At 38.4% G+C, this 72,089-nt stretch overlaps 1 protein-coding gene and 1 long non-coding RNA gene across 13 annotated transcripts; one reads left to right on the top strand and one right to left on the bottom strand.

Moving 5' to 3' along the window:
• Window positions 1–6,232: 6,232 nt before the first annotated feature.
• Window positions 6,233–9,256, bottom strand: LOC104119936 (uncharacterized). The gene is made up of 2 exons (XR_004503352.2): window positions 6,543–9,256; window positions 6,233–6,442 (listed from the first exon to the last, which is right to left on the bottom strand). It is a non-coding gene; the product is annotated as an uncharacterized lncRNA (long non-coding RNA).
• A 12,632-nt stretch (window positions 9,257–21,888) lies between these two features.
• Window positions 21,889–57,962, top strand: LOC104100710 (uncharacterized). 12 transcript variants are annotated; one of them, XM_070197049.1, is made up of 8 exons: window positions 21,891–22,210; window positions 26,730–26,802; window positions 27,278–27,519; window positions 27,775–27,975; window positions 28,187–28,279; window positions 47,110–47,211; window positions 47,300–47,694; window positions 57,785–57,940. In XM_070197049.1, exons 2-4 carry the CDS (start codon window positions 26,736–26,738, stop codon window positions 27,838–27,840), a joined length of 375 nt encoding a protein of 124 aa, XP_070053150.1. In that variant the 5' UTR covers window positions 21,891–22,210; window positions 26,730–26,735; the 3' UTR covers window positions 27,841–27,975; window positions 28,187–28,279; window positions 47,110–47,211; window positions 47,300–47,694; window positions 57,785–57,940. The 12 variants fall into 12 exon arrangements, 10 of the variants coding, with proteins under 10 accessions (XP_070053157.1, XP_070053158.1, XP_070053154.1 ...); XM_070197056.1 differs by lacking the exon at window positions 47,110–47,211 and having other exon boundaries at window positions 21,889–22,210; window positions 27,855–27,975; window positions 57,785–57,943; XM_070197050.1 differs by lacking the exon at window positions 47,110–47,211 and having other exon boundaries at window positions 47,325–47,694; window positions 57,785–57,938.
• The last annotated feature ends 14,127 nt before the right edge of the window (window positions 57,963–72,089 follow it).

Genomic DNA, 72,089 nt, shown 5'->3' with positions numbered 1-72,089 from the left:
TTCTTCTTCTTCTTCTTCTTCTTCTTCGAGTTTCAATCTGAAATTCAGCCAAAATCAAGTCTAATCTTCACCAAAATACCCTAAAAATGAGATATAAACTCCAAACAATATTTCCAATTATTTTCAACAACACCCAATCCAAACAAATAATAGTTTTTGAAAACTCAAATTCGAATTCAACGTTTCAAAACTTTTTAATGGTTGTCAATGGTAGAATAACTACTCTCTTACTGGAATTAGGGCTGGTCTTCGAAAGTGTTTTCTTCTTTATGAAAAGTTAAGCAAGCAACAGACGCTAATGGAGGTGTGTGGTAGAGTATTTAGAGCTTGAATCTATAAAAATGGAGAGGAATTTTTGAAGTAGAGTGAAAAAATATAGACTGATTTTTGAAGAGAGATACTGAAGTTTGTGGAGAGAGAAACATGGGTGAGTGCAAGATACGTATGGGGTTGTGGAGAGAGAAACGTGGGGGGGGGGAGTGGAAGATACGTTAGATTGATTTTAGGACACTAATTATTATCATTAAATACCTAAAAATGTACATAATTGGTAATTGGGTATATAATATGTAATTATATTAAAACTTGAGTATGGAGGGTAATAAAGATTGAAATATTGTATAGGAATGTAAAAATTCCTACATTTTATAGCCAAAGAGTAATTCTAGTGGCTAGTCACAATATCTGTTTCGTCGGCGGCAGAATGTCTTCATGAGCGACGTTGACCTCTCTCCTCAACGACCAAAGAAAAAGTATATGCCATAAAGCTCTTCCACACAAATTGTTCAAAACCTTTAAAACAGATCTTAGTTGTATCACTATTACTGAAAAGTGGCAGAAAGAATAAGATTGGAAGGATGGGAGGAGGAAGCAGAACTAACATGGGCGGAAAATTGAGTTTTCTAACAAAATCCGGCACAAATAGTTGTTGTAGTTCAATATAGAGCAATTTCACGCGAAAGAGACACGTTTAAGTTTGAACAGTGTTCAAAGTCAATACTTAGCATAGAAGTATGGAAAATAGACTCTCACTATACAAAAAAATAATAAATAGACTATCACTATATAAAAAATATACAAAATAGACTGTCACTGTATAATTTATATACAATAGATTGTCACTATATAAAAAATATATAAAATAGACAGTCATTATACAAAATATATACTAAATAGACTGTCACTATATAACATATATACAAAATAGACTGTCACTATACAAAAAATATACAAAATAAATATTTCGAGCTATTAGATGTAATATGTTTGGGCCGAAGGGCCATTTCGTGTAAGTAAAAAAAAATATAAGCTATTAAAATTTTGAGGGGCTATAGAGAGTAGTTTTCTCAAAACATTATGCTTCAATTTGGGTATATAGGCAAATTGAGTTTGAGTGTGAAATGGAGGAATGAAGTGGGCCAGCATTGTGAGAGAAGTGATAACCTCAAAAGAAGGCCGTGTAAGAACATGTAAACACGAAAATTGAAGTGGGCCCACTGGTGTAATGATGTAATAAGGAAATTTTACTCATATAGCAAAGGTATACACCTTATTTATTATAAATCAAAATTATTTTAAAATATTATATTCTATAGCTACCTTTTATATTTTATAGCAAAATAAGTATTTATGATATATACTACCATTGATGCATGAAATAAGACATGAAATAAGGCATGAAATACGATATTTATGTTTTCCCTCTTTCTTTCTTTCAATTAACATACGATTCTCTCTCAAAAATTTTCTTCTTTCTCTCTCTCTCTCTCTCTCTCTCTCTCTCTCTCTCTCTCTCTCTCTCTCTCTCTCTCTCTCTCTCTCTCTCTCTCTCTCTCTCTTCTAGCAAAATAGACCGAATCATAAATACACGAAAGAGAAATAAATCATGAAACAAAGCCTCAAAATCTCAAAATCAAAAACATGAAAGTAAACCTATAATAATAAAAAAAGAAACGGAGAAACCTTGGGCGACAGAGAGATTGAAGAGAAAGAGGGATTCTCAGCGCAGTAAGTAAGAGAGAAAAGAGGAAGAAGCGGTCGAATTGGAAGCGTTATAAATTGTAATGGAAGAGATAGTGAAGCAATACAAGGAGTCTTGGCCGGAAAACGCCATCTCCGACGAACTTTCTTCTCTTCTTTGCTATTTAGTCACATAAAATGATACAAATACATTATATTCTATACAAATTCACTCAAACACATTGTATTTTTGTATAAATATATATTTTTTTGCATGTGTTTATGAATTTTGAAGGTCTGTATTTTTTTTAATTCAACTGAATGCACCTGTATTTATTCATGCATACTGTACATACAGTATGCATAAATACATGGTATAAACATTAAAATAAACTGAATACAAATATTAAAATAGAACAGAATATAAACAGTGAAGACATTTAATTTTTAAAATAATGAAATACAATAAAATACACTGAATACAAATAGAAATACAGTGAATTGACGAGCGCAAAACACACACTGAAATTGTGTTCGCTAGTCAAAGATAGTATAGTATAATATTGTGTCCACATGGATTGGATTTAAATAGTATTCTCGTAGTTTCTAGCTTGATTGCTATCCAGGAGGATTAACAATTGAGATTTATATGATTAATAATAAATATTAACTAAGAATCTAAAATCTACAGCTATTTACTAGTGACTATCGAAACAAGGAATAAGCAATTAAGGTTATCAGTAGAAGAGGATAGGGTTTTGACATAATAAGTGCCAGATAATTATTCAGGATCTAACTCTAGATAATTCACTTCCAATGTTCAAGTGAGCACTCTATTATTAGTTCAAACGTTCAGCAAAAACTCCTTTCTCGATTAAGTCTTAACCTCACGAGATGAACCAATTTAAGCATTGTGAAGATATGCAAGAATACTTAGTGGATCGATCTTTAGGAAAACCTCTCTCGATTATTCTCCTAACTAGATTTAATCAATGATTCAACTAGTCTCTTTCGATTACTTAGAAGAATCTATGAACTCAACGAACAATATAATGCAAAGATATCATAAGTTATGCCTTTTTCGATTACAAGAACAAGTGAATATAGATGCAACAATTAAATCTTCCAAAAATAATTCAAATACATAAAAATAGAGTGATAGTCTGCAAACAATCATCAATACACCAAATCCATCAAAACCCAAAAGGATCTACTCCATAGACATGGAGAAGTTCTTCACAAATGTAACTAAAGTTTAGGAAAATATAAATTCACTCCAAACCCGGATCTTGAGTGATGAAAGAATGATGAAATACTTGTGCTTGTGTTCTTCCAACTCCTCCTTAGCCTCCTTAGGTCGAAATTGTATCAAAAGTCCATCTAAAATGGTATTTTGGTGTATTTAAGCTGCTCCCAAAATAAACTCCGGACGAAACTACCCATTTTTATAGGAAATAGGAAGTTACACTAATATTTTTGTGCTACAGCGCCGCACCCCTGCCGCCTCATGCGGCGCACATGTAGAGAATTCCAAAACATGCCAAAAACTTATTTCTAGCCACTTTTTGCAGTGCCGCGTCGCGCCTCGCGCCGTACCATGCGGCGCGGAAATGTAAATTTGCCCAGAAATTGAGTTTTTTTCACTTTACAGGAAAATTGTACTAGCTCTATGAGGCCCGCAAGGCGGTAGTGCAATTTTCTCAGAGTGAATTCGTTTTCTTATTTTTTGATGTCCATACTTGGTTTTCTACCCCCGAACGTGATCACGATTTAATTGCTTGGGCTTCTACTCAGACTTCAAAGCTCCAAATAGCTTGAATTAGCTCCACAACATCTACATAATTCGAAAATTACTCTTACACAACATAAAACACAAAATAAGTGCAAAACACTACTAATTAAAGCTCAACACAAGTAAAGTGTATTGAATTAGAGTGTAATAAGCTACTAAAATATGAGATTATAGCTTACCATCATGAATACAACCAATGAAATATACTGAATATAGCAGTAATAACATATATTAGGAATAACTAAAATACTGTTAATACAAATATATTTGAATACATTGTATATAAAATAGCGAATACAGTAAATACAAATATTGAATCTATTGAATGCAATAGTAAAAATAAATATTGAAACACACTAAATACAAAAGTTATATACAATTGAAAAATCATTCTAATTAATTGGGTTGATAATGGGGTATGTTAGAATTGATTTTGTTGAGTTATATTAGGAGTGTATCACGCTAATTGATATTATTTCCGTTATTAGACAGCTGGACATACCTATTTTTAAGGTGATTATCGTTTTTGTATTCATGAATACATGGCGTGAATATATGTGAATACATGTGCCTACAGCTGGACTGCCCTGATTTTAGGCACTTTTTACTACTGTATTCATGAATATAGTAGCGCGAATATATGTGAATACATGCGCGTATAGCTGGACTGTCCTGATTTTAAGCACTTTTTGTTGTTGTATTCATAAATACATGGCGCGAATACATGTGAATACATGCGCGTACAACTGGGTTGCCTTGATTTTTATGCGCTTTTTGCTGTTGTATTCATGAATACAGCAACGCGAATATAATGAATACACTACGTAACAACTAAATAGTAGCTATAGGAAATAATTATATATAATAGCTATAGGAAGTTAATAGTCACGCACTAAACAATAGTGGTTTCGGAAAATTCCTAACGTAATAGAGCTGCAATAACTCATATCAAACCAGAAGGGTACAGTAGTCAACACGGAAAAGGGTTGTGTTGTAGTATGTATATGAAGCCTTTAGGTACAACAATTTAAAAGCACAAATATAGCAAACTATCAAAATCCGAGAGCTCTCTGCTATTCCCTCTTATAAGAAGTAGGAATAGGAATACTCTGTCGTGTTAAAAGAATCAGAGTTCACAGGATAAGAGCCAAAATTATAAAAGACATAAATGAATTTAGAACTAATTTATAATATATAAATTTTGTCAAAATAGAAGAATTAAATTAGTTCTATATATTGACGTATATGTGAGCATGAACACATGAACTTCATTTTTCATGAATTATATTTCTCATGAAACAAACAAAAAAAAGATCCTTTTTGAGGGATTTTGTTCACTGCTTCACTTTAGAATTGGTGAAAGATATCAATGAATTTAGAAATATTTTTTTCATGCATATGCAGGCAAAAATTTAATTCTATATATTGATTGTGTATGCGCCCGCATACAAACAAAGCTGAATGAACTGCATTTTTCTATATTAATATTTTCATAAAAAAGGAAATTATTTTTTGGAGGAATATAGTGAATATGTTGTTTTAACACATGCTTCTCTCTATAACCTTCCTCTGTAACACCATTTTACAAGCCTGTCATAATTTTCTTTGGATTTGATTTTTCATATATTCTTTGTAACAATATTGCGCTATAAGCATGACAGTATATATTAAATACATAGTACATGAATATTTGATTTTATTTCTTTTGCTATTCCAAATTTTTCTTTTCTTCTTTTTCTTTCTATTCCTATTCTACTCTATAACCTCAATTTTTCATCCTCTAAATAAGCTCTTATTTTCGGAAAGCAGTTTTTTAACTCTCAATTATTTTTTTTTAATATTTCTCTTTTCTCCTTCTTTACTATCGGTACTTCCTCTATTTAATTTCTTTTTTCTTCTCTTTCCGTACATTTTCTCCCTCTTTCTTGGGTTACTCCAAAAAACTTTTAAACTATGCTCCTTCCTTTATACCCACAAATATCCACTTTCTTCTCCTAATTCTCTGCAAAAAAATTTAAAACTTTTCTTCTCCACCCTAAAATTTCCAGGAAAGTAACCCTTCAGACAAAAAAGGAAAAGAGCTCCAAGCCTGAACATTGAAGCAATGAGTTCGAAAAATGAGAAGGAGAAAATCATTCCTATCTGCAATTTATCATAAACACAGAAGGTTTCTTTTTGTTCTTTGTTTTATCCTACAAGATTATTGCAAAAATAACCTTTTTCCTTTTCACATTATTAGTGTGGAGTAAAGACGTTAAACCAAGTATTTTAGGATTCTTGTTCCCCTTTCTTTTTTACAATATTTCAAGATAGTTTCTTCATATAATTAGTGCCGAATAAAAGATATCTAACCAAGCACTCCAAACTTCTGATGCTACAGTTTTAAATTGTAAATGGTGACAGGACAAATTTATAATTTCTTAATTTTTATAAAAGAAAATTCATATATTTAGTAATAAAGATATTGCCGTGATTCTGCTATGAACTACAACAATGGATAAATTACTTATTATAACTGTTCAAACTTCATACGAAGAATTTCTCGTCTCTTAAGACAAATATTATGGAAAAAATTAAATCAGATGGCACCAACTGTTTCCTTTCATCTTTTGAAGGATATCGAGTTGCATGTGCAAGGACCAAGTCCTCTTGTTCCTTGGACCTTGGTGCTCTCTTAATTACCTTCGACCACTGTGACACAAGTCGAGAAAAACAAATATAAGTCCCGTGATAGAAAAATTGAAAAAACAGATCGAAACTTAAATAGAAAAACCTGAAATTAAACACCAACCAAACATGAAGCTTGAAACCGTCCATGGACTTAATTCTCCGTCGGAGCTTCCACATGACAGTTCACTTCCTCTCCTCCAACAATTTCTTCTCTATTGTAAAGGCGGAGTTCTTTGAGGGAGGGAGCCGAGGGTCTATCAGAAACAGCCTCTCTACCATAGGGTAGAGGTAAGGTCTGCGTACACACTATCCTCCCCATACCCCACTAGTGAGATTATACTAGGTTGTTGTTGTTGTTGTTGTTGTAAAGACACTGATGGGCATATCAAATGAGAAACCAACATATTTTCATCTCAACGTACAATAAAAAATACTATATTGATTAGGAAAGTAGATATATAATTATACCTTAATAGTCACAAGAAAAAATTGAATAGGAGGAGGTTGAAAGGAAGGCTATTGTTTCATTCCTTTTTTATTATGGAGGAAGGTTGTAACGGTTGGGCAAATAAAGAAGCTTGTAATTTCCTTCCTTTGCTAAGTCAAAAACACGGATTTCTTTCAGTTTCGAAACTGATGTTTTCTCTCTTCCCTTATTCCTTATGGAGCTATAATTAAATTCTTAATGTTTTGTAATAAATGAGTTCTAATAATTACAACAATATATCTAATTATTAGATAAATAAAAAAAAGTGAAAAAGGAAAAAAAGGAGAAAAAAATAAATAAAATCATTGGTCAATAATAGGTGCCAAGTCACCTTTTCTATTCCGATCCCTCCTTTATATATGTACTAGTAAATTTGTTTCAAAAGAATTAATGCAAGCAAATATATAAAAAGATTAGTATGCTTATACGGATTTAGATACTATCTCTTTATAATGAGAAGAATACACTTATATAAATAAAATATATTTGAGTTAATTCGTAATTTTAATTTAGTTAGAGCATATGCTTCTCTATAATTTGTAGTTAAATCATATATTACTAATGAAATTTATTTAAGTTATATCTAGTTAAGACAGATTTAAGAATTTTTAACAATAAGAAAAGAGGTTAACACTGAAATTACATAAATTTCATCTTAAAACTACTAATAACATGCATAAAAATATTTAAATTATTATTAGTTGTATATTGATTATGAAGATGAAAAATTATATAGATGAAATCGGGGGTGGGGGTGGGGGTGGGGGGCACAATAGCATATAAGGCCTAAAGCAAAGCCTTAATAAGAGGCCTTATATCTATAAGAAGCAAAGCCTTATAACGATGCTCATAATATATATATATATTACAAAAATCCTCAGATAAGTGAGTAATTGAAATGAAAAAAATGAGAACTTGATTTTATAAAGTACAAAAAATTGAACAAATTTAAAGTTATGATTGCATCACATGAACTTAAATGAAAGAACCCAGAAAACATACTTATTCCGTCCCAACTTATGTGACACTCTCTTTTTTTTAGTCAGTCCCCTTTCTATATTTGGTAACAATTCAACTTTAAATTTTTCTTTTTTACCCTTAATGAGATGATTTCTAGCCACACATGTTTCTGTGGTTTGTTTTAGATCACAAATTTCAAAAGTCTTCCTTTATTTCATAAACTTTATGTCCAGTCAAACACCTTCATATAAATTGGGACGGGTGGATTATAATTTATGTGAAAAAATAAATGAAGTTAGATTATTAGATATAGTTACGTGACTACCTAATAAATAGAGAAAAATAATTCGGTAAAAATGTAAAATAAGATTGACATAAAACTGTTTTGGTTATATTAATTAGAGGAAGAAATTAAGTTATTAAACACTAATATGAAAACAAAAGAAATAAATTTATTAATAATGAGAAATAATTATATAAATTATGTACTATATATAGAGAAATAGTAATTTTGGGCCCTTAATTTCTTGGGGCGTAAAGCAAGTGTTTCACTTATTTTAGGGTCTGGCCGGCCCGAGATGAAATACACTTCCTGATTAGCAACAAAAAATCATTAGGAAGAGCACATCCTCTTGCCACTGCATGCATCACAAATTTTAAAACTTGTGTATTGAAGTGTTGTTTTTGGAAGGTACATACCTTGTATATGAAATAAACAAGACAAATACCATTTTACCCCGTCTTCGTATATGATTGTTCAGCCTGCCATAACATCCGTCCTTCTGGCCTAATGTAGTCACCCAATTAATTTTCTCTCCATCCATCCTCTAAAAGAAGTTTGTTGCAGGTGTTGAGAAACAACGCAAATAGCCCTCTCCAAAACATCTTCTGGCCATTCGGTCAATGGCTAGTCCATTAACTGCCTATGCTGTTATTTTACAGCGGACTCAAAACCATAAAGAAGAGATGATTTATTTTGGCCAGTCAAAAAATATCAAAGTTGCAAATTTTGATACAATTATAAAGAAAATAAAAAAGATGGATACAAGAATACCTATCACATGAACGATGAAAAGGAAAATAATACCTAACTGCATCGCTCTCGCCTAATTTGCCAATTTATCAAATGAATTTTTCAGAGTCATAGAATGGGAGAAAGGCGACTCAAAGGAATCCCTTTTGGATATCATGACAAAGTAAAAAGGAATGACAAAGTTATCAAAATACTCAGAAGCCACAACAAAAATTAAACTACATAATCACATGAAAGGATATTTTACCAGTAGTAAGAGATTAGAGTGAAAGAGAAGAGATGGAGGCATTCGTTTTCGGTCAAAAGAGTCAACAGTGATAAGGGAGATAGAAGAGAAGGGGGTCTGTCATTATTAAGCGACTGTTGGGAGAAAGAAATAAATAAGCAAGTATGCAACCGTTAGGGTTTTTTATACAAAATAAGAGAAATGTAAAAAATAGGAAAAAATGCAAAATTGTCAAAAACAAAAAGGAGAAAAAATATAAATACAATTGCTCGGCATTGAAAGGTGTCACATCACATTTTTCATTACCAACTTTATATATATAGAGAGAGATTAAATGAATGTATCATACACTTCATGTATATGTATAGACAGGAAGCGTAGAAAACATGTATAGACCATTTATATTTTATTACTAAAAACATTTTAAGAATGCCGCCCAATCTAAAATACATTCAAATTGCATGAATTCTATCACTCTGTCACGACTCCAAATTCCCTCTGTAGGATGTCGTGATGACACCTAATCTCTAAGACTAGGTAAGCTTATCAATGCGGAATAATAATAAATATCTGAAATAAATAAACTACAATTCAAACAATTTCAACTCCCAAAACCCGGTAGAAATAAGTCACAAGCTTCTAAAAAATTATTCTCAATATTTTTATGTATCAAGATCTAAAGACAAATAAGGAAGCAACAATAAATGATAGAAGGGGACTCCGGAGTCTGCGGACGCTGGCAGATATGCCTCGAAATCTCCGTACGCAGGTAACTCACTGACGTCTAGACTGGTAAGATGTACCTGGATCTGCACAAAAAGATGTGCAGAAGCATAGTATGAGTACACCACAGCGGTACCCAGTAAGTGCCAAGCCTAACCTCGGTATAGTAGTGACGAGGTCAGGTGAGGCCCTACTGGAATATAATAATGGCATGGTAAAATGTTTAACAATATAGTAAAAATAAAATGACATGAAAATGAATCAAATAGTATGTCACATTTAATGACACCAAATAATTACAAATAATATCTCGTGGAATCAAAACATAATTTCTTTCAACTTTATGAAAATCACAACAATTAATCGAGGGCAACTATGACAATAAATCAATATCAACAAGGGCACTACCGAGGTACCACCTCATAGTCCCAAATTAAAAATAATTTCACAATATCTCATTTTCTTATACCACCGCGGGAGCCTTTACGATTTATTTAAAGAAAATATATTTTTCGAAATAGCATCCCGCATTTTAACCATCCTTATCACACCGCATGACTTCTAGTAGTCACCCCTACTAGCCACGTGCATCAAGCCACCCTTATCTCACCGCATGCGTTTCAATACCCAAACCGTATACCACCGCATGCGTATTTATATCATAATTTATCATAATTTGCACCTCAAGTGCCCAATATTTCAATTTTCCACAATAAATCAACAACAATATTTTTCAATAATAAAGAGCTCACGGCTCATGCCAGAATAATCCAACAATAATATTATTTCTACAATAAAGAGCTCACGGCTCCATCACAATGAGTATCAAAAACAAATCTTACGAAAATATTCAAGAATAAATAATTCAGGAAAATAATATTTCAAAATTTTAATACGTTGCTTCAATATCAAATTTAAAAATATCAAATACTTCATATTAATAATATTTAATTTAAAAAAAATCAACCTTCAAATAATACACAGTATAAAAGAAACCAAGTTTTAATTAAACACGTAAAACAATTAGCAGGAAAAGGTCAAACAAATTTAAAATATATATCACAGATCAATGATGAAGAATATAACAAGATAAAATAATTTAATAAATGCGCAACAATGATCTACACAATTTAAAAATATAATCTTTCACATTTAGCCCGTGTACACACTCGTCACCTCGTGTACATGACTTTCAACACATTTCAATAATCACATTAATATCAATTCTAGGGAAAATATTCCCCACACAAGGTTAGACAAGTCACTTACCTCGACTTGCTCCAATTTAACCAAGTATTATACTTTTTTCTCGATTTTTCGACTCCGATCGACTCGTATCTAGTCATAATTAATTCGATACAGTCAACAAAAATTATAGAAATCAATTTCATAAGGAAATATTATATTTTTCAATGAAATCCGAAATTAGCTCAAAAATTGTCCGTGGGGCCCACATCTCGGAATCCGGCAAAACTTATAAAATCCGATAACCCATTCAATTACGAGTCCAACCATACCAGTTTCACTCAAATCCGACTCCGGATCGACACCAAAATCTCAAAAATTCATTTTTATGAGATTTCTAAAATTTTCCAAATTTCAATCTCAAAACACTAATTAAATAGTGAAAACAATGATATATTCGTGTATATTAACCAAATCTAAGTTAGAATCACTAACCCAAATATTTTTCCTTGAAAATATATCAAAATCGCCTCTCCTCAAACTCCAATTCGTCAAAAAGGCAAATGGGACGAAGTCCCTTATTTTTATAACTTACAGATTTGCCAGGGAACTCGATTTTGTCAGGGAGCTCGATTTGTGAGGGAGCTTGATTTTGACAGGTTGCCCGATTTTGACAGGCAGCCCGATTTTGGCAGGCAGCTCGATTTTGTCAGGGAGCTCGATTTTGTCAAGGACCTCGATTTGTCAGGGAGCTCGATTTTGTCAGGGAGCTCGATTTTGACAGGCAGCCCGATTTTGACCGGCAGCCCGATTTTGACAGCATTTTCAGTAGAAAAATTACAGCAGCTAAGTCCCACTTTTAATCCGTTAACCATCCAAAACTCACTCGAGGCCCTCAGGACCTTAACCCAATATACCAACAAGTCCTAAAACATCATATAAACTTATTTGAAACCTCAAATCACATCAAACAATGCTAAAATCACGAATCACACATACATTCAAGCCTGATAAACTTTGAAACTTTCAATTTCTACAAACAACACCGGAACCTATCAAATAAAGTCCGATTGACCTCAAATTTTATACGCAAGGCATAAATGACATAACGGAGCTATGAAAATTTTCAGAATCAGATTTCGACCCTGATATCAAAAAGTCAACCCCTCGATCAAACTTCCCAAAAATTTAACTTTCGGCATTTCAAGCCTAATTCTACTACGGACTTTCAAATAAAATTTCGATCACGCTCCTAAGTCCAAAATCACAATACAGAGCTGTTGGAATCATTAAAATTCTATTCCGGGGTCATTTGGACATAATTCGACATCCGGTCACTATTTGAACTTAAACTTTAGATTTTTCATTAAAATTCCATATCTCGGGCCAGAGACCTCGGAATTTGATTCCGGGCATATGCCCAAGTCTCAAATCACAATACGGACCTACCAGAACTATTAAAATACTGATCTGAGTTCGTTTGCTCAAAATGTTGACCAAAGTCAACTCAGTTAAGTTTTAAACCTCTAATTCACATTTTAATCCATTTTTTACCTAAAAACTTGCCGAAAAATTTTACGGACTGTGCACGCAAGTCGAGGAATGATAAATAGTGCTTTTCGAGGTTTTAGAATATAGAATTAATTATTAAATTTAAAGATGACATTTTGGGTCATCACATTCTCCACCTCTAAAACAAACGTTCGTCCTCGAACGGAGTTAGAAAAAGTACCTGAGCTGGTGAATAAGTGTGGATAACGGCTGCGTATATCAAGCTCGGTCTCCCAAGTCACCTCCTCGACCGGATGACCCCTCTACTGAACCTTCACGGAAACAATGTTCTTTGACCTCAGCTTTCGAACCTTCCTATCCAAAATAGCCACTGGTTCCTCAACATAAGATAGATCGTTGTCCAACTGAATCGAACTGAAGTCTAACACATGAGACGGATCGCCGTGATATTTCTGAAGCATGGAAACATGGAATACCAGATGAACCGCAGAGAGACTAGGTGGTAGTGCAAGTTTGTAAGCCACCTCTCCAACTCTCTCAAGAATCTCAAAAGGCCCAATATACCTAGGGCTCAACTTGCCCTTCTTCCCGAACCTCATCACACCCTTCATAGGCGAAACCCAGAGCAATACCCGCTCACCAACCATGAATGCAACATCACGAACCTTCCGATACGCATAACTCTTCTATCTAGATTAGGCTGTACGAAGTCGATCCTGAATCAACTTAACCTTTTCCAAGGCATCCTGAACCAAGTCTGTACCCAAAAGTCTAGCCTCGCCTGGTTCGAGCCAACCCACTGGAGACCGGCACCGCCTACCATACAAGGCCTCATACAGAGCCATCTGAATGCTTGACTGGTAACTGTTGTTGTAAGCAAACTCCGCAAGTAGTAAGAACTGATCCCAAGCACCCCAAAATCTATCACACACGCACGAAGCATATCCTCCAGTATCTGAATAGTGAGTTCAAACTGCCCGTCCGTCTGAGGGTGAAATGTTGTAATCAACTCTACCTGAGTACCCAACTCACGTTGTACTGCCCTCCAAAACCGTGAGGTAAACTGTGTACCCCGGTCAGAGATGATAGATACTGGTACACCGTGAAGTCTGACAATCTCGCGAATATATACCTGAGCCAGCAACTCTAAAGAGTAAGTAGTAATCACAGGAATGAAATGAGCTGATTTGGTCAGCCTATCCACAATCACTCAAACTGCATCAAACTTCCACTGAGTCCGTGGGAGCCCAACAATGAAATCCATAGTGATCCGCTCCCATTTCCATTATGGAATCTCTAACTTCTGAAGTAATCCACCCGGTCGCTGATGCTCATATTTCACCTGTTGACAATTTAGACACCGAGATACATACCCCACTATGTCTTTCTTCATCCGCCTCCACCAATAGTGTTGTCTCAAGTCCTGATACATCTTTGTAGCACCCGGATGAATGGAGTACCACGAACTGTGAGCCTCCTGGAAAATCAACTCACGCAAGCCATCCATATTAGGCACACATAGCCTGCCCTGCATCCGTAATACATCGTCATCTCCAATAGTGACTTTCTTGGCATCACCGTGCTGAACTGTATCCTTAAGGACAAGCAAATGGGGGGTCATCATACTGGCATTCCCTGATACGATCATAAAGAGAAAACTGAGAAACCACGCAAGCCAAAACTCGACTCGGCTCGGAAATATCCAATCTAACAAACTAGTTGGCCAAGGCCTGAACATCCAAGGCCAAAGGCCTCTCTGCTACCGGTAAATATGCTAAGCTGCCCAAACTCTCCTCCTTATGACTCAAGGCATCGGCCACCATATTGGCCTTCCCAAGATGATAGAGAATGGTGATATCATAATCCTTAAGTAACTCCAACCACCTCCGTTGCCGCAAATTTAGATCCTTCTGTTTAAACAGATGTTGTAGACTCCGGTGATCGGTGTAGATCTCACAATGGACAATGTACAAATAATGCCGCCAAATTTTTAAGGCATGAACAATAGTTGCTAACTCCAGGTCATGTACATGATAATTTTTCTCATGTACCTTTAACTGTCTGGACGTGTAGGCAATCACCCTACCGTCTTGCATCAACACTGCGTCGAGACCAATATGCGATGCGTCACAATACACAGTATAAGATCTTGTACCTGTAGGTAATACCAATACTAGGGCTATAGTCAAAGCTGTCTTGAGCTTTTGGAAGCTCTCCTCACATTCCTTGGTCCACCTGAACGGAGCACCCTTCTGGGTCAATTTGGTCATAGATGCAGCAATAGAAGAGAAACCCTTTACAAATCGGTGATAATACCCAGCCAAACCAAGGAAACTCCGGATTTCTGTAACTGAGGATGGTCTGGACCAACTCTGCACTGCTTCAATCTTCTTTGGATCTACCTTGATCCCCTCGCACGAAACTATATGACCCAAAAATCCCACTGAATCAAGCCACAATTCACACTTTGAAAATTTTGCATATAACTTCCTTTCTCTCAAAATCTGAAGCACAGTCCTCAGGTGTTGTTCATGATCTTCCCGACTTCGGGAATACACCAGAATGTCGTCAATAAACACAATGACGAAGGAATCAAGATAGGGCTGAAATACACTATTCATTAAGTGCATAAATGCTGCTGGGGCGTTGGTCAGCCCAAAAGACATCACAAGGAACTCGTAATGACCGTACCGAGTCCTGAAAGCAGTCTTCGAAATATCTGTCTCCCGAATCTTCAACTGATGATAGCCTGAACGTAAGTCAATTTTAGAGAATACCCTGAAGCTGATCAAATAAATCATCAATACGTGGTAATGGATTCCTGTTCTTCACTGTAACCTTGTTCAGTTGGCGGTAATCAATACACATCCACATAGAACTATCCTTCTTCTTCACAAATAAGACAGGAACACCCCAAGGTGATACACTGGGCCGAATAAAACCCTTATCAAGCAACTCCTGTAACTATTCTTTTAATTCTTTCAACTCTGCTGGGGCCATACGATATGGTGGAATAAAAATGGGCTGAGTTCCCGGTAATAAATCAATTCTAAAGTCAATATCCTTGTTGGGTGGCATACCTAGAAGATCTGCTGGAAATACATCAGAAAAATCCATTGAGGAACTGACTCCATAGTAGGAGTATCAATACTAACATCTCTCACATAGGCCAGATACGCATCACACCCCTTCTTAACCATTCGTTGAGCTGCAAGAAATGAAACAACCCTGCTATGAACATGATCCGAGGTACCTATCCACTCTAGCCGCGATAGACCTGGCATAGCCAACGTTACCATCTTGGTGTAACAATCCAGAATAGCATGATAGGGCGACAACCAGTCCATGCCCAAAATAATATCGAAATCTACCATACTGAGCAATAATAAATCAGCCCTGATCTCAAAACCACTGATAACAATTAAACACGACCGATACACACGGTCCACAATAAAAGATTCACCTACGGATGTAGATATATAAATAGAAGAACTTAAGGAATCACGTGATACACCCAAATATGTGGCAAAATAAGATGACACATACGAATAAGTGGAGCCTGGATCAAATAAGACTGGCGCATCTCTATGACAGACCGGAATAATACCTGTGATAACAAAATCAGATGCAACAACATCTGTCCTAGCAGGAAGGGCATAATATCTGGCCTGGCCTCCCCCTCTAGGGCGACCTCTACCTGCCCGACCTCCACCTCTAGCTGGATGTGCAGGTAGAGTGACAACTGGTGCAGTAATCATGGCTTGAGAAGCCTGAGGACCCTGTTGAATAGGTGGGGCCTCAGAAATACGTGGAGGTGCACCCCTCCTAAGTATAGGGCAATCCCTCATGATATGACGAGTGTCACTACACTCAAAATAAGCCCTCGGAGGACGTGGCTGTTGGGACTAGCTCGGGCCTGATCAACTAGACTGTCCGCTGAAAGCACCCCGTACATGAGGTACAGAAGACACTGGTGGTACATAATATGGAACCTGAGGTCTGGGAGTAGTTGGAATACCACTAGAAGTTGGAAGTGCTGAATGAATAGGACGGCTCACATAACCTCTACCATGACGGGCTGCAACTGCGGCACGAGAATTATTATATGTTCCAGAATCTCGGGGTCTCTTAGCTTCCCTCTCTTCCCTCTCTGGAGTCCGCATACCTTCCAATCTTCTAGCAATTGACACCACCTGTTAGTATGTGATATCTATCTCTAGCTCTCGGTCCATACTGTATCTGATACTAGGGTGAAGACCCTCAATAAATCTTCGAACCCGCTCTCGAACAGTAGCAACTAAGGCTGGTGCATGCCTAGCCAAATCACTGAATCGGACCGCATACTCTGACACTGTCATAGAACCCTGGCGCAACTATTCAAACTCTGTACGCCATACATCCCTAAGACTCTGAGGAACATGCTCCCTTAAGAACATATCCAAAAATTGAGTCCGAGTGAAGATTCCTCAGCGGGACTATCCAACTCATATGACCGCCACCACTGGTAGGCTGCTCCTCTAAACTGGAATGCATTGAAAGAAACCCCACTGGAATCCACAATACCCATAGTACGAAGGATACAGTGACATTCCTCTAGAAAACCTTGAGCATCCTCTGAAGCTAAACCGTTGAAAGTGGGAGGGTTGTACTTCTTATACCTCTCGAGCCTGAGCTACTCCCCCTCTGAAACTGCTGTCCTAATATCAGGCCGAACTGGGACAACTGGTTGCACTAGTATAACTTCTGGGGCATGGTCAACTTGGGCACGTGGCTCTGGAGTACGGGCGGCGGGAGTCTGCGCTCCTCCCCCAGTCTGAGATGTGGCAGGAGCAAGTGGAATTAATCCTTCCTGAGCTAAAGTGCCAAACATGCTCAAACACTGAGCAAGAGTCTCCTGAAGTGCAGGAGTAGTAACAGGCGTCTCAAGTGCCTGCTCTCCAACTGGAGCTACTGGTGGCTCTGGTGCAACAGTTCGTGTAGGTGCTCGGGCTGCACAACGCGGTCTTCCTCGGCCTCTGGCTCGGCCTCTGCCCCGACCCCGGCCTCTTGCGGCTCCAACAGGGGGCGCGGGTGTCTGATCATCAGATCCAGTTGTGTGTGTCCTCACCATCTGTGAGAGAATAGAAACACAATTCTTTAGAACTTTGAAATCAACAAAGGCGCACGATAAGGAATCAAAGAAGTGAATATTTCCTAACAGTTCCATAGCCTCTCGAAGATAAGTACAGACGTCTCCGTACCGATCCGCAAGACTCTACTAAACCTGCTTGTGACTCATAACACCTATGAACCTAGTGCTCTGATACCAACTTGTCACGACCCCAAATTCCCTCTGTAGGATGTCGTGATGGCACCTAGTCTCTAAGACTAGGTAAGCCTATCAAAGCGGAATAATAATAAATATCTGAAATAAATAAACTACAATTCAAATAATTTCAACTCCCAAAACCCGGTAGAAATAAGTCACAAGCTTCTAAAAATTTATTCTCAATGTTTCTATATATCAAGATCTAAAAACAAATAAGGAAGCAACAATAAATGATAGAATGGGACTCCGGAGTCTGCAGACGCTGGCAGATATACCTCGAAGTCTCCGTGCGCAGGTAACTCACTGACGTCTAGACTGGTAAGATGTACCTGGATCTGCACAAAAAGATGTGCAGAAGCGTAGTATGAGTACACCACAGCGGTACCCAGTAAGTGCCAAGCCTAACCTCGGTAGAGTAGTAACGAGGTCAGGTGAGGCCCTACTGGAATATAATAATGGCATGGTAAAATATTTAACAATATAGTAAAAATAAAATGACATGAAAATGAATCAAATAGTATGTCACATTTAATGACACCAAATAATTGCAAATAATATCTCGTGGAATCAAAACAAAATTTCTTTCAACTTTATAAAAATCACAACAATTAATCGAGGGCAACTATGGCCATAAATCAATATCAACAAGGGCACTACCGAGGTACCACCTCGTAGTCCCAAATTATAAATAATTTCACAATATCTCATTTTCTTATACCACCGCGGGAGCCTTCACGATTTATTTAAAGAAAATATTTTTTCCAAAATAGCATCCTGCGTTTTAGCCATCCTTGTCACACCGCATGACTTCTAGTAGTCACCCCTACAAGCCACGCGCATCAAACCACCCTTATCTCACCGCATGCGTTTCAATACCCAAACCTTATACCACCGCATGCATATTAATATCACAATATATCACAATTTGTACTTCAAGTGCCCAATATTTCAATTTTTCACAATAAATCAACAACAATATTTTTCAATTATAAAGAGCTCACAGCTCATGCCAGAATAATCCAACAATAATATTATTTCCACAATAAAGAGCTCACGGCTCCATCACAATGAGTACCAAAAATAAATCTTACGAAAATATTCAAGAATAAATAATTAGGAAAATAATATTTTAAATTTTTAATACGTTGCTTCAATATCAAATTTAAAAATGTCACATACTTCATATTAATAATATTTAATTTAAAAAAAATTAACCTTCAAATAATGCACAGTATAAAAGAAACCTAGTTTTAATTAAATAGGTAAAACAATTAGCAGGAAAAGGTCAAACAAATTTAAAATATATATCATAGATCAATGATGAAAAATATAACAAGACAAAATAATTTAATAAATGCGCAACAATGATCTACACAATTTAAAAATATAATCTTTCACATTTAGCCCGTGTACACACTCGTCACCTCGTGTACATGACTTTCAACACATTTCAATAATCACATTAATATCAATTCTAGGGAAAATTTTCCCCACACAAGGTTAGACAAGTCACTTACCTCGACTTGCTCCAATTTAACTAAGTATTATGCTTTTTTCTCGATTTTTCGACTTCGATCGACTCGTATCTAGTCATAATTAATTCGATCAGTCAACAAAAATTATAAAAATCAATTTCATAAGGAAATATTACATTTTTCAATGAAATCCGAAATTAGCTCAAAAATTGTCCGTGGGGCCCACATCTCGGAATCCGGCAAAACTTACAAAATCCAACAACCCATTCAATTACGAGTCCAACCATACCAGTTTCACTCAAATCCGACTCCGGATCGACACCGAAATCTCAAAAAATCGTTTTTATGAGATTTCTAAAATTTCTCAAATTTCAATGTCAAAATACTAATTAAATGGTGAAAACAATGATATATTCGTGTATATTGACCAAATCCAAGTTAGAATCACTTACCCAAATATTTTTCCTTGAAAATATATTAAAATCTCCTCTCCTCAAGCTCCAATTCGTCAAAAAGGCAAATGGGACGAAGTCCCCTATTTTTATAACTTACACATTTGCCAGGGAGCTCGATTTTGTAAGGGAGCTCGATTTTGTCAGGGAGCTCGATTTTGTCAGGGAGTTCGATTTGTCAGGGAGCTCGATTTTGTCAGGGAGCTCGATTTTGACAGGCAACCTTATTTTGACAGGCAACCCGATTTTGACAAGCAGCCCGATTTTGGCAGGCAACCCGATTTTGACAGCATTTCCAGCAGAAAAATTGTAGCAGCTAAGTCCCACTTTTGATCCGCTAACCATCCGAACTCACCCGAGGCCCTCGGGACCTCAACCCAATATACCAACAAGTCCTAAAATATCATACGAACTTATTTGAAACCTCAAATCACATCAAACAACTCTAAAATCACGAATCACACATAGATTCAAGCCTAATGAACTTTGAAACTTTTAATTTCTACAAATAACACCAGAACCTATCAAATCGAGTCCGATTGACCTTAAATTTTGTACGTAAGTCATAAATGACATAACGGAGCTATGAAAATTTTCAGAATCGGATTTCGATCTCGATATCAAAAAGTCAACCCCTCGGTCAAACTTTCCAAAAATCCAACTTTCGGCATTTCAAGCCTAATTTCACTATGGACTTCCAAATAAAATTCCGATCACGCTTTTAAGTCCAAAATTACCATACGGAGCTGTTGGAATCATCAAAATTCTATTCCGGGGTCATTTGCATATAATTCGACATCCGATCACTATTTGAACTTAAACTTTAGAGTTTTCATCAAAATTCCATATCTCGGGTTAGGGACCTTAAAATTTGATTCTGGGCATACGCCCAAGTCTCAAATCACGATACGGATCTACCGGAACTGTTAAAACATTGATCCGAGTCCGTTTGCTCAAAATGTTGACCAATGTCAACTCAGTTGAGTTTTAAACCTCTAATTCATATTTTTATCCATTTTTCACCTGAAAACTTTCCGAAAAACTTTATGGACTGCGCACGCAAGTCGAGGAATAATAAATAGTGCTTTTCGAGGTCTTAGAATACAGAATTAATTATTAAATTTAAAGATGATATTTTGGGTAATCACACGCTCTATCCAAAATTACATTCTATGATCCCTTCACTCTGAGTAAGAGGAGGTGCAATGTGAAGATTGGTATGTAACAAATGAAACAAGAAAATGAAGATATAGTGAGTAGGCGGCGAGTGGGGGAGGAGAATTTCTAGAGAAAGATAACAAGAAAAATATCATGCTGAAAAAAGTGGCCTAGGGTGTTTGTTAATTCCTGGCTCATTAGTTGATCCTCCACCAAAATCCTAATTGATTGCCCATGAAAACTATTATGAATGTTGAAAAATATGCTTTTCTCGTTGAGTGAAAAGTGGCTAGGGCATTTCGGCAAGAAACTTGTAATTAATTCTCCTAACTAGTTCTTCTTTGAATTCCAACGTATACAAGAAAGTATGGAATTTGTAACAATTTTTTAGCAACAACTATAGTATTATTGGCAAAAATGAACAAACAGCAACAATTTTATGAAGTTGTTGCTATATCATATAATTTTTAAACACAAAATTTTTCTTGTTAGCAAATATTATAATATTGTTGCTATATTATATCGTTTAGATAATTAATTTTAAATTAAAACAAATTGGCAACAACGTTTTTGCAACAATCAAAGTGTTGTTGGCTAATTGTAATAAATGGTGACAACTTGATAAAATTGTTGCTATTATCATAGAATTTTTAGCCACGACTTTTTCATTGTTACCAACGTTTTATATTCCTATTGCCATATTTATGGACAATATAATAAATTTAAAATATAAATAGAATTGGCAACAATAAATTTGTATTATTGGCAATACACTTTATTTTTGCCAACAATATAGGCGGGTTGTGGCCTAAAACTTAACTAATTATTTTCCAGTTTTCCGCCAAAATAAAGCGCGGAAAAATTTTCTTTGCTAATGACCTTTTCCGGATTTTTAGCCCACTCTTTTAGTTGCTCTGTGTAAGTTTTTTGTTGATGTCATATTTTATTTGAGAACATAGTAGTTTTAAAATATAATAAATTAGCAATAATTTATATTTGGTAGAACCCCTAATTGTCTCAGCAAGTTTTGTTCACACCTTAATTTTCTCAACAAGTTTGGTTAGTGGCCTAAGATTTAGCTAAGTATTTTTCAACTTTCCGCCAAAAGAAAAACGGCAACCTAGTTTTTTTCTTTTTAATTATCTTTTCCTTAATCCTTAGCCTATTTCAGTTACCATTCTAGCAAGGTTTTCTCCTTTGTTGTTCTACATCTCTGAGCAATTGGTTCTAGTCTATTATTTGCTTCATTATTTCTAGTCTACAAAGTCTGGTGAGTCTTGCTGATTACTATTCATCTATAGTGTGTTCCTTCGCTTGTATCACTGTTCGTTCAATTTATATGCTGTTATTTTTACTATATTTTAGTATAGAGTCTGTCTCTGACCTTTTCCTTATTTAATATTTTGCAAAATTGACAGCAAAAAAATTGAGGGACAGTTAATATTTTATAATTTTGTAGGTTATTATATGATGGATAAAAGTTAGATATTTCTTAGGAATAGAGCATTACCAGAATTCTTAAATGGCGTGGAATAATTTTTGAACTTTGTATTTTTAAATCCTAATGTTGGTATAAGAATTCAATGTCCGTGCACTAATTGTAACCATGTGCGTAGAAAAATGCGAGAAGAAGTGAAAATAGATTTACTTAGATGGGGTATAGATCCAACATATAATAGGTGAATTCATCATGGTGAGTCGGATTCATCTTCAGATGATGAAATAAATTCTAGTGCAAATTCAGATTTAGAAAATGATGTTGCTGCCACTTTCGAGATGTTGCATGACATGTATCACGGTGTTCCTACAGATAATATAACTCATGATCAGTCTGATGAGTCGGCTGAGTCTAGATATGAAGAACCTAATGCAGAAGCTAAGAGTTTTTATCGGTTGTTAAAAGATGCAGAGCAGAAGTTATATCTAGATTGTGAAAAGTTCTCGAAGCTCTCTTTTGTAATGCGTCTTTTTCAAATGAAGTGCTTGCATGGTTGGAGTAATACTTCATTAGACCCTTTGTAAAACTATTAAGCGATGCTTTCCCCAAAGGACATGTGCTCGCTAAATTTATTTATGAAGTTCAAAAGATTATTAAAGATTTGGGTCTAGATTATGTGAAAATAGATGCTTGTGTTAATAATTGCATCTTATGTAGAAACGAATATGCGGATCTTGAGCAATGTCCTAAATGTGGTGAGAAAAAATAGATAGTACGGAAAGGAGAATACGATGACAATGAGGTTGCTTCAAGTAAATTGAATAAGAGAAGGAAAGGAATTCCTAGGAAAATTCTTAGATACTTTCCTTTGATCCCAAGATTACAACGCTTGTTTATGACTAAACGAAGCGCGAAAGATATGAGGTGGAATAAAAATAAGCGAGTTGACGATAGTATTAAGGCATCCAGCTGACTCACTGACATGGAAACCTTTTGATGAGAAACATTTGGATTTTGCATTAGATCCACGTAATGTAAGACTTGGACTTGCTTCAGATGGTTTAATCCTTTTGGTTCCATGAGTAATGCCTATAGTATATGGCTAGTATTCTTGATTTCGTATAATATTCCCCCATGGCTCTGCATGAAATAATCTAATATTTTGTTATCCTTGCTTATTCTTGGCCCAAAAAGTCCTGGTATGGATATAGATGTGTATCTCCAACCTTTAGTTGATGATTTGAAAAAATTATGGGAGGATGGAATTGAGACTTATGATGCTTTTAAGCAACAAAATTTTCAATTACGTGCTTCTTTATTGTGGACAATTAATGACTTTTCAGCATATGCCATGTTGTCCGATTGGAGCACAAAAGGAAAATTTGCTTGTCCAGTTTATCATGTAAATACTTGCTCTATTTACTTGAAATATGATCGAAAGCATTGCTATATGGGTCATCGTAGGGTCTTGGAAATAAATTATCCTTATCGTCGGACCAAAGGTTCTTTTGATAACACAAGGGAAGAAAGACCGCATCACAAGCATTGAGTGGAGATGATGTGCTTGTACAACTAAATACATCCTTACAAGGATCCATGGGTGACAACACAAGAAAAAGAAAATGAGATGCCGAAAGACGTGCCAACTGGAAGAAGAAAAGTATATTCTTTGAACTCCCATATTGGAGGACTGTATTGTTGAAACATAATTTGGATGTAATGCATATAGAAAAAAGTATTAGTGAAAGTGTGATAGTAATGTTGTTGGATATTGACGGAAAAATAAAGGACACATTAAAATCTCGATCGGACATACAAGAGAATCAAAAAGCCTCTTCATCCAATAAAAAGTGAGAATAAGTACATACTTCCTCCTGCTAGTTATACAATGTCCAAAACTGAGAAGATTAAATTCTGTCAACTCATCAAAGATGTCAAGTTTTCGGATGCATATATTTCTACCATTAGTCGTTGTGTCAATGTTAAGGAAGCTAGACTTTTTGGACTTAAAAGTCACGATCACCATGTTCTTTTCCAACATATCTTTCCACTTATCATAAAAGGGATTTTGCCAAAGGATGCATATGATCCGTTAATTGAATTCTCTCCTCGCGTCCTTGCACGGCTCGTTCTTCAAGCCCTGCTTCTCCCTTCCCCCTCTCCTCGTTCCTACCGTCCAAAACGCAGGCAGCAATGGTGAAGTTGGATGCTCGAAGTCATTTTAGATACGGCAAGACAACTTAGGAGGAGTAGAAAGTTGCCACAACGATGTTGAAGATAGCTTTATTACCAAGCCGCCCACTTGAGAAGCTAGTCGCCAGGAAAGAAACGAGAAGGAAGCGACCTGTCCCCGCCTAATCCATTCTTTAGTGATTTGTTCGCTAAAGAGTTGCATATGGATAAGTTAGATAAAATAGATAAAAGTATATGGGTGACAATTTGCAAACTAGAACGTATATTCCTACCATCATTCTTTGATGTTATGGTTCATTTGGCAATCCATTTAGCAAAGGAGGGTGGTCCTGTTCAATTTCGATGGATGTATTTCATCGAGAAGTTAGATTTTTATTACTTTAAATTTTTCTTTTTGTTGAAATTTGCTCGAAACTAATATGTCTTTACTTAACAAAATATTGCGCACATTAAAAGGTTACGTACGCAACATGGCTCGCCCAGAAGGGTCAATTGCTGAGGGCTATCTTGTAGAGGAATGCATGGCATTCTGTTCCAAATATTTGACAGATATGGAGACAAAGGAAAATCGCCCGCATAGGAATTCTAATTCTTTCAACATGGATCCTAATGGCTTATATGTATTCAACTGTCGTGGTAAGCCATTTGGAGGGGGTGATTGGACAAAATTGAATGATCTTGAAATCAAGCAAGCACATTTTTTTACATCCTTCAAAATTGTGCAGAAATTGGCCCCTTTATCGAGTAAAATACTTTTCACTTAGTTTACATTATTTTCTTCTTATGAATTCTTTCAACGACTATCTTGTAATATTTTCATTTTATTTTATGTTCACCATCTATAGGGAACATTTAGAAATATTAACAAAGGAGAATAATAGAAATGTTGTCAAGAGGCACAAGGAGGAATTTCCTTTATAGTTTCAGAAAAAAAGGTAACTTATATAATTCAATGTTGGTTGATATTTATTTAGGACAATTCATAAATTTTATTTTTAAGTAGTACTAATATTTATGAGTTTGTAATTAATAGGCGATACAATTAAAAGATAACGGTGACAGTCGAATTACTGATCAATTGCTAGCTTTGGCAAGAGGTCCAGATTTAGGAGTTGAATGCCATAATGGATATGTCTTGAATGGTTTTAGGTTTCGAACAATGGCATCTGAGAAATTTTAAAAAACTCAAAATAGTGGTGTAATCGTAAAGAGTGATGAATATACAGAAAATGCTGATTATTATAAGATAAGAAGAATATTAGAAATCCAATATCTGGACAAATATTCAGTGACATTATTCCAATGTGACTAGTTTGAAGTTTCGCCTCTGGGTCGAAGTCAAAGTAGAGGTTACCAAAAGGATGAATATGGATTCATATCTGTGGATGTGACAAGACTTCATTACACAAATGATCCATTTATTCTAGGATCACAAGCTCAATTTGTGTATTATGTTTAATATGATCAAAATGAGAATTGGAATGAGGTTGTAAGGGTAATACCATGAAACTTGTATGATCTACCCGAACAAGATGATGAAATAGAACCATATCAATTAACTGACCTGGTTGAAAGGGAAGAACAAAATCTTCAAGTAGAATCAGACACTGATATAATTAGAATACAAAGAGAAGATATTGATGGATTGAGCATTGAAGCATCTTCTATCAATATTGAGGAAGAAATAGACTTAGAAGTTGTAGATGAATCGGATCATGAAGATATGGATGACTCAACAGATGAAAAATATTTTTCTGAGGATGAACATGATGAAAAAGAGGATGGTGATTGGCTATGAGGATGAATGTGATTTTTCACCACCTTGCCCAAATGGTTAATTTCTCCTTTCCGCTAATCTTTTTATTTCTTTATTATGTTTGTTACTATATAACTTCATTTAATATTTAGAATGTTTAGTTTCGTCCCATGCCACATACTGAGTCAAAATATATCATGATTATATGATTTTATATCTAACCATCGTTATTTAGTCACTGTATTTGTTTATTTTTACTTAAATAGTCTGTTTGGACATACACCTTAATCTATAGTTATGTTGTTGGATAGATTATTTTCTGATTGACAATATGTGCAATGTTCTGCTTTCACTTCTACTTTCAACTAGTTCCAGTATAATTCTTTTTATTATGTCTTGCAGACTATCATGATGACAAATACGCATGTTTCTGATGGTGTTGAATTTGCTGGAGTAATTTCAAACCCACAACCACGTGAGTTGATTCATTTAGTAAAAAGTAGCTTTGAGAAATCTCATGCTTGTATAACTTAATAGAAACAGAATTTTTATGCCTTCAAATTTAGTAATAAATTCTTATAAAGAGTAGGATTTAATTATTTAATTAATTGATTTGTTTGTAGTTACTTTGAGCGAAGTATGATACTAATATATACTTTAAATCATAAGCTTTTTTGAACTACTAATCTTTTAAATTTCCTCATGCATTTCATTTTGTAGAGGAAGAGAAATTGTTCTCCATCTATTTGTGGATTAGAGATCATATTTTTATATTATTTGTAAACTGTAGTTACTTGGGAAGTTAAAATTTGTACGGACTTCATATGAAAAATACCATGCCTAGGGTCGATAAATCTATTTCCTAGCAGTAGTAGTGTTTTTCTCAGTAATGAATTGATGTTGAAGTTTTCTGGACTTTTTCATTTTAATATTCTTATGTATTGCTGAAGGACAAATGAGAAAGGGAAGGGGGAAGACTAGAGGGTTTTCAATCCAAAAGAAATGCAAAAATAATCCCAATGGAAAGCTGGAGGTAATTATCCCACCCGATCGAACAGTAGTAGTTGGTCCTGGAGCTAATAATTTTGTTACTGAGCTTTCGGTCACAATTGACCAGAATGCTAAGCATGATATCAAAACTTGGAAGAAAGTTTCTAATCTAGCAAAAGAAAGGATTGTTGCTCATATGCTGGTAATTCTCTTTGTATATTTTAAGTTTATAGTTTTTTTGTTCTTGAATGAGTAGTATTCAACCAAATGCCATATTTAGTAACAATTGCCTATTATAGTAGTAGTATGTATAAAAAATAGTAGGCATATTTATTAATCTATTGGTTCCAACTTTGAAATCCTTTATTATTATATGTTCCACATACAAATCTATCTGGTTGCTAGTAGAGTCTTAGGTGACAAAGCTATCATTTCTAATTTTTTGATGTGAGTACAGGACGCCTTTGAAATTCCAGACATGCAACACACTAGGGATACTATCCTTCATACAGCTAATAATTGATATCGTCGTAGTAGGCTCCATGATCATTTCAAAAAATTTGCTACAAAGGAGGAACGATTGCAAAACATACCAGAAGATGTCACTGAAGTTGAATGAAAATTCTTGGTGGAGTATTTCAACTCTGATCCTTTCAAGGTAATTAAATGAAATATGCGCAAAGGCTATTATTTAGCTAAAAGAATTCTGAAAAATGTCTACGTCAACCAGGGAAGTTACAAAAAACTAAGAAAGCAACCTATGAAATGGAACTTAAATTCTCATGACCAGACTCAAAGTCTTATTTATTTCTTATTTTACTTTTTATACTTTAATCATAAGTTATATCATTGATTCATATTCAATGCAGAGAATGAGTGCTAGAAACAAAATAAACAAGAAAAAATAAGGAATCAATCATATTTGCGGTAGAAAATCCTTCGGGGCAGTCTCTTTTAAAGAGGTGAGATATGTCTTATTTAATGAATTTAGTATTTCTTATGTGATGACCCAAAAGGTTATCTTATGTTTTAGAATTCGAATCTGCACTCTTAAGCCTTACAAATCTCATTTTCACCCTACTCGGTTTGCGTGCGCAGTCGGGCAGGTTTCCGGAAAGCTTTTATGTTGAAAATTGATGAAAATAAGAATTTATACCTTAAAAAGTTAATTTTATTTGACTTCAGTCAATATTTTTGGTAAACAGGCCCGGATCTATATTTTGATGGTCTGGAAATTATTTGTTTCTAAGAATTTATTGATATTTGGCATTGTGAGTACCAGGTCCGTATTTTAGTTTTGGAGCCCGATACAGGTTCATTATGATATTTAAGACTTGTCTGTGAAATTTGGTGAGAAACGGAGTTGATTTGACGTGATTCGGACGTCCAGTTGAGAAGATAGAAATTTTAAAGTGTTCTTGAGAATTTCATTTAATTTGGTGCTAAATTCAGAGTTCTAGGTGTTATTTTGGAGATTTGATCGCACGAGCAGGCCCGTAAGTTATTTTTAGACTTGTGTGCATATTTGGTTTGGAGTCCCGAGGGCTCGGGTGAGTTTCGGATAAGCCACAGGATGTTTTGGACTTGGAAAAAATCTGGTTTTCTGCAGATTCTAGTGTCTGGCATATCCTTCTTCGTGTTCGCGAAGGTTCTCTCGCGAACGCGAAGAGTAAACTGGTGAGGCTGAGACTTCTTCTTCGCGAACACGAAGTGATGGAGGATTTACCCTTTGCGAACGTGACCGGCTCATCGCGAACGCGAAGAACTTGGGGACCTGGGGGAGAGTCGATCATTCCTTCATCGCGAACGCGAGCAATGTCTCGCGAACGCGAAGGCCAGGGGGAGTAACCATCGCGAACGCGAGCAGGGTCTCACGAACATGAAGGCTTGGCAGACAGTACCCTTCACGAACGCGACAGTGGCCTCGCGAACACGATGCACACTGTCGCCAGTGCATAAAACAGAATCAAACATGGGTTTAAGCCATTTCTTCAACATTTTTCAAGAACCAAACGGGTAGAGGCCATTTTTCAAGAGCTATTTCTTCCCCAAATTGTTGGTAAGTGATTCAAAATTATTTTTTTTTAATTACCCATTATATTTCTTGAATTATCAACCTAAAATCTAGAGTTTTCATGATAGAATTAGGGGCTACGATAGAAAACTAGGGATTTCGGAAATTTTGAAATTTAGACCTCAATTTGAGGCCGGATTCCAAAACTAATTACATATTCGGGATTAGGGGTGAATGGGTAAATGGATTTTGGTCCGAACCTCCAATTTTGACCAAGCGTGCCCGGGGTTGATTTTTCGACTTTTTGGAGGAAAATTTGAAAATTTTTAATTTATGCAATATAATTGATTTCTTTAGAAATATTTGATATTATTGAGTCATTTTTGAATAGATAAGAGTGATTTGGAGGTGAATTCCAAAGAAAGGTTGTGATTGAGAATTAAGTGGCCTTCGGAGCGAGGTAAGTATTGTGTCTAACCCTGGCTTGAGGGAATTAGAAACCTTAGATTACTTGCTAAGTGAAATTCATGTGAGCGGCGTGTATGTGAGGTGACGAGTACTTATGCGCCGCCAATTTACCTGTTTTCCATTTTTCTCTGTTTTTCTTATATTGTCTCTTTCCTATGCCTAAATCCTACGTGTTATACTAGTATTGTTCAATTTATCGTTCTTATCATATTTACGGATTTTCTGCTGAGTTTTTATTTCAAAGTTGAGATTGATATTATGAAACCAAATGTTGAAGTAAGGTTTGTACTTGTTATTCTATCTCCCTGTTGTTATTTATGCATTGCATTATGGTAAGGGAGAGTGTTAATGCACGAAGTGTGATGCCGTGCCATATTGTGAGTGTTAATGCACGAAGGGTGATGCCGTGCCATATTGTGAGTGTAAATGCACGAAGGGTGATGCCGTGCCATGATATGAGAGTTAATGCACGAAGGATGATGTCGTGCCGTTTCTATTAATTTTATGGTGAGATTGAGACTAAAAGCACGAAGGGTGATTCCGTGCATTTTTCCTTTACTGTATTCACTATTCCTGTTGATTCATGGTATATTGACTGCTCCGGTGATTATTTTGTTGTAGTTCTTTATCTTGTATTCCCCCAGTATGTTCCCCTCCCGATATTTCCTGTTTAGTTCTTCATTTCTGTTATTTGTATATACACTGTTAAATTGTACAGGTTGATTTGTAGGTGCCTTGCCTTAGCCTCATCACTACTTCGTCGAGGTTAGGCTCGACACTTACCAGTTCATGGGGTCGGCTGTACTGATACCGCACTCTGCACTTTCTGTGCAGATTTTGATACCGGCTCGGGTTGATCAAGATTTTTCTATTGGTCCGTTGTCCGGAGACTCAAGGTAGATCTGTCGGCGTTCACAGACCTTGAAGTCCCCGTCTATCTTTTCTGTTCTACTCTTTCTTTCATTCAGACAGTTGTATTTCTTTCAGACTATTACTTGTAGTAAATTCTAGAATGCTCGTGAATTGTGACTCCAGATCCGGGTAGTAGTAATTAATACAGTTTTATGATATTCCATACTTATTATATTTTATCTTAGTTAATTATTGTTAATTACTGAATGGGAATAAGGAATTGGTTTAATATTCTCTAACGTTGGCTTGCTTAGCAAGTGAAATGTTAGGCGCCATCACGGTCCCATCGGTGGAAAATTTTGGGTCGTGACAGTTGGTATTAGAGAACTAGGTTGCCTAGGTCTCACGATTCACGAGCAAGCTTAGTAGAGTCTGGAGGATCGGTACAGAGACGTCTGTGCTTATCTTCCATAGGCTATGATGTTTAGGAACAAGTTTCACTTCTAATCTTCTCAGTCGTGCGATTTTGCTTTCTCAATGCTGATTGAACTCTTCTACTCTTAATCTCTCGCAGATGGCGAGAACACATACCGCTTCCTCAGCCGAGCAGCAACCAGAGCCTCCAGTGGCAGCTCCTATGTGGGGCAGAGGTCGAGGCCGAGGCCGTGCCAGTGGCCGAGGCAGGGGCAGGGCTCAGCCTAGAGCCCGAGAAGCAGCCCCAGCAGTGGAACCTCAGATAGAGCTTAACGAGGAGGTTCCAGCCCAGACTATTCCTGCCGTACCAGCTCAGGTTACGGAGGGGTTCATTGCTACCCCAGTACTTTAGGACGCTTTGGTCCGTTTGGTGGGCCTTATGGAGAGTGTGGCCCAGACTGGCGCATTTCCCATGGTACCAGCAGTCTCTCAGGCTGGAGGAGGAGCCCAGACTCCCACCACTCCCGCTCCAGAGCAGATAGCTCCCCAGTATTAGGCTCCAGCAGCTCAGCCAGTCGGATTAGTTTAGCCGGTTATTGCGGCACATGTCGGAGATGGGCCAGCTATGTCTTTTGAGGCTTTGTGGAGATTGAACAAGTTTACCAAGCTCTTTCCTGTTCACTTCAGTGGTGCTCCTTCAGAGGACCCCCAGGAATATCTTGACAGATGCCACGAGGTCCTACAAAACATGGGTATAGTGGAGACCAATGGGGTCGATTTTGCTGTATTTCAGATGACTGGTTCCGCCAAGAAATGGTGGAGAGATTACTTGTTGACCAGCTGGGTCGCCTGCTCTTACTTGGGACCAGTTCTCTCAGCTCTTCATAGAGAAGTTTTTGCCTATCACATTGAGAGAGGAGCATCGCCTTCAGTTTGAGCATCTCCAGCAGGATAGTATGAATGTTACTCAGTATGAGATCCGTTTTGTGGATTTGGCCCGTCACGCTATTCTTCTGCTTCCCACCGAGAGAGAGAGAGAGAGAGGGTGAGGAGGTTTATTGATGGACTTGCTCATCCTATCAGATTGCAGATGGCTAAGGAGACTGGGAGTGAGATTTCTTTTCAGGCGGTTGCTAATGTCGCCAGACGAGTCAAAATGGTTCTTACTTAGGGAGGTCAGGGGTCTGACAAGAGAACTCATCATTCCGGTGAGTTCAGCGGTGCCTCATTTAGAGGCAGGAGTACTTTTGGTATAGGCCATCCTCCTAGGCTATTTCATTCAGTGCTCCAGGCATCCCACGGTGCCTCAGGTGGTCGTGGCCCTCGATGCATTATTCCGACCAGCTAACCTACAGTGCACCACCAACTCCTATTAGTGCACCTCCACTCCAGAGTTATCAGGGTAGTTATTCAGGTCGACAGGGCCAATTTCAGGGTCAGCAGTCACAACAGCCGAGGTTATGTTATACTTGTGGTGATCAGAGGCACATTGCTAGATTTTGCCCTCGGGCAACAGGCAACTCACAGCATCAGAGTTCCCGTGCCATGGTTCCATCACCAGTTGCTGCACCACCTGCTCGCCAGCCAGAGGCAGGGGTAAGGCAGCCAGAGGTAGAGACCAGACTGTTAGAGGTGGAGGTCAGGCCGTTGAGGTGGAGACTAGCCAGTTAGAGGCCGTCCTAGGGATGTAGTTCAGGGTGGTGGGGCCTAGCCCCGGTGTTATACTTTCCCAGCCAGGCTTGGGGCTGAGTCATCTGACGCTGTTATCACAGATACTGTTTAAGTTTGCAGTAGAGATGCTTCAGTTCTATTTGATCTGGGATCTACTTACTCCTATGTGTCATCCTATTTTGCTTCCTATTTAGTTGTGTCCCGTGATTCTTTGAGTGCTCCTGTTTATGTGTTCACACCAGTGGGAAATGCTATTGTTGTAGATCGTATTTATCGTTCGTGTGTGGTCACCATTGGGAGTCTTGAGACTCGTGTAGATCTTATACTTCTCGACATGGTTGATTTTGATATCATACTGGGTATGGATTGGCTATCACCTTATCATACTATATTAGATTGTCACGCCAAGACGTTGACCTTAACCTTGTAGGGATTGCCTCAATTAGAGTGGAAAGGGACTCTTGGCCATTCTACCTGCAGGGTTATCTCTTATGTGAAGGCTCGGCATATGGTCGAGAAGGGGTGTCTAGCTTATTTGGCTTATGTCCGCGATTCTAGTGTGGAGGTTCCTTCCATTGATTCAGTGCCGGTTGTTATTGAGTTTCCAGAGGTATTTCCTACAGACCTGCCTGGGATTCCACCCGACAGGGATATTGATTTCTGCATTGATTTGGCTCCGGGCACTCAGCCCATTTCCATTCCGCCATACCGCATGGCCCCGCCAAAGTTGAAAGAATTGAAGGAGCAGTTGCAAGATTTGCTTGATAAGGGCTTCATTAGACTTAGTGTCTCGCCCTGGGGTGTACCTGTGTTTTTTGTGAAGAAGAAAGATGGATCGATGAGGATGTGTATAGATTATCGGCAGTTGAACAAAGTCACTATCAAAAACAAGTATCCATTGCCGAGGATTGATGATTTATTTGATCAGCTTCAGGGTGCCCAGGTGTTTTCGAAGATTTATTTGAGATCTGGCTACCATCGGTTGAGGATTAGGGCATCTGATGTCCCTAAGACAGCTTTTTAGACTCGGTACGGGCATTTTGAGTTTCTAGTGATGTCATTTGGGCTGACAAATGCCCCAGCAGCATTCATGGATTTGATGAACCGGGTGTTCAAACCTTACTTGGATTCCTTTGTGGTTGTGTTTATTGATGATATCTTGATCTACTCCCACAGTCGAGAGGAGCATGGGCAGCACCTTCAGATCATTCTTCAGACTCTGAGAGACAACCAGTTATATGCTAAGTTCTCAAAATACGAGTTTTGGTTGAGTTCAGTTGCTTTCTTGGGTCACGTTGTATTAGTAGAGGGTATTCTGGTGGATCCTAAGAAGATTGAGGCAGTTCAGAACTGGCCTAGGCCCAGCTCACCTACAGAGATCCGTAGTTTCCTGGGTTTGGCGGGCTATTACCGTCAATTTGTGGAGGGGTTTTCATCCACAGCAGCCCCGTTGACCAGATTAGCCCAGAAGGGTGCCCCTTTCAGGTGGTAAGACGAGTGAGAAGCGAGCTTTTAGAAACTCAAGACAGCTTTGACTACGACACCGGTATTGGTGTTACTCACAGGTTCAGAACCTTATACAGTATATTGCGATGCATCCCGTATTGGTTTGGGTGCGGTATTGATGTAGGGTGGCAAGGTAATTGCATATGATTCGCGGCAGTTGAAGGTTCACGAGAATAATTACCCTATTCATGATCTAGAGCTGGCAGCCATTGTTCACGTGCTGAAGATTTGGAGGCACTATCTTTATGGCATGCCATGTGAGGTATTCACGGATCATCGGAGCTTGCAGTATTTGTTCAAGAAGAAGGAACTCAATTTGAGGCGGAGAAGGTGGTTGATGTTACACCCTATATTTTTTTTTTGTACGTAAAATTGCGTCGTGAGCAAACTAATGTAGGACCCAAAAAAAAAATGAGATCATGTTTGAAAATATATAAAGCAATTTAATCATGTTACCTCGGAAGTTACAAATATTGAATATCATAAACAACAAGTACAAAGAGGGTTGGAAGGTTTAGAAGCTAAAGGAATTGAAGAAAATAATGTTTCGTCGAAAGCCGACAAATTGGGAATGTTATAGCATGTACTTTTGGGATGAGACCAGGGTGTTTTACATGATAAGGAGGTTATATTACGAGTTATGTTATTCGTATGATAGTCGTATGTTATGTTTTGAAGTCAAGCGAGTGGTGGAACAAAAGTCGATGAAAGTCATCACAAGTTACGTTCATAAATTTTACTGAAACTTTGGGTCAAATGTAACTGAGATTTTCTCCCAATATACTTAGATTTATGGGGTGTTCCACCCATCAAATTAAATATCTATGAGTCTACTTTCCAACGCATTAAACCGTTTGTCAATACGATATCTGAGTAGAGAGATATGGGCATTTTTGCGAGACTGCGCAGACTGTCACCTACTTGCTTAAACGAGAATCCAAAACTGGGCCTGTTCGGGTCGTCCAAAAATGGGGCAGTTCGGGTCGTTCAAAGAGGCCTTTTTAAAGTCCTATCCACTTCATATATTAGTCGGATAATAGGGCAAAATAATCAGACTCATTCTCTGCAAAACTCCTCCCAAATATTTCCCCCAAACCCCAATTGATTTTCTCCCCCTTTCAAGTTCTAATCGGAGGTAAAGCCTAGAGTTTGAAGAACCAAGATAGGAGTCGAGTTATCCAACAAATAAGGTAATTTTACTGCTCTCTTTCATCCATTTTTTCTGTTGTAGATGTATAGTAAGTCGTTCTATATTTGTAAGAACTCACGGGACGGTGATCGGAAGCCGTGAGTTCGAGTTATTCACTTGTAGCGGACTGTTTTGTGGACTGTTTTGTGGTGTTGTTGGGCTGCGTGTTTTACTACTATTTTGTGGAGTTTTGGAGGAGTAAGGGTGTGGAGAAACAGCACATAAATGCAGGATGTTGGGCTGGTCGTTCGTCGTAACATTTTCGGGTTGTTGACACTACTACGGTGGTCGTTTTGTGTATGAAGAGATTGGGGTGTGTTGGGCTGTTTTGTAGTATTGTGTGGTGTGTATAAGGTTGGAAAATAATGTATATATGTTGTTATTGTTGTTTTTGGTGTTGTTGGTGTTATCTTGAATTTGGAGGAAGTAAGAATTATAGGGGAAATGCTGTCCGTTTTAATACAAAATAAGCATGTCGTTCGTTGTGCGATAGTTATACGTTTCATAACTTAATGATTGTATTATTATCGTTGTTGTAGATTAAGGTGAGAAGAGGCGAGTTCAACTTGGTGATTGAAAAGAGTGTGATAAGGTATGTTAAGGCTAAGCCTTCCTTCATTTTGGCATGATCTCGTAGCTACATGTGTTAGTAATGAGACAAAAAGAGAAGTTCATATTCATGAATTTATTCACACTATTCTAGTCTCATAAGTTACAATATTATTCCTTATCGAGACTCTATATTCAATTTAGTATTGTCTTCTTCCAGTCAAGAGAGCAGCAAGCCTATATATACAGTATTACAGTATTTTCATTACTATCGAGCTATAATCGATGGGCAGGCCCCTATTGGGCAACCTCTGATCAGATGGAAAGTTATATACCGAGCCTACTGTGGCCGAGCGCCTATGAGCAAGCCCAGCATGGTCGAGATACATAGCCTAGTATGGTCGAGCACCTATGAGCGAGCCTACTACGGCAGAGCAGTTATATATACCGAGCCTTATAAGGCCGGACAATTATTTTACTTACTATATTGAAGGAGTTGAGTCAGTATCAACAGGTAAGTATATCTCCAGATCATCTTTGACTCCCAATTACTTTCAGTTATTATATTATCAGTTCAGTTTCAACTTTCAGTTATGTTATCGCCTTATATACTCAGTACATTATTTTGTACTGACGTCCCTTTTCTGGGGACGCTGCATTTCATGTATGCAGGTTCAGATAGACAGACGAGTATACCTCCTCAGTAGGTGTTTCCAGAGTTCAGCCTGATCGGTAAGCTCCACATCCTTCGGAGTTATCGAATCTAGGTTTTCGTGTACATCTTCTGTGTTTATGTATATATATTATGGGTAGGTCGGGGCCCTATTCCGATCACAACATATCTATCAGTAGAGGCTTGTAGACATATCCTGTCAGTTAGTGCATTATGTTGGGCTTGTAGGCCTGGTATGTATATTTTGGTGGTTTGTCAGTTGTAGTAGTTATGACGGCCTTGTCGGCCCAACTTTATATTGATATTTAGTCAACGCTAGTTTCCATTCAATTTTATATTTTGCTTTGCAAATTGTCTTGCAAGGTGGCCCCTTGGCCAAATTATGACATTATATGTTTAGAGTCCCTTAGTCGCAATTTGGTACACTAGGTTAGTTGAGGCACCGGGTGCCAGTCTCGCTTCCAAGTCGGGGCGTGACAAACTTGGTATCAGAGCAGTTCTATCCTAGGGAGTCTACAAGCCGTGCCTAGTAGGATCTTGTTTATAGATGTGTTGTGCACCACATTATATAAGCAGGGAGCTACATGGCATTTAGGAGTTGGTTTCCCTTCTTTCAAATCTAAATCGTGCTGTAGAACCGAGTTATAGCAAATTTGACTAGGAAGACTACGGCTATCTAGAGGGGAGATACAACAACAGGTGAGGGGACCAGCAGGGTACCCCCAATAGATGGGTCCCAATCTGAGGCCCAAGGTGAGACCCCTACTCAGCCATTACCGACTCCTCCACCACCTGAGGAGATTCCTAGGGATACCGCACATCCAATTCCCCCTCCACTTCCACCAGATCAGGCCTTGAGGAGTGCGGTGCATTTGTTGACATAATTGGTAGCTACCCAGCAACAAGCTAGGGCATCAGCTAGTGCAGGATCTTCTGAGGGGTCTGGGAGTTCAAGGGTCCGAGAGTTTATTGCTTTGAGTCCCCCAGAGTTTACGGGGTCAGATCAGAGGGAGGACCAGCAGGATTTCATAGATAAGCTTCACAGGATCTTTCGGGTTATGCATGCCACAGAGAAAGAAGCAGTTGAGCTAGCAACTTTTCGACTCCGAGATATAGCCATCCTTTGGTACGAGGGATGGGAGAGTTCTAGGGCACGTGATGCACCTCCAGCTAGTTGGGAGAATTTTTCAGATGCTTTCCTTGACCAGTACTTACCGCAGGAGATCCGACAGGCTCGGGTCAATCAGTTTCTAGCCCTTAAACAGGGCAATATGAGTGTTCGAGAGTATAGTCTCCGTTTTGACTCATTAGCCAGATATGCACCATCCATAATTGCTACTATGCGTGACAGGATCCACAGGTTTATAGCAGGGTTAGCCCCAGAGTTGACCGAGGCATGTGCCACCGCTGTATTGCATGATAATATGGATATCTCCCGGATTCAGGCATTCGCTCAAAATATAGAAAGGGGTAGGCGTCGACAGCAGGGTACAGAGAGGACTGAGCAAGGACAGCGTAAGAGGATGCGATTTCCTAGGTTTTAGGAGCAGTCTCAGGGTAGTTATAGGCCCCAGTACTTCGGATGGCCACCTAGGCCTCTGCCACCTCAGTTGCAGAGTTACAGGTATGACCGCTATACTCAGTCAGGACCAGGTGAGAGCTCACGGGTGTCAGTTTTGCAACGACAACGAGGTTCAAGGCAGACATGGTCATTTCCGCTGCGGTGTGACATCTGTGGTAGAGGACACTTGGGCCAATGCCGAGCAGGTTCTGATGCTTGTTATACATGTGGGCGTCTGGGGCATATGATGCAATATTGCCCAAATAGAGATTCTGGGGGTATGGCACAACCAGCAAGTTCAGCGACAGGATCATCTATGCCTGTGCATCCTTCTGGGGGCGAGTCTCAATCTTCGGCTGGTAGAGGTCGAGGCAGAGGTAGAGGTTCCAGTTTAGGTGTTAATCATAACCGTATTTATGCTTTAGTGGGTCGACATGACCAGGAGTCTTCACCAGATGTTGTGACAGGTATATTGACCATTTGCTCTCACGATGCTTATGCCTTGATAGACCCAGGATCTACTTTATCATATATTACCCCATTTGTCGCGAGGAAATTTGGTATAGTGCCTGAAATACTAAGTGATCCTTTTGCGGTATCTACACCGGTCGGAGAATCGATTATTGCTAGACGGGTTTACCGAGGTTGTACGGTGACAGTTTGTAGTCGTCAGACCTCAGCCGACCTAGTTAAGTTAGAGATGATGGATTTTGATGCTATCATGGGCATGGACTAGTTGTCAGCTTGCTATGCTACAGTTGATTGCCGAGCAAAGGCAGCTAGATTTCATTTTCCAGGTGAGGCAGTCCTTGAATGGGTAGGTAATATAGCGGCACCCAGAGGTAGGTTTATTTCCTATCTGAAGGCGAGGAAAATAATTGCAAAAGGGTGCATTTATCATATTGTGCGAGTTAGAGATGCAGATGCTGAGATATCTACACTTCAATCTATTCACGTAGTCAATGAGTATGCAGATGTGTTTCCAGATGAACTTCCAGGTATTCCTCCAGAGCGAGGGATTGATTTTAGCATCGATTTGCTTCCAGGAACTCAACCAATATCCATCCCTCCGTATAGAATGGCACCTACCGAATTAAAGGAGTTGAAGGAGCAGTTAAAAGATTTGCTGGGGAAAGGTTTCATCAGGCCCAGTACCTCACCTTGGGGTGCACCGGTACTCTTTGTGCGGAAGAAAGATGGCTCGTTGAGGATGTGTATCGATTATAGACAGCTGAACAAGGTAATTATTAAGAATAAGTATCCACTTCCAAGGATTGATGATTTGTTTGATCAGTTGCATGGGGCTAGATTCTTTTCAACGATAGATTTGAGATCAGGATACCACCAGATCAGAGTTCGGGAGAAAGATATTCCGAAGACAGCCTTCAGGACCCGATATGGCCACTTCGAGTTCCTTGTCATGTCCTTCGGGTTGACAAATACTCCCACCGTATTTATGGACTTGATGAATAGCCTATTTTGTCTATTTTTAGATCTGTTCGTGATAGTATTTATTGATAATATTCTGGTCTATTCAAGTTCAGAGGATGAACATGTAGACCACTTGCGAGCGGTACTCCAAACCCTCCGTGATCATAAGTTGTATGCTAAGTTTTCTAAATGTGAGTTCTGGTTGAAGTCTGTAGCATTCTTGGAGCATATTGTATCCGATGAAGGTATAAAGGTAGACACTCAAAAGATTGAGGCCGTGAAATCTTGGCCTAGACCTACCACTCCGACAGAGGTTCGTAGCTTTCTAGGCTTAGCAGGATACTACCGGAGATTCATAGAGGGTTTTTCTTCCCTTTCGGCACCATTGACGAAGTTGACGCAGAAATCAACTAAGTTTCAGTGGACGGAGGCTTGCGAGCGGAGTTTCCAAGAGCTTAAGAACAGGTTGACCTCAGCGCCAGTTCTAACACTTCCAGAGGGTCCAGAGGGTTATGTCATGTATTGTGATGCCTCAGGTGTTGGGTTAGGATGTGTCCTGATGCAACATAGGAAGGTAATTGCTTATGCTTCAAGGCAGTTAAGGAAGCACGAGAAGAATTATCCAACCCACGATCTCGAGTTAGCTGCGGTTGTCCATGCACTTAAGATATGGCGGCATTATTTATATGGTGTTCATGTTGATGTATTTACCGATCATAAAAGTCTGCAATATATATTCAAGCAAAAAGAGTTGAATTTGCGACAGAGGCGATGGCTTGAGTTATTGAAAGATTATGATGTTAATATTCTCTACCATCCAGGGAAAGCTAATGTTGTAGCAGACGCCTTAAGTCGCCGATCTATGGGTAGCTTAGCACATGTAAAGGCCGAGAAAAGACAATTAACTAGAGAGATTCATCAATTGGCTTGTTTGGGGGTTCGGTTAGTAGATTTCGACGATAGTGGAGTTGTACTCCAAAACACTGCAAAATCATCTCTCATAGCTGAAGTCAAGGAAAGGCGGTACGATGACCCAGAGTTGGTCGAATTGAGAGAGCGAGTTCCGCAGCAGAAGAATCCATTGTTAGAGCTCAAGGGAGATGGAGTTCTCAGATATAGGGGTCGTTTGTGTGTTCCAGATGTAGCAGGGCTACGAGACAGGATTATGTCAGAGGCACATTATTCGTGGTACACCATTCATCCTGGGTCGACGAAGATGTATCATGACATTAAGGATATGTACTGGTGGAACGATATGAAGAAGAACATTGCTGAGTTTGTTGCCCAGTGTCTTAGTTGCCAGCAGGTGAAAATAGAGCATCAGAAGCCCGGAGGGCTAATGCAGACTATAGAGATCCCGACATGGAAATGGGAGGCGATAAACATGGACTTTGTTACGGGTTTACCTCGTTCTCATCGTAAGTTCGATTCTATATGGGTGATAGTCGATAGGCTCACTAAATCAACTCATTTTCTACCTGTCAGATCTACATATACAGCAGAAGATTATGCAAAGTTATATATTAAGGAGATAGTGCGGCTACACGGAGTACCAGTATCTATTATATCGGACCGTGGGGCTCAATTTACAGCACATTTTTGGAGGTCATTTCAGAGAGGTCTAGGGACTCAGGTGAATCTCAGCACAACTTTTCATCCACAGACTGATGGACAAGCCGAGCGCACAATTCAGACGCTCGAGGATATGTTACGAGCATATGTGTTGGATTTTAAAAGAAGTTGGGATGAACATCTACCTCTTGTCGAGTTTGCATATAATAACAGTTACCACTCCAGTATTCAGATGGCTCCGTACGAGGCTTTGTATGGGCATAAGTGCAGATTTCCTATAGGGTGGTTTGATGTTGGAGAATCTAGGTTATATGGGCCAAACCTAGTTCAGCAGGCCGTAGAGAAAGTAAAGCTCATCTGGGAGCGACTGTTGACAGCTCAGAGTCGCCAGAAGTCATATTCTGACATGCGGCGACGATACTTAGAGTTTGAGATTAATGACTTGGTATTCTTAAAGGTATCCCCTATGAAGGGCATGATGAGGTTTGGCAAGAAAGGCAAACTTAGCCCACGGTATATTGGGCCTTACAGGATTATTCGGAGAGTGGGCCAAGTAGCTTATGAGTTAGAATTGCCCTCAGAAATGGAGTTAGTCCATCCGGTTTTTCACGTATCTATGCTACGGAAGTGCATTGGAGATCCTACCAGAGTGGTATCCACAGATGATGTAAAAATTACGGAGGATTTGTCATACAAGGAAATTCCAGTTGCCATCTTAGACCGACAAATTCGCAAGCTACGAAATAAGGAGGTAGCCTCCGTAAAGGTTTTATGGAGAAGCAATAATGTGGAAGAGATGACATGGGAAGCGGAGGAAGAAATGAAGTATAAATACCCCCATCTATTTCAAACTGAAGATATGGGTCGAGATGGGATGCTACAACACAACTCTATTCAGGCTAGTAGGTCATCAGGTAAGCTCTTATTTTCGGACTTTCAGTATTTATGATTTACGACTCTTTGAGGCAAAGTGTTGTTATATATAGACATTGGCCATGTGTGGCATGCATAGTATGTTTTCTGGCTGCATGCAAGTTGGTTATAGTCTAGTGTACGGAGGAAACTCCGGCAAAATTTTTCCAAAGTCTCTAAAAGTAAACATTCGAGGACGAATGTTCCCAAGGGGGGAATAATGTTACACCCTATATTTTTTTTGTACGTAAAACTGCGTCGTGAGCAAACTAATGTAGGACCCAAAAAAAAAGAGATCATCTTTGAAAATATATAAAGCAATTTAATCATGTTACTTCGGAAGTTACAAATATTGAATATCATGAACAACAAGTACAAAGAGGGTTGGAAGGTTTAGAAGCTAAAGGAATTGAAGAAAATAATGTTTCGTCGAAAGCCAACAAATTGGGAATGTTATAGCATGTACTTTTGGGATGAGACCAGGGTGTTTTACATGATAAGGAGGTTACGTTACGAGTTATGTTATTCGTATGATAGTCATATGTTATGTTTTGAAGTCAAGCGAGTGGTGGAACAAAAGTCGATGAAAGTCATCACAAGTTACGTTCATAAATTTTACTGAAACTTTGGGTCAAATGTAACTGAGATTTTCTCCCAATATACTTAGATTTATGGGGTGTTCCACCCATCAAATTAAATATCTATGAGTCTACTTTCCAACGCATTAAACCGTTTGTCAATACGATATCTGAGTAGAGAGATATGGGCATTTTTGCGAGACTGCGCAGACTGTCACCTACTTGCTTAAACGAGAATCCAAAACTGGGCCTGTTCGGGTCGTCCAAAAATGGGCCAGTTCGGGTCGTTCAAAGAGGCCTTTTTAAAGTCCTATCCACTTCATATATTAGTCGGATAATAGGGCAAAATAATCAGACTCATTCTCTGCAAAACTCCTCCCAAATATTTCCCCCAAACCCCAATTGATTTTCTCCCCCTTTCAAGTTCTAATCGGAGGTAAAGCCTAGAGTTTGAAGAACCAAGATAGGAGTCGAGTTATCCAACAAATAAGGTAAGTTTACTGCTCTCTTTCATCCATGTTTTTCTGTTGTAGATGTATAGTAAGTCGTTCTATATTTGTAAGAACTCACGGGACGGTGATCGGAAGCCGTGAGTTCGAGTTATTCACTTGTAGTGGACTGTTTTGTGGACTATTTTGTGGTGTTGTTGGGCTGCATGTTTTACTACTGTTTTGTGGAGTTTTGAAGGAGGAAGGGTGTGGAGAAACACCACATAAATTCAGGATGTTGGGCTGGTCGTTCGTCGTAACATTTTCGGGTTGTTGACACTACTACGGTGGTCGTTTTGTGTATGAAGAGATTGGGGTGTGTTGGGCTGTTTTGTAGTATTGTGTGGTGTGTATAAGGTTGGAAAATAATGTATATATGTTTTTATTGTTGTTTTTGGTGTTGTTGGTGTTATCTTGAATTTGGAGGAAGTAAGAATTATAGGGGAAATGCTGTCCGTTTTAATACAAAATAAGCATGTCGTTCGTTGTGCGATAGTTATACATTTCATAACTTAATGATAGTATTATTATCGTTGTTGTAGATTAAGGTGAGAAGAGGCGAGTTCAACTTGGTGATTGAAAAGAGTGTGATAAGGTATGTTAAGGCTAAGCCTTCCTTCATTTTGGCATGATCTCGTAGCTACATGTGTTAGTAATGAGACAAAAAGAGAAGTTCATATTCATGAATTTATTCACACTATTCTAGTCTCATAAGTTACAATATTATTCCTTATCGAGACTCTATATTTAATTTAGTATTGTCTTCTTCCGGTCAAGAGAGCAGCAAGCCTATATATACAGTATTACAGTATTTTCATTACCATCGAGCTATAATCGATGGGCAGGCCCCTATTGGGCAACCTCTGATCAGATGGAAAGTTATATACCGAGCCTACTGTGGCCGAGCACCTATGAGCGAGCCCAGCATGGTCGAGATACATAGCCTAGTATGGCCGAGCGCCTATGAGCGAGCCTACTACGGCAGAGCAGTTATATATACCGAGCCTTATAAGGCCGGACAATTATTTTACTTACTATATTGAAGGAGTTGAGTCAGTATCAACAGGTAAGTATATCTCCAGATCATCTTTGACTCCCAATTACTTTCAGTTATTATATTATCAGTTCAGTTTCAACTTTCAGTTATGTTATCGCCTTATATACTCGGTACATTATTTTGTACTGACGTCCCTTTTCTGGGGACGCTGCATTTCATGCATGCAGGTTCAGATAGACAGACGAGTATACCTCCTCAGTAGGTGTTTCCAGAGTTCAGCCTGATCGGTAAGCTCCACATCCTTCAGAGTTATCGAGTCTAGGTTTTCGTGTACATCTTCTGTGTGTATGTATATATATTATGGGTAGGTCGGGGCCCTGTTCCGATCACAATATATCTATCAGTAGAGGCTTATAGACATATCCTGTCAGTTAGTGCATTATGTTGGGCTTGTAGGCCTGGTATGTATATTTTGGTGGTTTGTCAGTTGTAGTAGTTATGACGGCCTTGTCGGCCCAACTTTATATTAATGTTTAGTCAACGCTAGTTTCCATTCAGTTTTATATTTTGCTTCGCAAATTGTCTTGCAATGTAGCCCCTTGGCCAAATTATGACATTATATGTTCAGAGTCCCTTAGTCGCAATTTGGTACACTAGGTTAGTTGAGGCACCGGGTGCCAGTCTCGCTTCCAGGTCGGGGCGTGACAGTTGAAGCTATTGAAAGACTATGATATCACCATATTGTATCATCCCGGGAAGGCCAATGTGATGGCCGATGCTTTGAGTAGAAAGTCAGTCAGTATGGATAGCCTTGCATATATTCCAGTTGGTGAGAGACCGCTTGCATTGGATGTTCAGGCCTTGGCCAACCAGTTCCCGATATTCTATTCATCCGGGCACCGCCAATATGTATCAGGACTTGCGGTAGCATTATTGGTGGAGGAGGATGAAGAAAGACATAGTTGCATATGTAGCTCGGTGTCTAAATTGTCAGCAAGTAAAGTACGAGCATCAGAGTCCTGGTGGTTTGCTTCAGAAGATAGAGATTCCTGAGTGGAAGTGGGAGCGTATCACTATGGATTTTGTTGTTGGACTTCCACGGACTCAGAGGAAGTTCGATGCAGTTTGGGTCATTGTGGACAGACTGACTAAGTCAGCGCATTTCATTCCTGTGGCAGTTACCTATTCCTCGGAGCGGTTGGCAGAGATTTACATTCGTGATATCATCCGTCTTCACGGGGTGCCCGTGTCTATCATTTCTGATCGAGGTACGCAGTTCACCTCGCACTTCTAGAGGGCAGTACAATGTAAGTTGGGTATGCGAGTTGAATTGAGCACAACATTTTAATTACATATTCGGGCTCGCGGGTGAATAGGTAAATAATTTTTGGTCCGAACCTCAGGTTTTGACCAAGCGGGCCCGGGGTCAAATTTTTGACTTTTTGGAGGAAAATTTGGGAAAAATTTAATTTATGCAATATAATTAATTTCTTTAGAAATATTTGATATTATTGAGTCATTTTTAAATAGATACGAGTGGTTTGGAGGTGAGTTCCAAAGGAAAGGATGTGATTGAGAATTAAGTGGCCTTCGGAGCGAGGTAAGTGTTGTGTCTAACCCTGACTTGAGGGAATTAGAAACCTTAGATTACTTGCTAAGTGAAATTCATGTGAGCGGCGTATATGTGAGGTGACGAGTACTTATGCACCGCCAATTTACCTGTTTTCCATGTTTCTCTTTTTTTCTTATATTGTCTCTTTCCTATGCCTAATTGCTACGTGTTATACTAGTATTGTTCAATTTATCAATCTTATCATGTTTACGGATTTTCTGGTGATAATTGAGTTTTTATTTCAAAATTGAGATTGATATTATGGAACCAAATGTTGAAGTAAGGTTTGTACTTGTTATTCTATCTCCCTGTTGTTATTTACGCATTGTATTATGGTAAGGAAGAGTGTTAATGCATGAAGGGCGATGTCGTGCCATATTGTGAGTGTTAATGCATGAAGGGTGATGCCGTGCCATATTGTGAGTGTTAATGCACGAAGGGTGATGCCGTCCCATATTATGAGTGTAAAAGCACGAAGGGTGATGCCGCGTCATGATAAGAGAGTTAATGCACGAAGGATGATGTCGTACCGTTTCTATTAATTTTATGGTGAGATTGAGAGTAAAAGCACGAAGGGTGATGCAATGCATTTTTCCTTTACTGTATTCACTATTCCTGTTGATTTATGGTATATTGACTGCTTCGGTGATCATTCTGTTGTAGTTCTTTATCTTGTATTCCCCTCAGTATATTCCCCTCCCGACATTTCCTGTTTAGTTCTTCATTTCTGTTATTTGTTTATACATTGTTAAATTGTACAGGTTGATTCGTAGGTGCCTTGCCTTAGCCTCGTCACTACTTCGTCGAGGTTAGGCTCGACACTTACCAGTACATGGGGTCGGTTGTACTGATACTGCACTCTGTACTTTCTGTGCAGATTTTGATACCGGCTCGGGTTGATCAAAATTTTGCTATTGGTCCGTTATCTGAAGAATCAAGGTAGATATGTCGGCGTTCACAAACCTTGAAGTCCCCGTCTATCTTTTCTGTTCTACTCTTTCTTTCATTCAGACAGTTGTATTTCTTTCAGACTATTACTTGTAGTAAATTCTAGAATGCTCGTGAATTGTGACTCCAGATCCGGGTAGTAGTAATTAATACAGTTTTATGATATTCCGCACTTATTATATTTCATCTTAGTTAATTATTGTTAATTACCGAATGGGAATAAGGAATTGGTTTAATGATTCTCTATCGTTGGCTTGCCTAGCAAGTGAAATGTTAGGCGCCATCACTATCCCGTTGGTGAGAAATTTTGGATCGTGACATCTTTCTTCGATAACGTAATTTGATTTATTTTCTTAGAGAGATGCAATCACCAAAACTGAGCCAAACTTTCAAAAACTTTGGGAGAAAACTCACATGAAAAATGGTCATTGGGTCAACGATGTCGCTGCTGAATTTAATGTACGTACAAGCCTCTAATCTTTAATCCTATGATATGAGTTTATTGAAACAAATATTGAAAACTAAAGCTTGTATGTCCTATTTGTAGGATAGAGTGAATGAATTGGTTGCAGAGCAAATTCAAGAAACAGAAGAGGGTACTGATATGGACCCTATTATTAATACATCCTTTATGAAAATTGTTGGAGAAAATTCAGGCTATTACCGCGGCCAAGGATCGGGACTTAAGCTAACAAATACGCGATCCATGCAAGGGCTTCTAGAGCAACTGCAGGCACAAACAAAAGAGGTGGAAGAAGAACGCCATAAACGAGAGAGTGTAGAATCTAAACTTAAAAAATGCAAGAGCAACTTGAGGAGGAGCGAAAAAATCTAGAAGTCATTAAAGCTCATGTAGGAGTCATGGAAGCTCGTGTAGGATGTGAGTAGAAAATGTTAAAAGAGGGCATGGTAAGACTTTCATCCCTTATACAGGGTTCCAAGGTATTCATTTAGTATAAGCACTAAAGTTTCTGTAGGTTCCTTATGAAGACCAAATAGTTATTCTATAAATCTTTTGAGCTAAATAAGAAGTTGTAGCATGTAACAATGATTCACGTGTTATATTTTTGAACATTTCTAATATTCCTCTGTTTGGTATCATTCCACCTGAAATTGGTCTTTTAGACAAACTTGAAAACCTTATTATGTTTGGAGATAACTTAACCGGTACACTCCCTTTAGAAATATCCAAGCTTTCTTCTATCAAATACGTTAATCTTTCGAATAACAGTTTTACTGGACCTTTTCCTAGGAAAATCTTGTTGGGGTTAATAGAACTTGAATCATTTGATATTTATAACAATAATTTTACTGGTGAGCTTCTTACTGAGTTTATGAAGCTTAAAAAGCTTAAGACTTTACATCTTGGAGGAAACTATTTTCATAGGGAAATACCAGAAGCTTACTCTCACATTGAAAGTTCACTATGGTTGGGTTTAGAAGGTAACTCACTTACTGATAAAATACCAAAGAGTTTGGCTTTGCTTCCAAATCTTTAAGAACTTAGGTTAGGTGGAATAACACCTGAGTTTGGTTATATTAGTACCCTTAAGCTGCAAAGATTCTTTAAGTATGTTAACTAACCTATATATTGCACTTGTGTGTCCCAAGTCATGGTCTATATCCCTTTTCCAGTTTTCGAGAGGAAAACTATAAAAAGAATCAGAGAAAACATAGATATCAGACTGTCACTACTTTCTTAATGAATTATATTGGTATATTTAGTGATTTAGAAGTGTTTATTTGCCGTCTAGATGTGTTCCCTTGATATTCTTGTTTTATATGCGCATGTAATGCTAGATCTACGGACGTGCACAAACTTTCCAGTGAAATGTGTTATTATTGAGGTCCCTGCAGCTGTTTACATCACACAATTAAACAAAACCTCTAAATATCCAGATGAAAGTTTTTAATTGCTTTAGAAGTCAATGATTCAATGTAGCGAAAGAAAGTGATTATTTTTAAAGTATTTGCTCTACACTATAGTGGCTAGCCACTTTGCGTGACAAAAAGTCTTGATTATCATGGAAGTATCTAACAATATTGTCAACATAAAGCTTCAATGCTATGCTATGACATGATATTCCTCTGAACTTAAATTTTTACCGTTGGCCTAGTGACTTGATGAATGAGATGCTAACCACCCACAAGTGCAAGTTTTCCCTTCCCGTGGGTCTGGCTAATGCTTGTCCAAAAGCCTCCCACTAGCAAAGGATAATGGGTAATATATGTTGTGACTCTTGTCTTGACAATTCACAATCTATGCAGTAGTGGCTATTAACTTCCTATAACTATCATATACATAAACCAGATAGGCGCCATTATAAATCCCTATAACTACCCTAACAACAAAACACAACTGAAAATCATTAATTTAATCTTAGCCCAAAAATTGGAGCCCAATCTCTAACACCCATAATTCTTTCCAAGATCTAAATTTCACATCTACACCGTATAATTCTGAACAAGTTGTATCCATCCATAACCATAATCCCAAATATAATCACATAACATACTACACAACTCGCATACTCGTAGCACCATTTCTGATCACAGTAACTACTCAAAACCAACCAAGTACTAGTATAAATCCCCGCATTCAACAGAACCTCATTCCAAAACCTTCGTACACTGCCAATGATGAAAGAAACAATCAAAACCTCATAACCACTCATGAGATCAACTAGCCATGGAGCTCTCTCGCCCCAACCAGGACCATAATCCTCTCCTAAGCCGTATTTCAATATTATCCTCCCGAATATACCATAATCAAGCCTGATAGTACCCATTCTAGGTTTGATGACCTTATATTATTAAACACAACTATCCCACAGACACGCCACATCAATATAACTCAGGCCACAACTGCGCAATCTTTGTACCCAAATATGGAAAATGTCTCAAAGAAGAGAACCATATTGTGAGTTCAACAAGCACCACCACAACTATAATGCTATAAGCTCGTTATATATAGTAGAACCAAGACACACAAATTTAATAACAGTAACCGGCTCTTCTAGAGCTGACATTAACATCACTCGCACGGACAACTCATATGCTATAGTATCAATATTTGGACCCGCACAGACAAATCACGTGACAATAATATCAGTATATGGATCCGCACGGACAACTCGTGCCAATAATATCATTATATGGATCCGCACGGACAACTCACGTGCCAATAACATAATCCGCCAGGCATGGTCACAGGCCTCCAGTCCAAGCATATCATAGAGGAGCAATCAAATAAGTATACATGTATATGATAAATGAAATAAGATTCACATGCTCCTAGACTGGTATAAATAACACGCCATAGCGTAAGCATGTGCAAAGTCTACTGTCACACTTAAAATTGGTAAGTTAACGCAAAAATAGTAACTACTCCATTTATTCAGGGGAATTAACCTCTTTGTAACCTCAAATGTAGCCCAGATAGTTCTCAACAAAGGTACGAACATGAGAAACGTTATAATTTTATGCTTAACAGTCAACTCTAGGCATATCATAGGCTAAGCATTCTTTCGAGTATGAGTACTTTCCCCGATACCCACACATGGGCTAAAACCTTACATATATGTGCACTCATAGTGCGTAGCTATTACAAATAATTAACGCAACTAGTGCCTCCACTGAGTCTAAATAAAATACTCACCTTAAACAGGTCGCAACCCTGAAACAATATGCTTCTGAGAACTCCAAGACTCCAAATTCATTAGACACATGAATCAACGTAACTGATCCCAACTCCAGCACTCGAATGACTAACACATCCTTCATGCACGATCCTCCCACTAGGAATATTTCCAAAATTTTTCCGTGCCACATATCAATAATTGGAATGTCATCAGTCTATTAACCAGGTGAGTATCGCAATACCAATGAACATCCGAAAGTCAAAACACAATGTGCTTTTTGAAATGTGCGCCCTTCTTAGGGATTACCGAGCAATCATAACACTCATCTAAATATATAGCACTGACCATTCTGTCCAGAATTCGTGACCTTCCCTTCAAGAATGAATTGCCATCTTGTACATGTAAATCTTAATCCTGCACAACACAACATATCTATCATGCCATCATGTGACAAGCACGAGAATCTCATTATCAACTCTGAGTCACCAGCAAATTACATACCCGATCATTTAGAAACCTCCTTATTGCTTCATTACAGGAGGAAATCACAAGACACAACACGTTCTCCATACCTGTAGAAAATATTCGGTTCAAACCATGTTAGAAACCATCAAGAACACTTTGAAATCCATTTGCAACTAATCAAGCTATCAGAACTAAATTCCTCTAATTCGACCAAGCCACGCAGGTCATCAAACCCAAGAATATTGCCACCAAAATATCTGTAGAGCCTCACCACATCATAATTACCCTCAACTTGACACTTCTCATTGTCAGAACACTACCATCCTTACCCAAAGCTTACTACAAAATATCCTAACATAAAACGACACTACCCTAAGGCCCATAAGCCACTGTATTCTTCTTAAGTACCACAAAGTACCACAACCAAGACACCCACTCTAAAGGACCTTATGTAAATTTTATAATTGTTTCTCTTTCCTTTTTATACTGAAATGTAGAATCCATAGTCATACAGACTTACCGCAAGTCCCGATACCATCCAATGTAAATAACCGATTCTAGCGATATACGAATCCCAAAATTATTTAATTGCCACATATACATTTTAAATCCATTAGAACCCTCTCGAGAGTCACCCACTTTGCTAAAATACAAATTGTACCGCCCAAACAGGCTGAAAGTCACATGCCCCCTTAGCACAACAGCATCCAAAGAAGTAACTCTGCATTAACACTACTGATCAAACTCATACTCCGTTCGTACTACATCCTTCACAATAACAAGTCACTCATCCCATAATTATAATATACTCATAAAGTGCAATATAACCTGTATCCAGGAATTTCCTTACTCAAGTCATCCTCGATATCAATCGTTGCAAGTCATAACTAACCCACAAGTATGCCTCAGACCAAAACTAAAACTTAACATATATCCATGAAATTGAATTGTCAATATCATACTGCCCCACTTGGCTCAAAGCCATTGAACAAAACACTCACTAACTCACAATCCCCATACCTTATTACTGCTATAATATTGTAGTCAGTTCAACGAAAATTCTTCTCAAGCTTATGCAACACCCATAAAACAATACCTCAATCATCCGCTACGTTCGCATTTATTCTCGTGACAGTCAAGTCAACTTTCTCAACCAGATTCAAATTCAAATCTCAACACATACGCCCCGATGGTAGAAAAGAAACTCTCCACTCAACATTATAAGGAACATACCGACGTAGATAACTCTGCATGAGATAACCCAACTGCTTAGCCTCAAAATGGCATTTTGTTATACCCTTTCGCAGCCACAATTACTACGCAATCACTTAATACTTATAATATAGCCATTTAACCGCTCATCGAGCCACAAATTCTTCTCGTAAGAACATTACCGGTCATATGAGTCCAAATATATACGTTTTCACAACCGAAACTGCCGAGTCTAAGTTGCGGTCTAAACCCTGTCCTCAAGTCCTCCAGACTGGCCCATCAACAAAACACAGAATACTCATCTCGAACCTCGTTCATGGAATCACAAGACAGCGATGCACAACTAATACTGAGTGCTCACATGCGCACACGAATGCGTGGAAGGAATTCAAGAAGTTATGTTTCAAGCTGAATTAATTCTGCACAATAGATTACAAGAAAGGGAAATTTTCCTAAGGGTTCGGCAACCTCTCGAAAATAAGTACATACGTCACTGTACCGATCCGCAAGACTCTACTAAACCTGCTCATGACTCGTGAGACCTATGTAACCTAGAGCTCTGATACTAACTTGTCACGATACAAAATCTCACATGTCGTGATGATGCCTATAACAATACTAGGCAAGCCTACAATATCAATACACCACCATATCTTTTAAATTTGAAAACATAATTGTTAAATTCAGCGGAAGAAAACCTCATAAATACAAGTATAAACACTACCAAAAATCCGGTGTCACTGAGTACATGAGCATCTAATATGAATACAAAGTCTGATTGACAAAACATTGTCTGAAAGTATAGAATAGTACAATAACTGAAAGAAAGAAAGTCAAGGTCAGCGGACTCCAGGTAGCTACCTTGATAGTCACCAACTGATAGAACTCTGAGATCTAACAGTCGCCGTGTCTGAAAGCACCTGGATCTGCACATGAGGTGCAGAGTGTAGTATGAGTACAACCAACTCAATAAGTAACAAGACTAACCTTTGGGCTGAAAGTAGTGACGAGCTCCGAAGGTACAGTCCAGTATAAATAATAACAATACAGAAATATAGACATGCTTTCAAGTTCAACAGTTGCTTTCAGTACAAATAAAACAGATCAATTCTGAACAATACCGGTAATATGACATCTCTGTATCTACATGCCAATGTATATACTGTATGTGATGCACCTTAGTGAAAACTTCATGTACTCACAATCTAAAATACTCAATTACTCAGTACTGTATATGGCCAATCCAGCCTAGGGAAGATCCATCCCAAATATATATATTTATCAACTGACAGTCGGTCACTTAGTACTGTATAAGGCCAATCCAGCCCAGGGAAGATTTATCCCAAATATATAAATACTTCGGGCAAGATCCATGCCCAGGGAAAATCCAAGCCTCAATATAAATTTTTCGGGCAAGATCCATGCCCAGGGAAGATCCATCCCTCAATATAAATGATTCGGGCAAGATCCATGCCCAAGGAAGATCCATCCCTTAATATAAATGCTTCGGACAAGATCCATGTTCAGGGAAGATCCATCCCTCAATATAAATGCTTCGGATAAGATCCATATCTAGGGAAGATCCATCCTTCATTATAACTCAACCGTGCTCACTGGGGGTGTATGCAGACTCCGGAGGGGCTCCTTCAGCCCAAGCGCTGTAAATCAACCGCGCTCACTGGGGGTGTGTGCAGAGTCTCGGAGGGGCTCCTTTAGCCCAAGCGCTATATAAAACCTATATGTCCTACTGTAGGTGGGCAGCCCCAATCCGTATAATAATAAAGCCTATAAGGCCTGTTGCAAGAGGACAACCCCGATCCATATGATAGTAAAGCCTATAAGGCCTGCTGCAGGCGGGCAGCCCTGATCGATATAATAATAATGTATAAATCCAATATGGCCTACTATAGGAGGGAAGCCCCGTTCCATATAGTAATCATATAAATATAAAGCCAATATGGCCTGCTGCAGCACGCAACTCGATCCCATAAATATTCTCATAATGGATGAATATGACTGAGTGTAAAATGTATATTTTTGAAAAATTCAATTCAACAGCAACACGACCCCATGGGTCCCAAAATATTGACACCTAGACTAAACACGATATTTAATAAGAGCCTCGGCTCAATTTCTCTAACAGGTGGAACATGTTCAGATAATAACATGATTTATTAATTTTACAACTGTACAAGATTTATTCAAGACACAATTTCGATGGTGCACGTCTACTTGCTCGTCACCTATCGTGTTTGTCACCTCCAAACAATTTATATAATACCAAATTTCGGGAATTCATACCTTAAGAACTAAGTTTAGAAGTGTTACTTACCTCAAACCATGTAATTCTTTACTCCGCTAGGCCCTTGCCTCGTGAATTTATCTCCAAATGCCTCAAATCTAGCCACAAATTATTTGATTCAATCAATAAAATTTATTGGAATTAATTCTATAAGAAAATACTAATTTTCCAACAAAATCTGAAATTTAGCTCAAACATCGCCTGTGGGGTCCACATCTCGGAACCCGAAAAAAGTCACAAAATATGAATACACATCCAACCGTGAGTCCAACCACAAATATTTTATCAAATTCCGACATCAACTCGACCCTCAAATCTTCAATTAAAGTCTATGAAGATTTCTACCATTTTCAATCCAATCTTTACCCATTTGAACTCAACAATTTTTTCATAACCTTATTGGTATGTGTATGTATACATAATACTCTTACACCCAAGAATCATACTCTTAATCTCCCATCTTTTACCCCAAAAATCAAAATTGAAGAATTGGGGAAAGAAATTCTTACCTCTTTGAAGCCCTAGCAAGATCCTTGTAAAATCTTCAAACCTTGAACAAGAATTGATGAACAATTGACCAAGTCTTTACTTCCTCTCTCTAAGATGCTCTCACCACTCTCTAAAATATCAAATATTTTGCCCCAAAATAAGCCCCAAAGCCTATTTATCAAAATGGGGTCGGGTTATGAAAATAAAAAAATTAACCCTCCAAAATCAGGTCTGTGGTCGCATAATGGACCGCAGAATGGGTATACGGGCCGCACAATGATCGTAAAAATCGGTGCCCAGAAATGGGCTGTTCTGGTCCATTAACTGGTCGCAGAAGTAGTTTCGCGATCGCATAACTATTCTGCGATCCCAGAATTGGTCGCAGAACTGCATATTTCCAGCCTTTGGTAATTTGATCATAACCTCTTGTAGGAATATTCAAATAACGAACGGTTTAAATAGTTAAAAACTAGACTCAAAGATCTTTCATTGGATAGGTAATACACCATATAACACTTCGTATCATGAGAGTTATGATAATTTGAATTTAGGTCTTATGCAAACTCACTTGAAACTTTAGTCTATTATGAAATTTCCAACTTCTACATTCGATGCCGAAACCTAACGAATCAAGTCCGATTGGTCTCAAATTTTGCACACAAGTCATAAATGACATAACATACCTATTCCAATTTCCAGAATCATATTCCGACCCCGATATCAAAAAGTCAACTCCCCGGTCAAACTTTCCAAAAATTCAACTTTCGCCATTTCAAGCCTAATTCCACTACGGACCTCCAAATAATTTTCCGGACACGCGCCTAAGTCCATAATCACCATACGGAGCTATTGAAATTATCAAAACTCTATTCTGGGGTCGTTTATACATAAGTCAACATCCGATCAACTATTTCAACTTAAGCTTCCAACATGAAATTCATTCTTTCAAGCTAACTCCGAAATACCTTAAAACCAAAACCTACAATTCACACAAGTCATAATACCTCATAGAAAGTTATTCAAAACTTTAAATAGTTGAAAGGAGCGTAAATGCTCAAAACGACCAGTCGGATCATTACACCCAGGGTAGGGGTAAGGTCTGCGAATACACTGCCCTCTCCAGACCCCACTTATGGGATTATACTGGGTTGTTGTTATTGTTGTTGTTATTGTACTCAGTGCTTCCTAATAATTCTTTGCTATTGTTCTGAAAAATGAAATGTGTCATAGTCTTTTTGATATTACAAAATAGTTTCATCCTTGGTACTATCATGTTTAAGATCCTTATTTGTGCTCTGTTTAACAGACTTGACTTCCTGCTGCACTTTTCAATATTATTATAAATTTAAGTGGTTCAGATGAGGCAAGTCCTGCAAGTCCTACGGATGACGGTAAGTAAACTCCACATAATTCATGTAAAAGTAAATTTCTTATACATAAGTAGATACATCTTAGAAGGAACAAGAGCACCGGAAAAATTATGTTAATTCATGAATGCCTGGATTTTGATAACCATCTTTCATCCTAAGTAATTATTTGATATATTTCACCTAAACTCTAGAAAAATATAAATCATAATATCTTCGCTTTCAGTACACATCTTAAGTAAGAGTGGAAGCCACCCAGCCTTTTTAAAATTTGATGTCTGATTTTAAGAATTTTGCCAAGATTTTGTAGCACATTTATCGTCATGTTTTCTATATGGCAGTTTCTTTTTGCAAGAAATAGGATCCTTATCATATGGACCCATGCTTGTGCATCCTTCTGTGCATATATGCTCCAGACAATCCATTGCGTTGCTTAGCCCCAAATACAACTTCTGCTATGCTTATGTTCATCTTTTGTACTGCAATGAAATAGATTATTTGTATCTCATCTATTTCCTTTTTGACTTCTTATTTGGCTGCCTAAAAGTACTATGGATGACATCATGATAAGTAATATTCATAAAATAATACTAGTAAATAATTTTAAATACATTTTAGCCTCTCTTCTTTCATTTTCCTTTAGATTTTTCCACTGGAACATAAAACTTTCAGCTTTATATACGTACAAAAAACATTTTTTACTTTCAAAACTCTACAACTTCATTTGTGGACAACTTCATTTATGTACAACTACCTTTATGTGATAGGATCTTGTGACTAGTAGTAATTACTCAACAAGGGGAACAACAACCTAAAGAAAAAACAAATGAATTACATGTATTGACAAGACAGAGATGCTTAAATTGGGAGAGGTACTGACAACAACAACAACAACAACAACCCAGTATAATTCTACTAGTGGGGTCTGGGGAGGATAATGTGTACGCAAACCTTACCCCTACCCTGGGGTAGAGAGGTTGTTTCTGATAGACTCTCGGCTTCCTCCCTCCAAGAACTCCCCACCTTGCTCTTGGGGTAACTCGAACTCATAACATCTTGGTTCGAAGTGGAGGGTGCTTACCACTAGAGTAACCCACTCTTGTCAAAAATGTTAGTTGAAGCATTATTGGAGAGGTACTAACAATGAAGCATTATATGTTCAGTTGAAAATGTTAAAATCAAGAAGATCCAATTTAAATTCTATGAACAGTACAAAGTGTTTGTCCAAGTTGGATAATGGTGTCCCTTCATTTTTGTATTTTAAATAGTGTTACCTTTCTATTGTTAGCAATCTACATGTTAGTATATGTTTAGTTGGTTGCACCTCTGTTCTTGCAGTCATTTTAGTTTAATGAGATTAAAGAGTTTCTGAAATATGTTCTAATCTATTTTTATTCAGTTTGTTTGGGAGTGGATACTTGATATGATATCTTGGAGCTTATGTTATAATATTTTTTTAGCTGAATATTTCTACCCCTACCATACTGTCTAATGTAAATAGGCCTTTGTGATTCCCTCTAGTTTAAATCAAAGTCTAATTATAATTTTTTTTGTAGGATGATGAAGCGTAAACCAATGCTACTTGCAATCTGGTTCATGTGCTGCACAAGCCGGAAGATTTGTCTTTTGGGTTCTATTAGATTAGAATTTAGTGACCTAGGACATATGATGTTTTTATCCTTTTGTAAGAAAAAACTTTTAAAAGTATTTAGATTTTAAAAGGGTGTAAATATCTAGTACAACAACTTTATGTATTGACCTTTTGCACACACACACACACACACACACACACACACACATATATATATATATATATATATATATATATATATATATATATATATATATATATATATATATATATATATATATATATATAATAATTTATTAATTTATATACATTTGTTAAAATCTAAAAGCATATAGGAATTATGTATATAGCAACAAATCATAAGTTGTTGCTAAAAACATTTCACGAAGCTTATATGCAACAATTAATGTTGTTGACACAAAGTAACTTATTGCCACAATAACGCTTGTTGCTAAAATTCTTGATAACAAATTAACTAGTAGTTCCCGCCATTTTTTTTGCAATAACTTATATTGTTGGAAAAATGATTGATTTGTCGCAACATGTATTGTTGTTGCTGAATATTTTTATAAACCACAATTATACGCCTTTATAATAACAAAATATAATTTATTGCAACAACAAGATTTGTTGCGTTAACTTAGCTTTTTGGCAACAACATTGGTTCTTGTTGCATAGATTTTTCGCATCGGAGTTTGCTGCAACAGCTTGCGAAAAGTATTTTTCGCAACGACAACCAACATATTACAACAAAAAATGTTGCAAATTCCATAATTTCTTGTAGTCGCGCATATGTCGGCCGGCCATATGATAACAGAGAATACGCTTAACATCAAGTATCTAAGAGGAACATGTGGAGCATACAATATATAGTTAAATGCACGACTCACTGAACGAGATACATGAGTTCAATAAAGTAAATCGAGATATATACTGAAAAGGCGGGGGCGGGGAGGGAGGAGAGAGAAAGAGAAAGGTTTATGTAACGACCCGACTTATCTTTTTAAGAATCTATGTCCCATTCAGCTACATAAGGTCTCGAGCAACTTCGTAATATGTATTATGGCCTGCGTGTATTGTCGAGTTTGGTTTTCGAAAGATTCGGAATTTAATTTAAAGAACAATTCTTATTTTTGTAGCTTAAATGGAAAGAGTTGACCGAAGAGTTGACTTTTGAGAAAATAACCCCGGAATAAAATTTTGATGATTCCAATAGCTCCGTATGGTGATTTTGGACTTAGGAGTGTGTCCGAAATTTTATTTGAAAGTCTGTAGTTAAATTAGGCTTGAAATGGCTAAAATAGGAATTTAAGTTTGGAAGTTTGACCGGGGAGTTGACCTTTTGATATTTGGGTCGGAATCTAGTTTCAAAAATATTCATAGCTCTGTTATGTCATTTATGACTTGTGTACAAAATTTGAGGTCAATCGGACTTGATTTGATAGGTTCCGGCATCGAATGTAGAAATTGGAAATTTTTAAGTTTTCTTAAGCTTAAATTGGGGTATGATTTGTGGTTTAATGTTGTTTTATGTGATTTGAGGTTTCAAATAAGTTCGTATGATGTTTTAGGACTTGTTGGTGTATTTGGTTGAGGTCCCGAGGGCCTCGGGTGAGTTTTGGATGGTTAACGGTTCAATAGTTGGACTTAAACAGCTGCTGCAATTTTTATTCTACTAAAAATTCAGCGGCAGGATCAAAGGCCAAGGACTGAGGCCCAGGATCGAGGCTGATGATCGAGGTTCATGATCGAGGCGGAGGATCGAAGGCCCAGGATCGAAGCCTAGGATCGAAGCCGAGGATCGAGACTGATGACCGAGGGCCAGGATCGAGGCCATGATCGAGGGCTATCGAGGCCGAGGATCGAAGGCCCATGATCGAGGGACAGGATCGAGGCCATGATCGAGGGCCGAGGATCGAGGGCAGCCTAGACAGAACAGTAAGTTATAATGCACGGGACTTCATCCCATTTTCTATTTTTGACAAATTGGAGCTTGGGGAGAGGTAATTTTTGAGAGATTTTTAGAGAAAACATCGGGGTAAGTGTTCTTAACTCAATTATGGTTAGATTACCTGAATCCATCATTTGTTTTCACCATTTAATTAGTGTTTTGAGATTGAAATTTGGGAAACAGTTTAGAAATCTCATAGAAACGAATATTTGAGATTTCGGTGTCGATTCGAAGTCGGATTTGAGTGAAACTGGTATGGTTGGACTCGTAATTGAATGGGTTATTGGATTTTGTAAGTTTCATCGGATTTCGAGACGTGGTCCCCATGGTCCCCACGGGCGATTTTTGAGTTAAATTTCGGATTTTTTTTGGAAAATTAGTATATTCATATGGAATTAATTCCTATAATTAGTATTCACTTAATTGAATTTAATTTGGTTAGATTTGAGCTGTCCGGAGGTCAATTCAAGTAAGAAGGCGATTTTAAAATATTGGCCTAACTTCAAAAAGGTAAGTATTTTGTCTAACCTTGAGTGGGGGAATTACCCCTTGGGCATTGAGTCTTATGTGGAAATTGTGTAATTGAAACCATGTACGCGAGGTGATGAGTACGTACTTGGTTTATATGTGCATATTATATCGGTTGAAATTCGTAGACGCCCTTAAGTACTAAATTGGAAATTGTTGTAACTTATTAAATCCCTTATTTGTCATGCCTCATTCCTTGTTTGCCGAGGTTATTTTTATATGATAATTTGGTGTGATTGCCACTTGACTTTTATGTGAACTATGTGTTTGTTTGAGTTGCCATTTTTATGGAAAACACTTTCATTATTGATTTTACCTACATATAATTTAAATGGAAAAACATTAGTTAATAAGATGAATAAATCTATTTATTTCTTGAAGTTTTGATTTAAAAGAGGTGTTGTTCCTTGATGAATTACTTTTCGGTTCACGTTGTTGAAAATTTTGGAATTGAATTATAAAGGTCGTAAAGCATATTGAGGCAAAGTGACAAATTGTGAAATATTATTCGGTTGAGTTGTTCACTCCCGAATATTTTGTTAAGATGTTGTACACATTATAATCGAGTCATGGGCTCCTTATTGTGGAAAAATAATGTATTGTTGATTTCTGTGGAAAGTTGTAATATTTGAGCACTTGATGTGCAATTTGTGATATGTTGTAATATTTGAACACTTGATGTGCAATTTGTGATATGTTGTGATATATGAGCATTTGAGGTGCAAGTTGTATTATGCTATGATATTTGGGCACTTGAGGTGCGCTTTGTGAAATATTGTGATATTGATACGCATGCGATGATATGAGGTCAGGGTGTTGAAACGCATGCGGTGAGATAAGGGTGGCTTGAAACGTGTGGCTAGTAGGGGAACTACTAGAAGTCATGCGGTGTGATAAGGGTGGCTAAAAAACGGGATGCTATTTCGGGAAAAATGATTTCTTAAAAAAAAAAAAAATGTGAAGGCTCCCGCGGTGATATAAGAAAATGAGATATTGTGAATTTATTTATGATTTAGGACTACGAGACGGTACCTCGGGAGTGCCCTGTTGATATTTCTTTATTTATGTTCTTGTCTTGGGTGATTTTTGTTTCATTTAATATGTAAATTCTTGTCTTCTTCCGTGATGTACTAGTTGATTTTATTATTATGTGTTTTGTGCTCCTAGTTGTATTGTGTTGGCTTTGGCTTTTTAGTACGAGACTCTGAAGAAGTATATTTTTATTTTTTCTTACTGATTTTCGATGATTGAGTTGATTTAAATAAAATAAATTATTATTATATTTTAAATTAAATAGTTTTACACCAAAGTTAGTAGTTTATCTCATACTTTAATTAAGTGCAATGTTATTTTCTTCACCCAAATGATTTCTAAAATAAATTCATTTCTTTGTTGATTTCTTACTTGATTTAAAAATTGTAAACTCACTTTAGTGAAAATAAATTGATCGTGTGGATTTTATATACATTGATATTAATGGCACGTGAGTTGTCCGTGCAGTTGTGATAGAAATATGGGAATGAGGTACCGTGAAAATATGGAAGTGGGCTGAGACTCGTATGTTTATGATTTTTGTAATGACCCAACCGGTCATTTTAATTTTTAGAACCCCGTTCCCTAAAATAAAACTTCCCATATGTACTTTTAATTATTTATAACTTGCGGGGATGGTTGGTTCGAGATTTGGAAGTGTTTGGGTTGAAATCGGAACACTTGGTTCTTTCAGATGGCTTTAAAAGGCCAAGTTTGACTTCGGTCAACATTTTGAGAAAACGACCCCGGAATAGAATTTTGACGATTCCAACAGCTCTGTATGGCAATTTTGGACTTAGGAGCGTGTTCGGAATTTTATTTGGAAGTCCGTAGTTAAATTAGGCTTGAAATGGCTAAAATAAGAATTTAAGTTTGGAAGTTTGACCGGGGAGATAAATTTTTGATATCGGAGTCGAAATCCAGTTCTGAAAGTTTTTATAGCTCTGTTATGTCATTTATGACTTGTGTACAAAATTTGAGGTCAATCGGACTTGATTTGATATGTTTCGACATCGAAGTTAGAAATTGAAAATTTTAAGTTTCATTAAGCTTGAATTGGAGCATAATTCGTGGTTTTAGCATCATTTTATGTGATTTGAGATTTCAAATAAGTTCGTATGATGTTTTAGGACTTGTTAGTATATTTGGTGGAGGTCCCGAGGGCCTCGGGTGAGTTTCACATAGTTAACGGATCAAAAGTTAGACGTAAAAAGCTGCTGCAATTTTTTTTCTCTTGTGCTGGATATTCTGGACTGAGATCGAGCCCAAGATCGAGCCCAGGGTCGAAGCCAGGGATGAGGCTCAGAATCTAGCCCAGATATCGAGCCCAGCTCGAGGGCCACGATCGAAGGCCCAGGTTCGATACCATGATCGAGGCCATGAGCCACGATTAAAGGCCCAGGCTCGAGGGCCATAATCGAGGCCATGACAGAGACCCAGGCTAGATGCCATGATCGAGGCCATGACCGAGGTCCAGGCTCCAAGGCCATGATCGAAGCCACGATCGAGGCCTAGGCTCGAGGGCCACGATCGAGGCCTAAGCTCGAGGGCCACGATCGAGGCCCAGTTCCGAGGGCCACGATCGAGGCCCAGTTCCGAAGGCTGCCTAGGCAGATTTATAAAAGAGGGCATTCATTCCATTTGCCATTTTTGACGAACTTGAGCTTGAACAGAGGCGACTTTTGACAGATTTTTAAGTAAATACATTGGGGTAAGTGATTCTAACTCGAATTTGGTCTATATACACAAATATATCATTATTTTCACCATTTAATTAGTATTTTGAGATTGAAATTTGAGAAATTTTTCGAAATCTCATAGAAAATTTTTTTTGAAATTTCGGTATTGATTCGGAGTCAGATTTGAGTGAAACTGGTATGGTTGGACTGGTAATTGAATGAGTTGTCGGATTTCATAACTTTCGCTGGATTCCGAAATGTGGGCCCCACGGACGAATTTTTAATTAATTTCGGGATTTTATTGAAAATGTAGTATTTTCTTATAGAATTAATTCCTATAAATTTTAGTGATTGTATCGAATTATTTTTTATTAGATTCGAGCCAATCGAAGTTGGATAATCGAGGAAAATACCTACTAGTGGATTAAATTAGAGCAAGACGAGGTAAGTCTCTTATCTAATCTTGTGAGGGATAAATTACCCCATAGGTAATTAAAGTAATAATTGTTATTAATTGCGGGGGGCTACGTATGCACGAGGTGACGAGATTCCGTGCGTAGCTACTATTAATACCAAAGTCCAGGTAGTTTAGGACTCAAAGCATGAATTACTTGTGTAAATTGTATTCTTTGTTTAATTAATATTATTTGATATATATATTTATATATTGTGAATTGTTAGATAAAAAAAATACTAAAGGATGGAAATCTCATATGCTTGAATGTTCTGTTTAAACTAATTAATTGTTAAGAGAAATTGTTCTTCCTCCCGAAATTTATCTTAATAAATATACTCTCTTTCCGGAGGTACATAAGAAAATGCCCTCCTTTCTTGTGGAGCGTGCCGAACGCCTCGTCAGGATAGATGTATCTATGGATCAAGCCGCACGTCCCTCGGCAGTGTACACGACACTCTGGATCGGGCCGTATGACCTCGGCAGAAATCGTGCTTAATAATAATAATTACACGATACTTTGATAGTTTATTGTAGCTTGTGAAGCTAATGGATGAAATCTTTGGAATTTAAGAATCATTATCCCTGCTTGCTAAGAAATTATTGTTATTCCTGTAAATGAGATTAATTGATAAATTAAAAATTTATTGGAATTGAAGGAATTTAATATATATATTGAGAATTGTTACAAATTGAAGGAATTTAATTATTTCTGGCGGTTAAATAAATTATTATTATGTTCTGTGAATCATACTAATTTAGATATTCTAGTTTTATTTCAATTATTATTATTGACCCATAGTGAGTGTCAAAGTCGGCCATCTCGGCTCTACTACTTTGAGATTAGGCTTGATACTTACTGGGTGCACGTTGTTTACGTATTCATGCTACACTTGCTGCACTTTTTGTGCAGGATCTGAGACAGATAATAGTGGAGGACCTATCATCGCACATCCTCGTTATCCAGGGGCGTAGTGGTGAGCTGTCTTTCTGAGCCGTCCTGCAGCTACCAGTGCCTCTTCTTGTACTTTTAATTCTGTCTATTTTCATTACAGACAGTATTTAGAGTTTTGTATAATCTACTAGATGCTCATACACTTGTGACACTAGGTCTTGGCACACACATTGGTAGAATTTGGTGTCTTATTATTTTCCTTGGATTTAAAAGTTTATCGATATATGTTTAATTTATTATTTGGCTTGCCTAGCTGTAGTGTTGGGCGCCATCATGACCTATAGGTGGAATTGGGTCATGACAACATGGTATCAGAGCCCTAGGTTCATGTAGGTCTCACAAGTTATGAGAAGACCTAATAGAGTCTTGCGGATCGGTACGGAGACGTCTGTACTTATCTTTGAGAGACTATAGGTTGTTAGGAAACTACCTTTCTTCATATTCCATTGTGCAATTAATGTAGTACTAAATATCCTTCTCTTATTCTCTCACAGATGGTGAGAACGCTCTCTATGAGGTTCCAGACCAGGGAAGAGCTACTCCCCCAGTTGCTAGAGGCAGAGGCCGAGGGAGGGCTCCAGTCCGTGGTAGAGGGCGAGGACATCCCAAGACTGTTCCAGTTATGCTGCCAGTGGGTCCAGCAGAGAATCCCATTGTTGAGGAACAGGGTGAGGTGCCTGTGGTAGAGCCAGCTCCAGTGGATTTCACATCTGCACCGGGAGTCCGGGATGTTATGGATCGTATGTTGCGGTTCATGGACAATATGACTCAGGCCGGTTTATTTCCGGCAGACCCAGCCACATCTCAGGAGGGCGAGGGAGCACAGACCCTTACCGCACAGACTCATGGACAGGAAACTACTGTATATCAGACTCAGGGTGCACTACCCGTGGGTGGAGCCCAGCCAGTAGCAGCAACTACACCTGAGCCCATGCCAGCTGCAGCCGCTGATCCACAGAAACTATTGGATAGATGGACTAGACTACATCCTCCTGTATTTGGGGGTGAGCGACATGAGGATCCCTAGGATTTCATTGATCGATGCAAGGATAGACTGTACAACATGAGGATATTGGAGTCTCATGGGGTAGTCTTTGCTACTTTTCAACTAGAGGGTAGAGCCTGTAGATAGTGGCAGTCTCATGTTCTTGGCAGACCAGCAGATTCTCCTCCCATGACTTGGGACAGATTCACCTATATTTTCCTGGACAGGTATATTCCACACTCTCAGATGGAAGAGTTGAGGTTTCAGTTTGAGCAGCTCCAGCAGGGTCAGATGTTAGTGACCGATTATGAGGCGAGGTTTTCTGAGTTATCTCGCCATGCACTTATGATACTCTCTACTGAGGCGGAGAGAGTGCAGAGGTTTGTTGCGGGTTTACATACTGGAATTCAGGTCACTATGGCTCGAGAGGTTGAGATGGGCACTTCTTATGAGCTGGTCATAGAGATAGCCCGCAGGATTGAGGGTGTACGTCAGCAGAGCCGAGAGCAGGTTATGAGAGATAAGCGGTTCAGGTATTCTGGAGAGTTCAGAGGTGCTCCGTCTGGGGGCAGAGGTCAGTTCGTGAGAGGGCAGTCCAGCAGGCCCCCATATCCAACACCACCACCTCCTCAAGGTGCTCTAGTGTGACCTTATCTCAGTGCTATACTAGAGAGTTCTTATCGCCCACCAGTTATTCAAGGTACTTCCAGTGGGTATTCAGTTCCCCAGGGCCATACTCTTAGTCAGCAGCCCACCGCACCGAAGAGTTATTACGAGTGCGGGTACCCCAATCACATGCAGAGATTTTGCCCTAGGCTGCGGGGTAGACCAGTGCAGCAGGGTCAGCAACCTATGCTTACCGGACCAGTTGCTCCACCAGTACTCTGACCACCAAGAGGTGGAGGACAAGTGGGTAGGGGACGTCCTAGAGGTGGAGGTCAGCCAGGCGGAGGCCAGCCAGTTGGCGCTCCAGCTCTGTTTTATGCTTTTCCAACCAGACCAGATGCAGAGGCCTCAGATGCCGTGATTACAGGTATTATTTCTGTTTGCGGCAAAGATGCCTCAGTATTATTTGATCCAGGATCTACTTATTCATATGTATCATCTCTATTTGCTCATTTCCTGGGTGTTTCTCGTGAGTCCTTGAGTACTCTTGTTTATGTGTCCACTCCTGTGGGCGATTCTGTTGTTGTGAACCGGATCTATCGGTCCTGTATTATTACATTCCGTGGTTATGAAACTAGAGCAGATCTCCTATTTCTTTAGATGGCCGATTTTGAAATTATTCTGGGCATGGACTGGTTATCTCCATATCATGCTATTCTAGATTGTCATGCCAAGACTGTTACCTTGGCTATTCCAGCATTGCCTAAGCTGGAGTGGAAGGGTTTGTCTGTTAGTTCATTTAATTGAGTTATTTCTTTTATAAAGGCTCAACACATTGTTGAGAAGGGTTGTTTGTCTTATCTAGCCTATGTTCGGGATACTACTGTAGAGACTCTTGCTATTGATTCAGTGCCTGTAGTTCGGGAATTCTCCGATGTATTTCCTTCAGATCTTCCAGGTATGCCACCTGATCATGATATTGATTTCTTTATTGACTTGGCTCCAGATACCCAGCCGATATTTATCCCACTGCATCGCATGGCTCCAAAATAATTGAAAGAATTGAAAGAAGAACTTAAAGAGTTACTGGCCAAAGGATTCGTCAGACCGAGTGTATCGCCTTGTGGTACACCGGTATTATTTGTGAAGAAGAAGGATGGAACAATGCGGATGTGTATTGATTATCGCCAATTGAACAAAGTCACTATTAAGAACAAGTACCCGTTGCCGTGTATTGATGATCTATTTGACTAGTTGTAGGGTGCTTTGGTATTCTCTAAGATCGACTTGAGGTCGGGGTACCATCAGTTGAAGATTCGGGATTCGGATGTTCCAAAGATTTCTTTTCAGACTAGATATGGTCATTATGAGTTTCTGGTGATGTGCTTCGGTTTAACTAACGTCCCGGCAACGTTTATGGATCTGATGAACAGGGTATTCATGCCATATATTGATTCGTTTGTCATTGTATTCATTGATGATATTTTGATCTACTCGCGCAGTAAAGAGGAGCATGAGTAGCACATAAGAGTGGTGCTTCAGACGCTGCGGGAACAAAAACTATATGCTAAGTTCTCTAAATGTGAGTTTTGGCTAGATTCTGTAGCATTTTTGGGGCATATTGTATCGGGCGAAGGTATTAAGGTTGATCCCAAAAAGATTGAGGCATTTCAGAATTGGCATCATCCCACTTCGGCGACTGAAATCAGGAATTTTCTAGGTTTAGCAGGTTATTATCGTCGGTTTGTGGAGGGTTTTCGTCTATTGCAGTACCTTTGACCAAATTAACCCAGAAGGGTGCTCCGTTCCGATGGTCCGATGATTGTGAGGTGAGCTTTCAGAAGCTCAAGATAGCATTGACTACAACACTAGTGTTAGTGTTGCCTTCCAGTTCGGGGATGTATACAATATATTGTGACGCTTCACGCATTGGTTTGGGTTGTGTATTAATACAGGAAGGACGAGTTATTGTATATGCTTCACGTCAGCTAAAGCCCCACGAGAAGAATTATCCGGTACATGATTTGGAATTAGCTGTGATTGTTCACGCTCTTAAGATTTGGAGGCATTATCTTTATCGGGTGTCTTGTGTAGTTTACACTGATCATCGTAGTTTGCAGCATTTGTTCAGGCAGAGGGACCTAAATTTGAGGCAGTGCAGATGGCTGGAATTACTGAAAGATTATGATATTACTATCCTGTATCATCCGGGTAAAGCAAATCTGGTTGTAGACGCCTTGAGTAGAAAGGCGGAGAGTATGGGTAGTTTGGCTTTCATTACAGCAGAGGAGAGGCCATTAGCTTTGGATATTCAATCCTTGGCTTACCGACTTGTGAGATTGGACATTTTAGAGCCCAGCCGAGTTCTTGCATGTGTTGTAGCCGAGTCTTCACTATTTGAACAGATCAAGGCTAGCCAGTATGACGATCCACACTTAATGGTTCTTTGAGAAACGGTACTACGGGGTGGTGCCAAGGAAGTTACTATTGGAGCGGATGCTGTTCTACGACTCCAGGATCGTCTATGTCTTCTTAATATGGATGGACTGTGGAAGAAGATCCTATAAGAAGCACACAGTTCTCGGTATTCTATTCATCCAGGTGCAACGAAGATGTATCGTGACCTGAGGCAGCATTATTGGTGGCGACGAATGAAAAAGGACATAGTTGAGTATGTAGCTAGGTGTCTAAATTTCCAGCAAGTTAAATATAAGCACCAGAGGCCAGGAGGCCTACTTCAGCAGATGACTATACCAGAGTGGAAATGGGAACGAATCACTATGGACTTTGTAGTTGGGTTGCCACGAACTTTGCAGAAGTTTGATGCAGTTTGGGTCATTGTCGACAGGTTGACCAAGTCGGCACACTTTATTCATGTTGTGACTATGTATACTTCAGAGATGTTGGCCCAGATTTATAGTCAGGAGATAGTTCGGTTGCACGTTGTGCCAATTTCTATCATATCAGATAGAGGCCCTCAGTTTACTTTACATTTCTGGAGAGCAGTACAGAGTGAATTGGGGACCCGTGTAGAGCTCAGCACAGCCTTTCATCCGCAGACCGACGAGCAGTCAGAGCGGACAATTCAGATTTTGGAGGATATGCTCAGGGCATGTGTGATTGACTTTGGAGGTCAGTGGGATTGTTTCTTGCCTTTGGACGAGTTTGCTTATAATAACAGTTACCAATCTAGTATCGAGATGGCTCCATTTGAGGCTTTATATGGTCAGCAATGTCGTTCATCCATCGGGTGGTTTGAGCCCGGTGAGGCTAAGTTATATGGTAATGATTTGGTAAAGGATGCCTTTGAAAAGGTAAAGTTGATTCAGGAGCGACTTCGTACAGCACAGTCCAGACAGAAGAGTTACGTGGATCAGAAAGCACGTGATTTATCATTTATGGTAGGTGAAGAAGTTCTCTTGAAAGTTTCACCGATGAAGGGAATCATGAGATTTGGGAAAAAAGGGAAATTGGGCCCGAGGTTTATAGGCCCATTTTAGGTGTTGAGACGAGTTGGGGAGGTTGCTTATGATCTTGCATTGCCTCCCAGTCTATCGGGAGTTCATCCGGTTTTTCATGTATCTATGCTCTGGAAGTATCATGCTGACCTATCACATGTGTTAGACTTCAGCACAGTTCAACTAGATGATAGTTTGGGTTATGAAGAGGAGCCAGTTGCCATTGTTGATAAACAGGTTCGTCAGTTGATGTCCAAGAGGATTTCTACAGTAAACGTCCAGTGGAGGGGCCAACCAGTCGAGGAAGCGACTTGGGAGGCCGAGGAAAACATGCGGAGCAGATATCCATACTTATTCAGCACTTCGGGTATAATTCTAAACCCGTTCGATGATGAACGTTTGTTTAAGAGGTGGAGAATGTAATGACCCAACTGGTCATTTTGACTTTTAGAACCCCGTTCCCTAAAATAAAACTTCTCATATGTACTTTTAATAATTTATGACTTGTGGGGATGGTTGGTTCGGGATTTGGAAGTGTTTGGGTTGAAATTGGAACACTTGATTCTTTAAGATGGCTTTAAAAGGTCAAGTTTGACTTCGGTCAACATTTTGGGAAAACGACCCCGGAATAAAATTTTGACGATTCCAACAGCTCTGTATGGTGATTTTAGACTTCGGAGCGTGTTTGGAATTTTATTTGGAAGTCCATAGTTAAATTAGGCTTGAAATGGCTAAAACAAGAATTTAAGTTTGAAAGTTTGACCGGGGAGATGAATTTTCCATATCATAGTCGAAATCCAGTTTTGAAAGTTTTCATAGCTCCGTTATGTCGTTTATGACTTGTGTGCAAAATTTGAGGTCAATCACACTTGATTTGATAGGTTTCGACATCGAAGTTAGAAGTTGGAAATTTTAAGTTTCATTAAGCTTGAATTGGAACATAATTTGTGGTTTTAGCGTCATTTTATGTGATTTAAGGTTTTAAATAAGTTTGTGTGGTGTTTTAGGACTTGTTGGTATATTTGGTGGAGGTCCCGAGGGCCTCGAGTGAGTTTCGGATGGTTAACAGATCAAAAGTTAGACTTAAAAAGCTGCTGCAATTTGTTTTCTCTTCTGCTGGATATTTTAGACTAAGATCCAGCCAAAAATTGAGCCCAGATATCGAGCCCAGGGTCGACGGCCAGGGTCGAAGCCAGGGACGAGGCTCAAAATCGAGCCCAGCTCGAGGGCCACGATCGAAGGCCCATGTTCGATGCCATGATCGAGGCCATGCGCCACGATCGAAAGCACAGGCTCGAGGGCCATGATCGAGGCCATGACCGAGGCCCAGGCTCGATGCTATGATCGAGGCCATGACCGAGGTCCAGGCTCGAGAACCATGATCGAAGCCATGATCGAGACCTAGGCTTGAGGGCCACGATCGAAGCCACGATCGAGGCCCAGTTCCGAAGGCTGCCTGGGCACATTTATAAAAGAGGGCATTCGTCCCATTTGCCATTTTTGACGAACTTGAGCTTGAGCAGAGGCGCCTTTTGGCAGATTTTCAAGGAAATACATTGGGGTAAGTGATTGTAACTCGGATTTGGTCTATATACACAAATATATCATTGTTTTCATCATTTAATTAGTGTTTTGAGATTGAAATTTGGAAATTTTTTAGAAATCTCATAAAAATGAATTTTTGAGATTTCGGTATTGATTCAGAGTCGGATTTGAGTGAAATGGGTATGGTTGGACTCGTAATTGAATGGGTTGTCGAATTTCGTAACTTTCACCGGATTTCGAGATGTGGGCCCCACAGACGAAGTTTTAATTAATTTCGGGATTTTATTGAAAATGTAGTATTTTCTTATAGAATTGATTCCTATAAATTTTAGTGATTGTATCGAATTATTTTTGGTTAGATTCGAGCAAATCGAAGTTGGATAATCGAGGAAAGTCCTCCTAGTGCATTAAATTGGAGCAAGACAAGGTAAGTCTCTTGTCTAATCTTGTGAGGGGGAAATTACCCCATAGGTAATTAAAGTAATAATTGTTGCTAATTGTGGGGGGCTACGTACACACGAGGTGACGAGAGTCCGTGCGTAGCTACTATTAATGCTAAAGTCCGGGTAGTTTAGGACTCAAAGCATGAATTACTTGTGTAAATTGTATTCTTTGTTTAATTAATATTATTTGATATATATTTATATATTGTGAATTATTAGATAAAAAAATATTAAAGGATGGAAATCTCATATGCTTGAATTTTCTGTTTAAACTAATTAATTGTTAAGAGAAATTGTTCTTCCTCCCGAAATTTATCTTAATAAATATACTCTCTTTCCGGAGGTACATAAGAAAATGTCCTCCTTTCTTGTGGAGCGGGCCGAACGCATCGGCACGATAGATGCATCTATGGATCGTGTCTCACGTCCCTCGACGGAGTACACGACACTCTGGATCGGGCCGTACGACCTCGGAAAAAATCGTGTTTAATAATAATAATTACACGATACTTTGATAGTTTATTGTAGCTTGTGAAGCTAATTGATAAATTGGAAATCTTTGGAATTTAAGAATCATTATCCCTACTTGCTAAGGAATTATTATTATTCCTGTAAATGAGATTAATTGATAAAT

Source organism: Nicotiana tomentosiformis, chromosome 3 (assembly GCF_000390325.3).
Source record: "Nicotiana tomentosiformis chromosome 3, ASM39032v3, whole genome shotgun sequence".
In the NCBI taxonomy this organism is placed as follows: Eukaryota; Viridiplantae; Streptophyta; class Magnoliopsida; order Solanales; family Solanaceae; genus Nicotiana; species Nicotiana tomentosiformis.
Note: the sequence above shows the minus strand (reverse complement) of the source record. Positions and strands in the feature narration are given on the sequence as shown.

Bases quoted from the DNA above. Each gene is read 5' to 3' on its own strand.
- LOC104100710 (XM_070197053.1), top strand. From the start codon at position 26,736: ATGATGACAAATACGCATGTTTCTGATGGTGTTGAATTTGCTGGAGTA. The intron at 26,803-27,277 runs GTGAGTTGATTC...GTATTGCTGAAG, and splicing joins AATTTCAAACCCACAACCAC to GACAAATGAGAAAGGGAAGG. The intron at 27,520-27,774 runs GTAATTCTCTTT...ATGTGAGTACAG, and splicing joins GGATTGTTGCTCATATGCTG to GACGCCTTTGAAATTCCAGA.